The sequence below is a fragment of the Zingiber officinale genome, chromosome 8B, assembly GCF_018446385.1.
Source record: "Zingiber officinale cultivar Zhangliang chromosome 8B, Zo_v1.1, whole genome shotgun sequence".
NCBI classification, from domain to species: domain Eukaryota; kingdom Viridiplantae; phylum Streptophyta; class Magnoliopsida; order Zingiberales; family Zingiberaceae; genus Zingiber; species Zingiber officinale.
The window spans coordinates 108,334,923-108,405,477 of NC_056001.1; the positions used below are offsets into that span (position 1 = coordinate 108,334,923).

Below are 70,555 nucleotides of genomic sequence, written 5' to 3' on the forward strand. Positions count from 1 at the left end.
TGAGCTAGCTAAATTAATCAGCTCGTTATCGCCTATCGTCATAGCACAACTGATCAAGCAGGTATCCCTTATGGCTCATATTGATCGGATGGAGGGGTTTACTTTCCCAAATGACTGGAGGTCGGTAGTGATGGAGTTTTTACGGTCGGGAGCCACACCGTCCGATCGAGAGGAGGCTCGCCTGTTGAGGAAAAGGGCTGGTCGGTTCACCTTGATTGGGGATCAGCTCTACAAGAAGGTCTTCTCTAAGCCTCTACTTAAATGCGTCGGATCAGAGGACACCGACTACATACTACGGGAGGTAGATTAAGGATCCTGCGGAGGACACATGGGAGGTCACTCATTGGCAAAAAAATTCTACTGACAGGATACTTTTGGCTGACCCTCTAAGAGGGTGTCGCTCGGACGGTGGCTACTTGTCTGTCCTGCCTGAAATATCATAACCTCTCGCACCGACCGACCGAGGAGATGAAGGCGTCAATAGTCTCTTGCCCGTTCGACCAGTGGGGCATGAACATCGTTGGCTCATTCCCCATGGTCACAGGTCAGCGAAAGTTTTTGCTCGTCGCGGTGGATTATTTCTCCAAATGGGTTGAAACTGAGCCGCTGGCAAGAATAACCGAGCAGATGGTCATGAAGTTCATCTGGCAGCACATCATCTGCCGGTTCGACATCCCATGCCAGCTCGTCTCAGATAATGGAAGACAATTTACCGATCAGAAACTCAAAGAATGGTGCAGAGGATATGGTATTCAGCAAGCATTCACTTCATTGGCCTACCCTCAGAGCAACGGGCAGGCAGAGGTCGTCAACCGCGAAATTCTTTGAATCCTACGTGCTCGGCTCGATCACGTTGGTGGAAGTTGGTGGATGAGCTACCCAGCGAGCTATGGGCGATCCACATTACTCCCAAAGAAGGAACCGGAGCGACTCCTTTTCACCTGGTGTATGGCGGCGAAGCGGTCGTCCCCGTCGAGGTCAGAGTTGAATCCGATTAGATACAACACTATTGCGAGGACAACGCCGAGCGGAGGCTTCTGGAGCTAGACTTAGTGGACGAAGATGCGTAAAAGTCGTCGACCGGCTGATGACATACCGACAGAGGATGAAGCAAAGCTATAATCAAAGGGTGATCCCAAAGTCGTTCCAGATCGACGACCTGGTATGGAAGACAGTAAAGCCAGTCGGCGACATCACCAAGCTGGAGACCTCGTGGGTCAGACCCTTCAAGGTCATGGAGAAGCACTGGTCAGGCGCCTACTACTTGGAGGATGAGGACGGACGACGACTAGATCGGCCGTGGAACGTGAACCATCTCCAATCTTACCGAGGCGGGTGAGAGGTGTGTCTGGTAATAGTTAATGTGTTTGCATCCCTGTACTTTTTGCATACAGGGCAAAATAAACAATAAAGGGTTTTAAAGCTCTGTGCCGAGCGGCATGGAAAATCGTCGAGCGGCAATGTTAAACGCGTGTCTCCATCGACGGTCGAGTGGCAACCTTAAACTCATGACTTCATCAAATGGTCGAGCGGCGACGTTAAATCCATGTCTCCATCCACGGCCGAGCGGCGACCTTAAACTCATGACTTCGTCAAATCGTCGAGTGGCGACGTTAAACCCATGTCTCCATCGACGGTCGAGCGGCGACCTTAAACCCACGACTTCATCAAATTGTCGAGTGGCGATGTTAAACTTGTTGGAACCCCAAGGTTGTTTGATGTGATCAACAAGTTAAGTTAGGTCCTGTGTTTTTCTAACCTTGTGTCTAAGTGTGTAGGAGCTTATGAGCATAAGTAGTCGAGCGGAAGACTTAGCTAGTGAGAAGGACGACACGTGGTGCGTTCGAGGGACGAGGCACTGCGGAAGAGTACACCGGCGGAAGAGAAGGAAGCGTGCAGTGGTTCCGAGGGACGAGAAGCTGGAGCAGAAGACTGCTCGAGGAGCAAGAGACGCAGCTAGCGAGAAGGTCGGCACGGATGGCGACTGAGGGACGAAGACTGCGGATGAGTACGCTGGCGGATGAGAAGGAACCACGCGGCGATTCCGAGGAACGATAAACCGGAGCGGAAGCCTGCTCGAGAAACTGGAAGTTGAGTTCGGGTGAGTTCTATTCCGGATGGTAGAGATCACCCAAGCGAGCGAAAGACTCGATCTGAGGCGAACGGAACCGGAGCAGAAGACTCGGGCTGAAAAAGTCAACGGGGTTGACTTTCCCGTACGAGGCGCCTGGAGCGTACCTGGCCGCCTGGAGTTGACTTTTAACCAGATCGAGTTTACACTCGATCTGAAAGTTGGGGAATAAAGTTTATCCCCCTGGGGCGCCCGGAATCCTTCGAGACGTCCCGACCAAGGCTATAAATATAGCCTTGGTCCAGAAGCTTTTAAACAACTCAGAAACTGTGTAATCCAACACTTGTAGGCTATATTTCTAGAATAGCTTCTGTTTTCTGTGCTTCATCATTGTACGAGGCTTCTCCGCCCGAAGGAGTTTTTTTGTACGATCATTTTCCTTGGATTAACAACCTCCCCTGTTGTAACCAAGTCAAATCTTGTGAGCCTCGTCTTTCTTCTTTAAGTTATTGCTTTTCGATTTTATGCAAGTGTTAGTGTAAGAGTTCGAGAAGAGTTTATTTTTTATTTACAGACTATTCAACCCCCCCCTTCTAACCGACCATCGTGATCCAACAAGTGGTATCAGAGCCGAGGCACTTCAGGAGGACTAACCGCCAATCGAAGCAAAGATAATGGCCGAACCAAGCATCTACTCGCCGAAATTCGAAGGATATTTCGCTACCTGGAAAAAGCGAATGCAGGTATTCTTTACAACTAATTTTGAATTAATTTTAATAATGGAATTTGGCTATGTAGCTCCAGAGGGCAAAGGAAAAAATCAATGGACGAAAAAGAAACAGACCGACTATGTGGCAAACGGCAAAGCAGAATACCATCTGCTAAGCGTTCTTCCGTCACAAGAAGTCAACCAGATCGGGAACTACGACTCGGCAAAGGAACTTTGGGAGAAGTTCCTTAAGCTGCACGAAGGAACGTCCGAAGCCAAGCTCGCTAAACGGGATCTACTTCGCAATCAGCTCACCAGCTTGCGACTTGGGGAAGACAAGACAATTGTGCATCTGCACTCGAGATTCAAAGAGATCATCACGGGACTGTCAAATCTCGGAGAAAAGGTAAGTAACCGAGATTCGCTAAGGTACGTTTTAAATTCTTTTCCGAGAAATTCAAAATGGACATCACTAGTATATGCTTTTTACATTTCGAAAGATTTAGAAAAAATTACACTAGAAGAATTTTTTTCGACATTTGAAGTGCATGAATCAAGATGTGCAGGTACGAAGGAGCCCAAGAACAATGTCACCCTCAAAGCATCGAGAGACGAACATGAGTCGGAATCTTCTCTCGACGACGAGGAAATGGTAATGATGGTAAGACGGTTTAAAAATCTTTGTAAATCTAGAACTACTAACCATTCGCAGGGCAGAAAGAAAAGGACCATCCGCTGCTACCATTGCGACGAAAAAGGGCACGTCAAGGACAACTACCCCAAGCTGAGGAACAAGGACAAGGATAAAGGTAAAAAGTCTGTCCAAAAGCGCAAGGTCCTAAAGGCGACGTGAGACGATACGTCGTCCGAATCGGAAGTCGAGGCATTCTCCGGACTCGCATTAATGATGAGTCATCAAGACGACGATTGCGATTCAAGCTCTTCCGAGATGAGCATCGAGAGCATCGATGAAGGGGGAGCTACGTCGGAAGAAAGCAGCAGTTCAGGGGGAGACACGGATAACGAGATCGACAAGGTAAGTGAGGTACGATCTCTTCCTCCCGATAAACTTTTTAAGTTTGTTAAGTTGCTAACTAAAGACTACTGCAAGTTAGAGAGAAAAATTAAGAATTTAAAAATAATATTAGCTAAATCTTGCCCTTTAGAAGAATTAGATAAAGTTAAATTAAAAATGAGAAATTGAAATCAGAAAAATTCAAGTAGATAACTTGAAAAATCATGCATGTCTATCTAATACAAATTTTAGAAAGTTTAAAAATTTAAATTGGTATTATAGATATCACCAGAGACAAATTAGGAATATTTCAAGAAAATATATCCCTAAAAATTTTTTGGTTAATCCTGTAGGCTGGAACATATATTGGGTTCCTAAATCTTGCTTAGTCTAAATTTTAATCGAAATTAGCGCTTTCAGCGAGAAAAATTAAATAGTGAAATTCTTTATAAGGCTTTGTCTAAGGAAGTGGTTGTTGCTCCAATAACCAAGAAGACCTAGTGTCTCGCCACGACCTGGAAGCCAAAATTTTGAAATTAAATGTTTAATTAACTTTATAGTAAACATTAAAATTAAACTAAATAATGTTTTAAAAAGTTATTCAAATATTTTAAAATATATATATATATATAAATAATTTTTACCTAGAAATTTTTTTTTACGTAAATTCTTCTTTTTCAATCAGTTTTGCCTAAGTTGCCTAGAAATTTTAAAATAGAAAAAAATTTCAAAATTTTTTAAAGTTGCCTAAGTCAGAAATTTTTTTAAAAAACCTTACTTAGAAAATTTTCTTAAAGTTTCACTTAGAAACTGTTTTTACTAAAATTTTAACTTAGCAATTTTTTACTTAGAAATGTTTTCTAGAAAATCATTTTCAAATCCTTCTAAGTTATAACCCTTATATTTGTTTTTGGAACCCCATTTTTTATGTGATCAAAGGGGGAGAAAAAAAAGTATAAGTCTAGGGGGAGGTAGACAATTTTTTTTTTTATCTTTTTGTAACTTATTGTAAAATTAGTTAGTTTATTTTTATGTCTATTTTACCCAAGCTTAACTTGGGTTGTTCACATCAAAAAGGGGGAGATTGTTGGAACCCCAAGGTTGTTTTGGTGTGATCAGCAAGTTAAGTTAGATCCTGTGTTTTTCTAACCTTGTGTCTAAGTGTGCAGGAGCTTAGGAGCACAGGTAGTCGAGCGGAAGATGCAGCTAGCGAGAAGGACGGCACGCAGTGCGTCAGAGGGACGAGGCGCTGCGGAAGAGTACACCGGCGGACGAGAAGGAAGCACGTGGCGATTCCGAGGGACGAGAAGCTGGAGCGGAAGCCTGCTCGAAAAGACCGGGAGTTGGGTTCGGGTGAGCCCTATTCCGGATGGCAGAGATCACCCAAGCGAGCGAAAGACTCGGTCTAAGGCGAATGGAACCGGAGCAGAAGACTCGAGTTGAAAAAAGTCAATGGGGTTAACTTTCTCGTCGGGGCACCCGGAGTTGACTTTTGACCAGATCGAGTTTTAACTCAATCTGAACGTTAGGGGATAGAGTTTATCCCCCCAGGGCGCCCGAAACCATTCGGGGCGCCCAGACCAAGGCTGTAAATATAGCCTTCGTCCAGAAGCTTTTAAGCAACTCAGAAACTATGTAATCCAACACTTGTACGCTCCATTTCTAGAATAACTTCTGTTTTCTGTGCTTCATCGTTGTACGAGGCTTCTCCGCCCGAAGGAGTTTTTTTGTGCAATCATTTTCTTTGGATTAACAACCTCCCCGATTGTAACCAAGTCAAATCTTGTAAGCCTCGTCTTTCTGCTTTAAGTTATTGCTTTTCGATTTTATGCAAGTGCTAGTTTAAAAGTTCGAGAAGGGTTTATTTTTATTTACAGGCTATTCAACCCCCCCCCCCTTCTAGCCTGCCACCGCGATCCAACAAAACTCATGTCCTTATCGACGGTTGAGCGAGGACCTTAAATCCACGACTTCGTCAAATCATCGAGCGACGGCGTTAAACTCATGTCTCCATCAACGGTCGAGAGGCGACATTAAACCCACGACTTCGTCAAATCGTCGAGCAGCGACGTTAAACCCATATCTCCATCGATGGTTGAGCAGCGACCTTAAATCCACGACTTCGTTAAATCATCAAGCAGCGACGCTGAACACGGGTCTTCATTGATGGGCTAGCGGCGACGTCAGACCAGGGAGAAGGTATGAACCTTCCTCAGTTCTTTCAATGGCACTCGTATGGCCGAGTGGCTAGCTACAGAAACGTCGTTCAGGCAAGCGCCCTCGAAGATGATGTCCGTTCGGGGTGACACGCGCAAAAGGTTAAAGAGTCATACAAGGAGAATTATAAAAAAGAAAGTTCCGCCAAACAAGCGAACATTTATTACAAAAAAGTTGGTGCACCGCCGAACGGGTATGCTTACATTCAAAAAGAAAATCTTTTACAGACGGACACTCAACCTCACTCTAGGTAATCAAAAACGTCATCAGGCAGTTAGTCGTTCAACTTGCTGTGATTGATGACGCTGTCCGTCAGCACGGTGGTAAGATGGTCATCCGCCTTAACTTGCTGAAGCGCCCCATCAATAGCTAATTCGAAGATTCGGACGATTCGCTGGACGACCTTATCAGTGAATTTGTCCGAATGGAGGTAAGCCTACTTCAGCGTTTTAAGCCTGCCCGGTTCGCCTTCTTGATATATCCCTAGGCTCGAGCGAGAGGCCTCCAAAGCATCCTTAGCAGCTTTGAGCTTCCCCTGAAGAGAAGCCTCTTCAGTCGAGCGACAGATCCGCTCGGCGATCAGAAAGTCTTCAGCTTCTTCGATCTTCTGAGCGAGATTCCGAGCCTCCTTATTTTTTAGCTCCAGATCGGCGATGGCTCGGTTCTTCCTCGCCGTGGCCGACTTGATTTTCTGATCGAAAGTGCTAACCTGTGTGTTGAGCCGACCCAGCATAACTTCCTGGTCGGTCGTCTTCTACCGCTCAGCCTCGAGAAGCTTGTTGGCCTTCTCTAGGTTGGCCTTCAGTTTGGCGACCTCAGTAATAGGCGACCCTTGGGAGGAGGACGCGCCACTCGAGATTTTGAGCTTCTTCAGCTCGTCCTCTACAAAAGCGAGTCATTGGCATATGGCTACGCTTTCCACCCAATACTATAAGCGAACGGAAAAAATGTTAACGCCGATCGGAGGTATCATGGATGGATAATAAAATACATACCCCGGTGGACATTTGTAGGTAACTGTTGCCAAGGGCCTCGGGGGGCATCGTCGTGGCTCACGCCCTGGCTTCCTCCCAAATGTCGACGAGCGACCCGCGAATGAGGATTCTGTGCTCGTGAGAGCGAGGCTGGGTGTTCGGCTCAATGTAATCCTCCGTTGGTAGGTGGAGAATCGCTGTCACGGATCGCCGCCCGCTCGGGGCCGACTGGGAAGAGGCCACCGGACCGGAGGATGGGGCCATGGACGCAGGGCGGATACCGGAGTGTAAAACCCTCCGTCGGGTCGGGGGCACAAAGGCGACCGGTTGTGAGCAAAGGTCTCTGGCGGTAGCTCGGCCAAGGACAGCGTCCGATCAGAGGAAGTGGCCTTCGCCGTTGCCGGGATTGCTGTAGGAGAGCCAGTGCCTTCTCGCTCGGCGGCCCTCACAGCCAAGGTGGCGGAGCGGGAGGGCTGGTCCACTCGGCGCCTCTTGCGCCTAATGAGGGGCTCGCCATCGCCAGAAGACTCGGAGCCCTCAGTCCGAGCAACAGGCTGCGAATCAGGGGTGGGGAGTAGTTCTCCCGCAGCTTCGATACTAGGTGCCCGGTTGACAGCGCCCTCGCCCACAATGGGCGTCTCCTTGATCTCAGCAAGTGTGCCTTCATGGGAGTCAACCGACGTCAGACCTCGGCTCGCCAATTCCTTTGCAGCGGCCGCCTCAACCTTGGCATCCATAAGCTTTGTGAGGCCGACTACCCTCGCTCCCTGTTGGTTGCTACTCGGAAAGCCTAGAGGTTCCACTGTACAAAAATTTTGTACAAAGGTCTGAACCTTTTCCTAGCTACCATGTGTTCTTTTAAATTAAATTTTGGATTGCCTGCGGAACTTAACACGTTTGATCAAAAACTTAATCTATTTGTTCTTTTAGGTTTTGACTTGGATCTCCTGCAGAACTTAACACGTTCGACCCAAATCACCTTAAGTTATTAATTCCATTAAATATTAATTTCCATAATTTGTTCCCAGTACTGACGTGGCGAGGCACATGGCCTTCTTGAATATGGGAGCAACCACACCGACTAGACAAAACCTTTTATAGAAATCTAATATTTAATTTCCTAAAATAACTTTAGGTTAACCGAAAAGAACAATCAAATCACAAGGAAAAATAAAACAAAAGAACACAACTTCGAAAAACATATTCGAAATACTAGAATCGTAAGCCTCTTGTATTTGGTATTATTTCCAAAAATAACTAGTATGATGCGGAAAGAAAAAATACTAGTTATATCTTTTAGAAAGACCTCTTGATCTTCTACCGTATTCCTCTTCTAACCTCGGACGTTGTGTGGGCAACGATCTTCCGAGATGAGAATCCACCAAAGCACCTTCTTCTCCTTTCTTCAAGTTTCGGCCAAGCACAAAGCTTCCAAAAGATGAAGATCTTTTTTCCACCAACCAAGCTCCAAGGGATACAAGCTTTCTCTCCTTCTTCTTCTTCTTCTCCAAGTAGTATCCGGCCACCACAAGAGCTCTAAGCAAATAGAGAAGGTTCAGCCACCACCAAGAGAAAGAGAGGAAGAGAGGTTGGCCGGCCACAACACCAAGGAAAAGAGGGAGAGAAATAATAGAGATTGTTCACCATGAAGCCTTCTCTACCCCCTCTTTTATAATCCTTGGTCTTGGCAAATAAGGAAATTTAATTAAAAACTTCCTTAATTCTTTTGCCATGAAAAGGAAAATTTTATTTAATTAAAAATAATTTTCCTTTTCTCAATTTACATGGCCGGCCACACCAAAGCTACAAACAAGGAGAGTTTTAATTAATTAAAACTTCCTAATTTGTCTCCAGAAATTTATAAAATTTCTCCAATAATTTAATCCCTTCATGATTGGTTTATAAAAAGGAAATTTAATAAATTAAAATCTTTCTTTTAAACATGTGGATAAAAAGAAAGTTATCTCTAAAAATTAAAATCTCTTTTAATCTACAAATAAGGAAAGATATCAAATCTTTTCTCAATCTTTTGTAGAAACTAATAAAAGAGAATTATTAATTTTTAAACTTTTCTTTTAAATCATGAACATGGTTAAAAGGAAAGTTTTCTTAAATTTAAAATCCTCCTTTAATCAACAAATAAGGAAAGATTTCAAATTTTAAACTCTCTTTTAAACATGTAGATGATTTACAAATAAGGAAAGTTTTTACCAAAAATTAAAATCATCCTTTTAAACTACAAATAAGGAAAGAGATTAATCTCTTCTCTTAATCTTTTGTAGAAAACTATAAAAGGAAATTTTAAATTTTTAAACTCTCTTTTAAAATCATGATATCCACATAAGAAATAATTTTAATAAAAATCCTTTTTAATATTCTAGTGGCAAGCTCCACCTAAGCTTGGGACCCATGCTTTGGCCGGCCACCTACATGCTCATCCACTTGGACTTGGCCGGCCCTAGCTTGGGTTCCAAGCTAGCTTGGCCGGCCCCATTGGATGGGTAAGAAGGTGGGTATGCGGTGGGTATAAATCTCTATATACTAGAGGCTACGATAGGGACCGAGAGGAGGAATTGGTTTTGGTCTCCCAATGAAATTAAGCATCCCGTGTTCGCCCCGAACACACAACTTAATTTCATCAATAATAATTCATTCCACTAAAGAACTATTATTGAACTACCGCATCAATCCCAAATTACATTTTGGGCTCCTTCTTATTATGAGCGTGTTAGTCTCCCTGTGTTTAAGATATCGAATGTCCACTAATTAAGTGAGTTACTGACAACTCATTTAATTAATATCTAAGTCCAAGAGTAGTACCACTCAACCTTATTATCATGTCGGACTAAGTCCACCTGCAGGGTTTAACATGACAATCCTTATGAGCTCCTCTTGAGGACATTATCAACCTAGTATCTCTAGGACACAGTTTCCTTCTATAATCAACAACACACACTATAAGTGATACCATGTCCCAACTTATCGGGTTTATTGATTTATCGAACTAAATCTCACCCATTGATAAATTAAAGAAATAAATATCAAATATATGTGCTTGTTATTATATTAGGATTAAGAGCACACACTTCCATAATAACTGAGGTCTTTGTTTCTTTATAAAGTCAGTATAAAAGAAACGACCTCTAATGGTCCTACTCAATACACTCTAAGTGTACTAGTGTAATTATATAGTTAAGATAAACTAATACCTAATTACACTACGACCTTCCAATGGTTTGTTCCTTTCCATTATGGTCGTGAGCTACTGTTTATAATTTATAAGGTACTGATAACATGATCCTCTGTGTGTGACACCACACACCATGTTATCTACAATATAAATTAATTGAACAAATTCATTTATCATAAATGTACACATTTGACCAATGTGATTCTTATTTCTAGATAAATGATTTATACCAAAAGCTAGGCTTTTAGTATATACTCTAACACTCCCATCATGACTTCGCCTGCAAGAGACATAAAAGAAATTAGTTAGACTCAAAAGAAATGATCAAATAATAGCGTACCTAAGCCGTTCGGGAGCTTGGTACGGATCGAGCTCAGACCGAAGATGTACATAACACCTTCCAGCAACAACTTATGGTTGTCATATATTTGACCAGCCATCAGGGACACTGCGTGCAGGTAGTCCGCTCGGCTCTTATACTTCTTCAGGTCATGTTGAGGTGGTAGGTCAACCTGCCAGCGCGTCCGAAAGCTAGGTCGTTCGGAGAGTCACATAAAAGAAGAAGTATTTCCTTCCAGTGTTTGTTGGAGGTTGACATTTTGTCAAAAAATATTAGGTCGACCCGAGACTAAAAGAGGAAGGTTCCCAGTTCGGACTGCTTGGGATAGTAAAAGTCATGGAAGGCTTGAGGGGTCAAAGGAATGTCGTGCAATCGAAACAGCATGACGACACCGCACAGCAAGCGAAAAGAATTTGGTATGAGTTGCGGAAGGGGAACACGGAAGTAATTGCAAACTTCGATGATGAAGGGGTGGATAGGGCATCGAAGACCGACCACAAACTGGTCTCGGAATAGGCATATGGTGCCGATCGGCGGGTCATTGGGCTGATCGGACGGAAGCTAGAATGATTTTGTGGTCAGAGGGGAGCTCGAAGGCGTTTTTGAGGCTCTTAGCATCGCCTATGTCTAACCGTGGCTCCATGGTAGTGTACCAAAGCCCGGGAGCGGGGTCTGACGGTTGTGAAGAGCTTGCCATTGCCGGAAAACGCGAAAACAAGGAGTTTGACGGGAAGAAATGGGGACGGAAAACCCAAAATAGGCACTGAAAACTGTGGAGAGCTAAAGAAACTACGAAAGGTTGAAAGCGAAAAGATTCAGGAGAGCTTACGGAAGGAGGGAAAAGGTTGTCAAGGAAGAATAAGCCGCCAGAGCACTGATCGCACAGGAAGTCGCCGGCAGCGCTCAAACACAACGCGAAAGTGGATGACGGTGGCTGCGCGAGGTTATAAACCCCTGGCTCGACCGAGTGGAGCTGTCGGATCTAGGGTGTGGAGCCCGAGATACAAATTCGGCCGTGGAATGCGAACCGCCAGACGTCACATCGGAGCTTGTCGCTTTGATCCTGTGGCGGTGACACGTGGCGTTTCCCATTGGTCCACATTTATGAACATCGTTAACCGGCGTGGGCACGTGCTGGGCCTTAATGGGGGTAATTTGCATTAATTCCCAAGAGATTTTGGTGATGTCAGCATTGACCACACACGTTTGAAGACACCGAAGGAGAAAACTCAAGTACAGACACGTGAATCGCCAATCAGCTTCAAGGATCGGTCCTAGGGTCGACCGACACTCTTCGGCAGACCGACCGGAGTCCACCTAGCATCATGGTCGATCGACCAATTAGTCTCAAGACTTCTTCTGTCTAGTCAGTCAAATTTGCAACCTCTTTCGACTAGACTTGAGGGGGAGGCATGTGATGCGGTGATGAGGGGTCCACCCAGTGGAGGGTCATTGCCACGGTGGAGGTCAAAGGTCAGAGTCAGGGCGGTCAACACCCCTGTACCATCGGCCGGTCGAGCGGCCCACTCACCCGACCGGGATAGAAAAGGTCCGATCCAACATCATCATAGCTCGGTGATGCGATGATGAGGGGCCCACCCAATGGAGGGTCATTGCAATGGTGGAGGTCAAAGGTCAGAGTCGGGGAGGTCAACACCCCTTACCATCGGTCGGTCGGCCGACTCACTCGCTCGATCGGGATAGAGAAGGTACGATCCAACATCATCATAACTCGGCCACATACCGATCTTCTGACGCTAAGAGAAGTGTGTCGGTGAGGCACACGCTGAGCGGCCAGCCCCACTCGGAGTTACATCAAACCTCGGAACTAGTCCAGCGGAGCCACGACCGAGCAGATTACAAGTGAAGTGGAGTTCGGGCAGTAGGTGGTTGGTCGAGCGGTCATTCCGCTTGCCCCGCGAACGATAACGTCCGGACGACTGATGGTTGGCCGAACGGCTCACTCACTCAACCCAGTAACGGACAAAAGGAGGATCTATGATATCCTTCTGGAAGCCCGTGCCACTGACAGGCGACATGGTCGGCGACGTGGTCAGGCAGTGGATCGTATGACGGAAGCTTCCACTGTCACGTCAGAGATATGCTCAGGTCATTAAGATATGGTGTCAGGGGCACTTTCCTGACATGCCTTTTCAGGAGAAGTTTTGAGAAGCGTGCACAACTCGAGGAGTGAGCACGCACACCTCCGGAGCCCTATATAAAGGGCCCCAAACTTCAACGGAGGCATGCTAATTTTTACTGTAGTCACACTGTTACTCCGCTTCCTTGCACATCATCGGAGACTGACTTGAACATCGGAGGGTTATCATCGGGAACCCCTCTCTAACTTGACATTAACGCTACTATGGTTACAAATTTCTCTAACGCGGAGTCCACGTACATTAACAGACGTGCCACGTCCCAGCACCTGCCTCGATTCTCGGACAGGATGAACGAGTATTATATTTAAGGCTTAAATACTTTTAACCTCCCTGTATTTTTAATTATGTAGCGTTTTGCCCCCCTATGTTTAAAAAATAACATTTAACCCCCTTAATCAAAGCCAAACATTAAAAAATTTATAAAAAGATAATTATACCCTTATCTTTTTATAATATATATTTTTAATAATTTTGAAAAGAAGTTAACTTTGACTAGCAATTAAGTAACAGGGACTAATGAAAATTCTCGAGTATGTTTCTTATTCACATTTACTTAGCAATTTGGTTATCTAGTTTTTTTGGATCTATGAGCATCATATTATATCTGTTCACAGTTTATACACTTTAATTTTTGTAGCTTCAAGCACATATGTCTGCACGTGTTGAGTACTTCTTGTCCACTCAACAGTCATCAAGTGGAATGCATTTTGTCAGGGATGCTGGTCCAGAAAGTGGAGAAAATATGTGATCTATTGTTTCTTTGAGTTATTTTACATGCAAGTTTCATAATTTTGCACAGTAGTATTTGTGCTTATGGATTATACTTTTGTGAAGGTTGTACCTTCTAGATGTTAGATTCAATACATTAACTTTTGGTTTGTCTTTTCGTATCAAGGTAAATACTTGTAGCAATTTGCCTTCTTTTGTGAGGTACAATTAACATAATATGGGTAAAATAGTACTAAAGTTCCTAATATGAACTTTTTCTATTTATATGCATTTGTTTCAGTTTTCGTTCTTTTATAAATTTTCTCACATCGGGTCAATTTAATGTGTCAATTTTATTTTTTACCTCGTCAAAGCTCTTTTATAAATTTTCTCACATCCGGTCAATTTTATGTGTTAATTTTTTTTACCAAGGATATAATCGTCAATTTAATATATTTTTTCTTTTAAAATTATCATATCATAAAAGAGAAGGGCACAATTGTCTATTAATTTTTTTTAACATTTGACTTTTAAAAAAAAAATGTTAAATGTCAGTTTTTAAAATAAGGGGGGTTAAATGTTACTTGAGAGAGAATAAAGGGGTTTAAGGTATTTAAGCCTATATTTAAATATATATATATTCCAACGAGCAGGTGTGGCGTAAATTTGATCAACGCGTGACGGTTGTAATTGATATTGGTTTGACTATATCTCCCTGTCTCAATTCAGTCCACTTCTTTGGTATCATAGTCAACTCGATCGTTCTCAATTTTTCGTCCCCAAAAGTATCTACTCACATACGGATTTAACGACGTGGTGGTAGGATTTAATGACGTGGTGGTGCGACACTAGAGGAGACAATATGGGCTCCGGCGGTGAGAATTTGTGTAGTATAAATGAAAGTTGCAGAAGGGTTCCCATTGAAGTTATGTAGGGGGGAGGAGAACTCGTTTCCACGGCCATTACGATGGCCTCCGGCCGGCCTAATCGCCGCCTCTTCTCCCCCAAGGCTACCAACGCCATCTGTAGGCCACTATTCCCGATAAACTGCCCGCCGCCTCCTTCTCCTTGCCCTCCTCTTCCTCCTCCACCTCCTCCTTGCCCTCCTCTTCCTCCACCTCCTCCTTGCCCTCCTCTTCTCACTGTTTCCGAGGAATCCACCACCATACGCTTCCACCACTCCAGATCCATCGTCCCCGCCCTTTCCGTCGCCGCCGCCTCCGTTGTCTCCGTCTCCGCAATCATGATCCTTCTCACTCTCCTCCTAATCCGCCTCCGGCGCCGTTCTTCCGCCGCTCGGGAAGACCCTGTCGCCGCCGCGGCGCCGCTCGAGGACGATGATGGCGGAGATGGCGATGGTGATGGCGAAGAAGTGATGCACCACGTCTGGTACATACGAACCGCCGGCCTGGATGAGTCCTTCATCGAGTCCATCACCGCGTGGGCCTACAAGGCCGGCGACGGCGTCCTCGGAGCCTCCGCCACGGGCTGCTCCGTGTGCCTCTCGGATTTTCGCGACGGCGAACTCGTCCGCCTCCTCCCGAAGTGCGATCACGCCTTCCACCTCGGTTGTATCGATACATGGCTACGATCCCACGTCAATTGCCCCCTTTGCCGAGCTCCAATCTTCGCACCAACCTCCGTTACCGCAGCTACTACGCCCTCCTCCTCTTCTCTACCCCCACCTGAATCCGGCGTGGTTCTCGCCGGCCCCAATACGGTCGCATCAGCAGACGACGACCAGATGGCCGGCCGGCAAATCGATCTCAGTCCCGGTACCTCAGAAGAGGAACTCGAAGGTGAAAGATCAGAACTTGAAGCTGAAAATCGAGCCGTAGCAGTCCCCATCCCAAGCGCCGAGTTGCAAGTACCTACCGACATCGGTGAAGATGAATTCCTGCCCATCAGGAGATCGTTCTCCGTCAATTCGATTTCCCCGGAGCTGGAAGGAAGTCTCAGGAACATCAACAACAAGAAAAAGCAAGCCTTGGAGGAAAATTCGCATGCTCGAACCACAACCAGGGCAAAGCATGCCCGTCATGCCAGCTCTTTCCGCAAGGAAATGGGAAGATCCTTAGCAAGTGCTAGTGAGAGGTTCATCTTCTCTGTAAATGGGCGAACTCGAAGCTCAGTTTTTCCACAGTAATGTCTGCTACATGTACACGAGTATAATACTCTTCCAAGTCATAAAAATGACAACTTTCTTAGGGTTCTCAGCAAGTTGAGAGCCACTTTTGTTGCTGTGTTCTGTTCTAGTTCATCATGTAAGTTGAGTTTCTGATCCGTGTGATCCAAAGTAATGGCCAATTTGTGAGTTTGTTGGTCAGTGTATTTACAGATCGATCCATTTCTGGACAAGCCCAGCCCATTTCCACAACTTCGTCTCTAGGGCTTGATATATTTCTCCCCCAATTCCATCTCCGTTCCCTTGGATGAGCGATGTCTGCGCTGGTGCTTCCTTCAAGTCTCTCCCGAGGATCTGCGAGCACGCTCCTCGAAGGGCATCGCCTCGCCTTCCCAATCCGCCATGGTAGGTTTTCCGACATTTCAAGCGCCTTTTACGGTATGAATTGTACGTTTGCGTTGAAATTTTCGTCGGACAGTGCCTCGCCGGCAATTTTTTCGGATCGACGCAAGGAATAACGCTCGGGAAGAAAGCGCCAAGATAAGAAACCGGAGGATGCAAAGAAAGGTACCCTGTGGTTCAAAGACTTCAAGTCGGCACCTTGCGTGATAATTTTTCATGCTTTCAATGTATTTACCTTCTTGTGAAGAATTCGACTTCTGATGGATTCTTCTTTTCCTTGTTGTGAAGTACAATGGTTCGGCTAGGAAGCCTAGACTCTCTGTGTTCTGCTCCAACAAACAATTGTATGCGATGCTGGTCGATGATCAAAACAAGAAAACTCTCTTCTACGGCAGTACGTTGCAGAAATCGATTCGGGGAAATCCTCCATGTACCAGTGCTGTAAGTAAGCATTAATCCAATGGACTGTCTCCCTTGCGGTTTCATGGCGTCTAGTGACTCTCTTAGCGAGACATTTCTGCTCTTCATTAATTTTCACTACTGCATGCTCCTTGTACTGTCTCCCTTGCGAATTGCGACTTTTCTAGTGAGACATTTCTGCTCTTCATTAATTTTCACTCCTTCAAACTCCGTGCGATGAGTTGCAGATTGTTGTTTGTTCTTTCACTGTCGATCCAAAAGCTAGACTGTATTTTGCACCACAATTATCTAGGATGCATTATCCAGTGAATGATACTATAAACATACACACAAGTCATGAGTTCGAAGAGATAGAGTTAATATTTTTGTTCTCCTGTGGATCTTGTCTCACTACATTGCATTCATGCATTGCTTTGTGATCGTGCTGGTATTTGATTGCAGGAAGCTGCTCAGAAGGTGGGCGAAGAGCTGATCGAAGCGTGCAAGAATCTGAACATATCTGAAATATCCTCTTACGATCGTAATGGTTGCAAGACGGGTGAAAGAATATCAGCATTCGAGATTCCTATCTCACTACATGGCTTCTTGTTTAGTTAGCTTCAATTCCCAACTTTTGCATCATGTATATAAATTCGAGGGACAGCAAACACTAATTATAACATGGTGGCTTAATTTGAGTATGATCTCTGAAGCATATCTTAAGCTAATTCTTTTGCCTACCCTTCCACTGAATTCATCTTCTTTCGCCCAATTTGGAAATACTCACAGGTCTCCCAATTCGTCTTCCACAGTAGCAGACACATGGAACCCGGCAACATACTATAGCAACACAGAATCCAGCTAAGATTTTAGCATAAAGAAAGAATCTAAGCTTAGATTCCAAAGAAAAATGTCAAACTGCAAGTACAGCACCGCATTAATTAAATCATTTTTCGGAGACCTCGCAAGGTAGGACACGCAAGCTTTGGCTTTGTTTCCCCTTCCTGTGTCACTGTTGCTTGGCAGACGACTTCCTCCTCCCAGGGATGCACTTCCCTCTCGCGCCGTCTCCTCCTCCATTTTCTTTCTCTAGCTCCGACCTCCCTTCTCCAATCCCAGAGTAAGTGCTGCAGGATCTACAGTCTCAACAGTTAATTGGGCAATAAATGTTTGAAATTAAGAATCTTTAATTTGCAGAGGAACCTTTCTTCGTGGCAGGAGGAGGATTTCTTGAGAGAGGGCTGGAGATAGTACTTGCTGCCCTCGACGATGCTCCCGCTGAAGTACTCCTTGTCGTCCACTAGGTGGTGGCGTATCTGGGGGTTTTCCGGGACGCGCCGCAGTTGCTCCACTTCCGCCACCGTCGCCCGACTCACGCGCCGGCTCACTGCCCCTTGCTCGCCGCCCGAACCGGCGGTGGGGGCGGACTTGCTTGCCCCGCTGCCGGAGCCGGCGATCTTGCCTCGTTTCAGTGCTGCTGACCCGCAGGCGATGAGCTGCAGCAGCAAGGACGAGGAGTGATCGGTGTCCTCGAACCGTCGGGAGGTGTTCCTGCCGCCGGGCTTGTCCGAGGAGGTCGTGGACGGCGGCGGGGACGAGTCGTCGAGCGGCATCTCGATCCGAGTCCCGATTCGTTCCGTCCCCTCCGTCGACACGCCGCGGGAGCAGCAGCCGGCGTTATCGCTCGCGGCGCATTTACCGTTGTTCCTCGTGTTCTTCCCTTCCTCCACCATCAATACCTCATCTTCTTCCTCCTCCTCTTCCAATTCCAGGTGAAATTTGTCAGAGACCGGGAGTGGCTTCTGCCGCCTGCCGCCGGTAGGAATGCGCCGGAAACCTTCTGCCACATAAATTTCAAGCTAAATCTCCCCCTAAATCAAGAAACTCCTTATCTCAAGAAGGATCCAAAGCTAACCATAACTGTCAGGGATGATCTCAGAGCCCTTGAGCACGTACTCAACTCCGTCGGCCGGATAAATAACGTCGTCCTCGGTCAAGTCATTCCACACGTACCCATTCTTGTAGCCCCTTAAATTTTCCATGGCCAATGAAACTCGAGAAACAGAACAAAATGGAGACGAGTCGATGACTACGTACCTCTTGCAGGACCATGAGAAGTGGGAAAGCATGGCTTTGCCTCGCAGAAGAGTGAGTCTTTCCGTCACATCCCTGAGGCGAAGCTGGCGGCTGGGGAGGTAAGGCAGCTCGATGTAGTGGGGGTGCTCCAACTGGCCGTTCCTGCTGAGGTAGTAGATGACCTGAACCCTCCTCGCCGGCCTTATCAACCGCTGCTGCTGACTCGAGTTATGAACCCTACTCGCTCTTCCACCTCCATCTTCATAGCGCTGCATCTCCAACAACACTGAACAAGTTCACCACAAGAAGATGTGGCGTTTTTAATGTTGGAAAGGGCAAACGGAGAGAGAGAGAAGAGTACCATGGACCTCTGTTTTCCTCTATTTATGCCGACGAGTGGGGGTACTTGGGCTGGCTCGACGATAGCAATGTAACATTGTTCTTGTCTGAGATTTACTTTTTCACATCGGGCTGGTTCTTCGTCGTCGACAGACCTCTGAACAATGATTTGAACGGAAATTTAGCCGATCGTCTACTGCTGTAGCATGCTTTCTTTAGGTAGAACATTGCTTAATTTTCATTCCATGAACATTCATAGAAAAATTCTATGAAGTAGATATTCTTATTATCAAACAAGCGTATTGACGCTGTCCGACGTCGTCGACGGGTGAATTTTCGGTAAATTGTTGAATAGCAAGAGGAGTTGATCACCGAGAAGGATCGGCGGGCTAGAAAAAGAAATCAAAGGAGCTTTGGAAGGAAGGTCAGGAAAGGTCCTGGCTCAGCCATTCCGACGATTAAATTAATCTTTCAGTGAGAGAGGAAGAGTAATAATAGCTGATAAAGAGGGTGTATTTTTTGTCATTGTACGTATCCATACCCACGGAGCGAACATCGTTTTATAATGTTATTGGAATCAAATCCCGGTTGGAAAAAAATCACTTTAATCTAATTTGACAGTGGAATATAAATTGATTTTATAATTTATCACTTTTTATATAATTTGAAATTGAATTGTAAAATGTGTCTGTAGTAAATATAATTACTTTTTGTTATAATTAATTGGACGTCATGCATGCCATATCATGATAAAAAAAGTGTTCTACCACGGTATCTCTATTGTATGACATGACACAATTTTAGTACTTGTATAATCATATCATTCTATGCACTCCGCGTAGAGTAGCATTTATGACTTTTAATTATCTATTGAGGATTCATTGGACCTACGACCCATTGAGTTTAAGGAGGACTAAGAGTATCTTCACTACAAGATTTGTTAAAGGTTTGTAAAATTTAAAAATCTCATTAAAAAAGTTTTTATGATTGTGTAGGTGAGGTTTGGAGTTTTTAATTCAGAGTAGGTTTGAGTTTTCAAATTTACTTTTTCTCTTGAAGGTAGAGCCAATAATTAATGTACATGATTGATTATTTTTAAATAATTTTAAAATAAATTATTTGATGAGCTAATTATTTTCACTTTATAAATAATTAGTAATAATTAAAATTATATATATATTTTTTAAAAATATATATATTTGAGATAAGTTAAAAAAATATACAAATGACTATAATTAAATTAAATTTATAAAATAATTAAATATTAAATCAAATGATAAATTATATTAAATTAAAAATTATAAATTAATTAATTTATTAATTGTTAATTATAAATAAATTCAATTAAATATTATAATTAATTAAAATATCAAATGAAAACTATATAAAAATATTAAATGAAAAAAAATTGTATGTAGGTTTTTTTTTAAATTGTGGATAGAATAGTAAATTTGTGTTGAAATCCAGCTCAATACCGTCAAGAGTTCCTGACTAGCATGGGAACAGATTCATCTTAGAAGTATTTTTTCCTTCCAATATTTTTCTATTGGAGCTTCTCTCATTCCTTTTATCGAGCATAATGATGTGAATTGGACTTTAATGAGTTCTAATATGCAACGCCAAGCAGTTCCGCTTTCTTAGTCCGAGAGGTTCATTGTTGGAACTGGACTGGAACGTCAAACGGTTCTAGATTCGAGGGTTCCCGCTATAGCCGAACATGAGGGAAAGATCACATGAAGCCATGCAACTACATGTGGAGAGAATTAAAAAAAAACTCACTCAAAGCTTTAACGATTGGGAATATTTTAATGAATTTTTATAATATTGATGTGACATATTAGAATTCTAAAAAAAAATTATTTAAAACTTTAACGATTGGAGAATTGGAGATGCCCTAAGTTTGAAAAATTCATCTTGAAGAGGCCAAAGTAGGCTAACTCTCGAGCTGAGTTAACGAGGCCAATAGGGATCAAGCAGAGCGTGGACTCTAGAAGAGCTGAGCAGAGTACAAAGGAAGATAGCCCCGTTGGAGATGAATAAGACACTGAATCTACACTTTGTCGGACACGGAATTAGAAAAACAACCAGATATTAAATTCTATTTAGAAAACAAATAATTAATCAGATTGGATAACATCGAACTCAGGATGATCGGTCCGGTCCATCGACGATCAAGATAAATCGAGAAGCATTTGTGATGAGCGGTCCAGAAGCCCAACATCACCGTAACTGAGAATCAAACTATGAGTACTTGAAAAATAACTGAACATCTTTATCGCTACACCATATATCACTGTACTATAGCTATGGGATTATTAAATTCATCCTCTCGGAGTAGTGTGATGATTAAGACATGGGGTATTGTCATATAAAATCTTGAGGTTAAAATTTGATGTGTCTGAGCATATCTTCCCCATACACCTCTTCTGTATAAGCCTAGGAATAAATTAGTGATGGCATTAGGGATTCGGAATCATCTTTTACCATATGAGGATTATTAAATTCTCTTTAGGCAAATTAAGTAGGGCGTTACCTTTCAAGATTATTGACTCCCGCAAGTCTCCCGCATCACCTCCCACATGACACATCATTAGTTAGGTTAATTCATCTGCAAAAGGGCAATGAATGTAGGACAGAGTGGCCTATCTCTTTAGTTGATGAATCTTTTTCGTTCGTCTCTTGTGGGCGAGGCTTGCTTGCTAGCTTGCATGCATGTGCATGAGATAATGCTCACGTACGTGAGGGGGTGAGATACTTAATCTCTCATTTATAGTCGTTTAATTATTGATTGAGCGGGCCCCACGTAGTTAATTGACAGTAAAACTAATTAGTAATAATGGAAAGAGGATATAAACTAAGGTAGGCTTTCAATTTGAGAAGTAGGAAGTTGCATCGTCACACTCAGAGTTTTATTTCAATTTGAAATTAATAAAAGAAAAATGATTGAAGAGGTGCATGAGTGAGGCTTCGTTTTATGCATTTATTTAATTTTACAGCTATTTTTTGATGGGCACTTATTCGGATCAAAATTTACTGACCTAGCTATTTGACTGTGTCATTTCAAGTTGGATGGTTTCTTGAGGTTACAATGAATCCAATAATATCTTTTATTATTTTTATTGGTATCTCCATAGATATTACAATGTCATATAAACTTTTAGTTATGTAGAAATATAAAATGTGATCTTATCTCTAAAAAAATCAGATCCACTTGGTCTTGATCATTGCCGACCTAGGAGATGTTAAGGTGGGGTCTGCGTACACGACCCTACCTCTAGAGGAGTTTTTTTTTAAAAAATAAAATTCTATATTTTTTAAAATATATTCATTAGAAAAAAAAAATTAAAAGATATAAATTTTAAAATATATGAATTTGTTTTTAATAAAGGTGTCCTAAAAAGAAAAAAATTCGTACGAGAATAGACGAGTCTTTTTTTATTTCTATTTCCCTAAATCCTAATATTTCGGAATCCATTTTTGTTCATCCTCAAACTCTTCGCCTACACTGATAGCTATCGTCTAGCATAGCAGTTGTAGCATCGTCGCGTCGCCATCCTCGCCTACCGATACTACATAGTAGTGAACACATGTAAACCCTTTGATTTAAATAAAATTTTTATACTTGAATTAAAAGATTTTTTTTACACTGAGCCCTTTAAAATCTAGGACCGCCCCTAGTAAGATCATGTTCAATGTGAGTTTCGCACTAACTTCTCTAGCTACCGTGATTTACTTCTCTCGTGAAAACCTTGGGCGTGGTGCGGCGAAGACACTGGGGGCGAGTGATATCGCCTTTTGCCACATGTTCAACGTGAGTTTAATCTTCTAAAAATTAAGATCATGTTTATATAGTTGAAAATTTGTATAACATTATAATATCCTCAACGATTTTGAAAAAATTAATAGAGGGGTTGAAACTCATTACTTATCTAAACAATTTTGATTGGGTCTATTTCAAGTTTAGTAAATTTTTGAGATGGTAAGAAATTCAACTGTATCCTCCATTACTCTTTTCTCATCTTATGAGGTATTACAATATTATATAAACTTTTAGTTATATAATTATATAAAAGGTGCATTTCGTTATCCTTGCGTCATCATTATTACATAAAAGGTTAACTTTTAGCTATATATATAAAAAAAAAGTAGATTCGCTACCTTAGCGGTCCCCTAGTGTCGATCCCATAGATATAGAGGGAGGTTCATGCAGGTACACAGGTCATAGGCGTATGACGGGATAAATCCCAGGTCGTCAGTTCCTATCAAAAGATGGTCATGTTCTTGGGGTCAAAAGTGAAAAAGTTTTCTTTTTTAATACACAATTCGCTTGCTCCAGCACTTCTATTCCCTAAATCAATATAAAAAAAAATAATTCTATCAACTCGTCCTTAAATCAATATGAAAAAAATAAATTACAAATAATTACTCATTCTTAATATAAGTAGCTAAGATATAAAAAATAGACTTGTTCAAATGTGCTAAATTTTGATCTCAACATGGAATCACACAAGAAAGAGGCAAGAGAAGAAGAAGAAGAAAAAAAAAAAGATAGGGTAGATTTAGGGCAGGAGTAAAACGGAAAAACAGATTGGTTTTTTTGGGCATTTTCAAATCAGGAGACTTGTGGATCAATTCTAAAATTTGGGTGTGTTTTTGGTAAATTCCCGTATTATTACTCCAACTTTTAATGAAACTTCGTGCTGCGGCGGTCAAGTATGGGTCCACACGTGCCAACGCGAGGATTGGGATAAGGCTTGTAGGAGAAACGGGTTTCCTTGGCACGTGGCCCACACCGCCGCCTGCATCTTTATCGGCTCCTCCGACCGCCCTCCGCAGCAGCGATGGTACCGAACAAAACCGCCGCTTTCGGGATTTCCACTCCTATGTGAAAGGCGATCTTCCCCGCCGGTTGCTGATTGTTCATGGCGGAGGGTCCCTTCTCTGGGATCCTCGATCTCTTCCTTCTCTCCTCTGCGTGTCTCGAGTTCTGGCCTCTCGACCCGCCGCAGCCCACACTTCGCCGCTCGCTCGCTCCCACGACTCACAGATCGAGGATCTCCTCTCATTACCTGTCGAGGTTATCGGCGGACTGTTTTCTGCTTCCGGTACTGAAGACTCTTTTCCCTTTTGCTTTTTTGCTCTTCTAATCTACCGAGGATCGGAGGTAGCGACCGAAGTTTTGACGCCTTCTATTATTTTTCTCTATGATGTTTCTTTTGGGGCGCTTCCGCTGATGGTTTCGGCAGAGTGTTCCGACGGCAGCGCCGTCTTCAAGTATGGTGATGCTAACGAGGTGAAGCGAGAGGAGGTCGCTGTTTCTGAGAGATCTGTATCTGATAGGGTTGAGGAAATATTGGAGAAAATGGAATCAGAAGAATCCAAGCCGAGTAGTTTCTATGAGGTGAAGCAGGAAACAAGGAAAATATCCGGTCTTCAGCGGGCGCAGGTTTTGGATACGGTGGCGTTGGGTGAAGTAAGAGATGAAGGGTTGGAACTGGTTGATGCGATTGCAAAAACTGAAGTTAGAATCTGTGTGGAGAAGACGACAGTGGTCGGAGAAGCAAAGGTTACCTTCTTGGAGAAGAAGATGCAAAATAGTAACGGAGACATTGAAGCATCCAGGACAGCTGCAGAACCAGACGAAGAAAGTTGTGATGAATCTTTGATTGAAGGTCAGGAAATAATAGCAAACTCTCCAGACTCTAGTAGAAATATCGATGAAGAGTTGAGCCATGACTTCGGACAAGACTATGCTTCCGGGAAACTAAAGGTACTGCAAACTACTGATTTGGAAATTATTGCTTCGCAGGGAAATCAGTTGGTTGAGTCGTCATATGGAAGTTATGATTTGGCTGTTCTGTTGTTGGAAGATCGAGCCTCACGAATAAATGGCAACAAAACAGAGCTGAAATTTTTTGGTGAAAGTGAAACTCCACAGTTCGGTTCTGTTCCGGATGAATCAAAGGATGACCCTGTTGTTGTAACTGCTCTAGGAGAACCACTGGAACCTAGAGAAGAGACAATTTCTGACAAGGATGCGAAGTTTGGTGAAAGCTCCCCCAATGGAATAACCTCTGAAGCAATTCAAGATTTTTGCCAACTAAGTAGTCAAGATGCGGATCACGAAACAAAAGATCATTCTAGTGGTAGAATGCTTCAACATACTGGTGGTACGAAGGTTCTAGAAAAACCAGATTGTCAGAAAGTTGAGCATTTCGAAGCTCAAATTAAACACATTGATGATTCACAAGCTTCTTGTAAATCTGAGGACATCGCAGATGTGGCTTTGGAAGAAATTCCTTCCTGGGAAGATGATTCAGTGGACAGTGATAGCAGTGGAAGTATAATTGAAGTAATCTTCAAGCCATTGATCCTATTTTAGACTTTTTTTAGTAACATACATAACCTGAGAATAGTTGGACACATTTTGTCAAACGATTGTTGAAACATTTGCCCTATGGTTGAGTCAAATATCCTTAACTACTGCTAATCTACCTCTTGATTTGGTCATAACATCCCCCAAGTAATTATTTGCACGACTCATAAGTGTTACTTCTTTGACATTCATTCACTCGACTAATAGGTTATGTAAAACATGTTTGATGAAGTTGGTGGTGAAAGCACAATATATACTAAAAAACTACGGTTAGATGACAGAAGCAAATTGCTGAATAATTTTTTGCTTCCCTTGTTACTAGGCTTGCTTACTTTTTGGTGGTGGTCTTTTCACACACTGAATTTTTAATTTTTTGTAATCTACTGGGACAATTTCTAGCCTTCTTTAACCGAAATTGTTTCCTCTTTTATGCCCACTCTTATATTTTGTCAGCTTACATAGGCGAATTAAAATTGGTTATACATTTACAAAACAAGAGAGTGACTACTTGTCTTACAGAAGTATTAAAAGAATGTTTCTATTGGTAAGCTGAAGTTCATAAAGTGGTCAACAAAGTCAATGACAAATGATTATCTCTGCACATAAGCTTAATTTTGATGATCATTTTGTTTGAAGGATGGAGCTACCGAAGATGGAAAACACCAGGAGAGTAGTGCAGATGAAGGTCCAGATAGGTACAGTAATCTCTTTTCCTTGATGCTGAGTTAAGTACAATGATGTCATAGGTTGCATTTTCATACGTGCATATGTATATCCTTCTTGCAAATACCTTCTGTTGAATGTTTTTTTGTCAATGCATGTTTTGGCTCATGCATAACACTACTTTTATTTCTATCCAGTGCGAACCTGACACCAACAGATTTCCTTTTCTTGTCTTCTGGAGCTGCAATCATACCCCATCCTTCAAAGGTATTGGAACAACCATTGTATGAGTTAAATCCTTTAGAATTGGTCCACTATTGACTGAAATGGTCCGCTATTGACTGAAATGATGAACCATCTACTGGAAAGGAAGTAAAAACTGTTAGGTTGGCAAGTTTTGTCCTCAACGCAATTTAAAATCAGATTCAGACTTCTTCAACTACTCTTCTTGTATTTGGCTCTGTATTTTGTTACTAATGTTTTTTATGAGAGAGATATCTTGAGTGAAGTTGTTGAATCAAACAAATAGTGAACCTTTAATTTCTTTGATACTTGATTCTTTACTGCTTTGAGCTAATCAATGTCATATGACAGGTAATCTATTCTTTTTGCTGTTGATCCATCTCTATCTCTCGGATAACCTGCTATTTTATTCCTCCATCAAAGATTTTTCCAATAATCGAACATTTTGATTCCTGTGTTTGACATATGACCTTTTCATACTAACTGAGTTCCTTGAACACATCTGGTCTTTATACATGAGTACCATGGGTTCAAGTACGAAAGAGCTACTTTCCTTGTTTTTAATTAACTCTCTTCTGAATCTATTAGATCAAAATTGGTGGAAATGATAACAGAAACTTAGGATGTGTTACTGCATTTTCAGCATTTCACTGTTCCGAGTCTTTCTTTCAATTGGCTGTTTTAATTTTGTTATGAAAAATCACAATTTCACAATGTTTGATATATAATGTTTTGGGAACTATTCAAGGTTAGTGATTTAAAATTTTAATTCCAGGCATCGACTGGTGGTGAAGATGCTTACTTTATCTCATTAGATAATTGGTTTGGTGTAGCTGATGGTGTAGGCCAATGGTCCCTAGAAGGTGCTTCCCTTTCTTTGGGCAATTCTTTTTCCTTTGGTTATTCTTGAAGTTCATTATTGTTTAAGCACGCAAACTCCTACAATAATTTATGCATTTTCTTAACCTTATCTTAGTCAAAAATATTATCAATCCAATACTTTGGTGGTTGATATTTGAGGATTGAGTTTGAACCCCAAATGTAGGTCTTTTGCTTTAATCACATAAATACAAGTACCATGTTGTGTTTTTAGTAGTTGTTGATGAATCTTTGAAGTAGTTGCCTTCTCAACAAAGTAGTTTAAGCTTTAGTCAGGTGTGTGGACATGCTTGGATCAACTTATGTAAGTACAACTGATCTTTAATCTGAAGTCACATTGTATTATCCAACTCCTCAAGCTAGAAATTTTTGAAATGCTTTAGCAATTAGCATCTTTGATGCAAGAGAGGCATTTGTTTGGTTATTATTATATTTTTAGGATTTGTAAGCAACAATTTTACTGAGCACTTATTCAGGTTTCTCCCACCCCATACATAGTTAATTCCTCTCCTTACCTGGAAGGATGGTACATGCCTACTGATTTTGGTGGCTTATAGTTCGATGGTAGTCACACCTTAAGATTGCCCTCTATCACAAAATCTGCAATTCCTTTGCTATCATTGGCATCTATACTTCACGTTGGAGTTTTCTTGCAAAAGGAATTACTAAATGGCCATTTCCCTAGGGAAAATGAAAACTTCTACTTACCTGTGTGTGGGTGTTCAATAAAATAGAATTACCATTTACCTAAGGGAATTGCATGAATTGAGTGTAATCGTATACTCCTGGTGATGTTCAATTGAACACCAAATGCTAGTGTTCAATAAATTAACCATATAAATGTTGGGTTATGTGCAAAAATTAAACAATAAAATAAATGCAGCCAGAAAAGGGAACCCACCAGAGATCTAAACGAATTCTAATTATATCATTGGTGTAGAATTTTTTACAACTTGATGCGTAAAACTCTTCTGCGTATTTGGAGAGTTTGGTCGATCTCAGCGCGATCAATACGTTCGCATCTCTAATGGTATCCACTAGAGCACAGCCACCACCTGTCTCACGAGCACAATTGGAGTCTCTCAAAATCACATGCCCGTAGTGCTAGCCACCATGCATATATACAAGTTAAGATAAAACTAAACTTTTAGGGTTATCTTTTCAGATAAGACATGTTCGCCGCCACTAAGACTAATTAAAACGTGGCAGTCTTATTTGATAAGACTTTATAAAACGTGGTTAAGTATTATCTAATAAGACGTAATCTAATAACGTGCCAAGCCAAGTCTTATCTAATAAAAAAAGATAGATTCGCTACCTTATCCAAGTCTTATCTAATAAAACTTTATAAAATGTGGCCAAGTCTTATCTGATAAGACTTTATCTAATAATGTGGTCAAATCTTATCTCCTAAAACATTATCTAATAATGTGGGCTTCATTTGGTTTGGATTTATTTGAAAAATCCAAATAAATATTAGACTAATTATTAATCCAATAAGTTTAAAATCCAATTAGATTAAAGTGGGACTTTGATTATATTCCAATAATCCTCCTCTCAAACAAAAGACCACCATTAATCTAACAAGTTTAAAATCCAAAATTAATTTCAGACTTAAAACTTAGGTCCACTTTATTTTAGTCATACTAAAATAAAATAAACCAAAATTAATGCGCTGTGTGTGTGAGACCCAATAGGTTCTTGTAATGTTGACAGGGACTCTAAAATCACATTCTAAACACACAAGCAATGAGTGACATCTAGCAATGCATCTTTGCTACCCAAGCGATGATAACATCGTATATCTGACCTAACCTGTCAATGACTATTTTATTGTATAACTTAGTCCTTTTGCCTATGATATCTAGATTGATTTACGAGGCATAAATCATGTCATCCTCTCATCTAAATAGACTTAACCAAATAAGTTTAATATCTCATATTATCTTATTTGAGCATGATCATATAAGAATCTACTTAATTAAGGGGTCCATATATCATTTACGTTATATGGAAGGAACAAATTCTATCTACATCACTCACATCCCTCCGTATAACTCATTGCATACCCGGTGAACAACTTTATAATCGACCTTGTTATAGGTGACATTTGTCGATACTAAAGTATGCAACTTCTTATATAGAGAATCGTAGTGAGTTCAAGTTAAAGGACTATCTATACTAATAGTCAATGTTTATGATACTCATATAACACTCCATGAAACATTCTCATGGTGGGTTAGTTCAATATATTTTCTCTAATATATATCTGTGTTAATTTGATATCTTATATTCATGATTCTATCTACATCACTCACATCCCTCCGTATAACTCATTGTATACCCGGTGAACAACTTTATAATCGACCTTGGTGACATTTGTCGATACTAAAGTATGCAACTTCTTATATAGAGAATCGTAGTGAGTTCAAGTTAAAGGACTATCTATACTAATAGTCAATGTTTATGATACTCATATAACACTTCATGAAACATTCTCATGGTGGGTTAGTTCAATATATTTTCTCTAATATATATCTGTGTTAACTTGATATCTTATATTCATGATTCTATTTACATCACTCACATCCCTCTGTATAACTCATTGTATACCCGGTGAACAACTTTATAATCGACCTTGTTATAGGTGACATTTGTCGATACTAAAGTATGCAACTTCTTATATAGAGAATCGTAGTGAGTTCAAGCTAAAGGACTATCTATACTAATAGTCAATGTTTATGATACTCATATAACACTCCATGAAACATTCTCATGGTGGGTTAGTTCAATATATTTTCTCTAATATATATCTGTGTTAACTTGATATCTTATATTCATGATTTGTGAGATTAAGTCATCAGTTAACTTTACAGGTTAGTTTTAATGTATTAATATTACCCTTATATATTAATACTTGACTAGGAATATATATCTATAGCCTCTTGGAATCAATTTAACTAATTGATATGCTATAGAACAGAACCTACCGCTCTAAGGAACAATTGAGAGTAGTGTTCTATATATATCTATAGTCTCTCGCAATCAATTTAACTAATTGATATGCTATAGAACATAACCTACCGCTCTAAGGCATTATTACATTTATTCAAATTTGCACATATATAAATATAATAAACATAAAATGTTGCCTTTTATTAAAATATGATACAATAGAAATATATCAATCATCTCATGATTAGAGTCAGTCACTGAAATATCTAATACCTAGTGATCTAGTGTGATCATCATGTTTCCTCTGTGTCAGAGCCTTAGTTTGTGGGTCAGTAATATTATCTCCTCAATCGATAATCTCTCGAATGAGATGGAACCGAAAAAGTATGTGTTTGGATCACTAATGAGACCTTACTTAGCAAATGCAATAGCCCCGTTATTATCACAATAGAGATCTATTGGTTAGCTATGCTAGGAACTACTCTAAGTTTTGTAATGAACTTTCTGATCCAAACAACCTCTTTTGTTGTATTAGAAGCAGCAGTATACTCAGCCTCTGTGGTAGAATCAGTAACTATGTCTTGCTTTGAACTCTTCCAACGCACACCACTACCATTTAAGCAAAACACATACCTTGACTGCAATCTTGAATCATCCTTGTCAGTTTGGAAGCTTGCATCGCTAACCCTTTATAAGGAACTTCTCCTTGCCTCCATATATCAAGAAATATTCTTGAATTCTTTTCAAGTACTTAACAATATTATTAATATTGATTGTTATCCAATGATTTTCAGTATCTACTCGTTATATTTAATCATACGAGACATGTACATGATATAACATACATGATAGACCCAATAACAGATGCATTAGGAATCTTATCCATGCGATCTCTCTCCTTTGTAGTAGAGGAACATTGAGCCTTGAAAAGGCTCACACCATGTGATATTGGCAAGAATCCTCGATTAGAATTTTGCATAACAAAACGATTAAGCACTTTGTCAATATATGTACTTTGACCTAGGCCAAACAATTTGTTAGATATATCTCTATAGATCTTAATGCCTAAAATATAGGCAGCTTTACCTAAGTCTTTCAGAAATAATTTCCAAGCCAAGTTTTTACATACTGTAGGACATGGACATCTTTTCCAATGAGAAGTATATCATTTACATACAAAATGAGAAAGCTACCGTGCTCCCACTAATTTTTTTGTAGACACAAGGTTCATCTTTGTTCATAATGAAATCAAACATTTTTATCGCATTATGGAATTGAAGATTCTAGCTTCTAGAAGCTTGCTTTAATCCAAAAATGGACTTATGCAACTTACATACCTTTTTAGCATTCTTTGGATCAACAAAATCCTCAGATCGTGTCATCTACACATCCTTGAGTAGATTCCTATTGAGGAATGCAATGTTGGCATCGATATGCCAAATCTCATAATCATGGTAAACTGCAATAGCAAGTAAGATCTGAATAGATTTAAACATCACAATTGGTGAAAAGGTTCATCATAGTCTATGCCATGAATTTGCTTGAATACTTTAACTACCAGTCGCCTTTTAAAGGTATACACATTACCATGTCGATTTTCTTCTTGAAAACCCATTTACACCTAATGGGATTTATCCTTTCATGTGAGTCAACCAAAGTATATACTTTTGGCATACATGGATTTCATTTCAGATCTCATGACCTTTAGCCATTTCTCAGAATCTAGGCTCATAACAGCTTCTTGATAGAATGTAGGCTCATTCAGATTAATAAGTATTACATCATCGTGGTCAGATAAGAGAAGTGAATATTTCTAGGTAGACAACGTATCCTATCATATCTACGTAGAGCTTGTTCTACTTGAATAGGTTCCACAATTTCTTATGGCGCAACAAGTTCATGATCCACATCTTGTGGTGCCTGTTCAGGTTCTATCAAAGTACTAGTGCTAATTTGTGCATCTCGAATTTTTTCAAGATCTTTTCTCCCTCTAGTTTCTCTAAAAATAAATTCTCTTTCTAGAAAAACACCATTTCTAGCAACAAACACTTTGTCTTGTGTGGGATTGTAAAAGTAATATCCCTCTGTTTCTTTGGGATATCCTACATAGTAGCACTTATCGGATTTAAGTCCTAATTTCTCTGAAACTTGACATTTAACGTAAGCCTTATAACCCTAAATCTTCATAAAAGATATTTTGGAACTTTTCTCAGTCCATATCTCATATGCTGTCTTTGTAACCGCCTTAGATGGAACACGATTAATAGTGAAAACAACAGTTGCTAGAGCATGTCTCCAGACAAAAGAAGATAGATCTGCATGATCTCATATGGTGTCTTTGTAACTGCCTTAGATGGAACCGGGTTAATAGTGAAAGCAGTAGTTTCTAGAGCATGTCTCCTGAAGAAGAAAGATCACTCATCATTGATCGTACCATATCTAATAAAGTGTGATTCCTCCTTTCTGATACACCATTCCATTGCTGTGATCTAGGTGGAGTGAATTGGGATATGATCTCAAACTCAACAGATGATCATGAAATTCATGGCTTAAGTACCACCTCGATTTAATCAAAGTATCTTAATACATTTTCCAAGTTGGTTTTGTACTTCATTCTTGAATTCTTTGAACTTTTCAAAGGATTTTGACTTGTGTTTCATTAAATACACCGCTATATAATACTGGTAGTCTCCTCTAGCTATTGTATTGAAAGGACCACATACATCACTATGTATAAGTCCTGACAATTTATTAGCTTGTTCGTTTTCTCCATAAAAGGAGTTTTAGTCATCTTGCGACAAGACTCGCATACCTCATATGTTTCAAAATCAAATGAGTCTAAAAGTCCATTCTTATGTAGTTTAAATATGTGTTTCTCATTTATGTGGCCCAAGCGACAGGGCTAGATATATGTTTGGTTTAAATCATTGGATTTTAATCGTTTTACATTTATGTTATAAATTGAGTTTTCAAGATCTAGAACGTAAAATCCATTTATTAATTATGTACTATAATAGAACATATCATTTAAATAAATAGAATAACATATTGTAAATAAAAAATCTTTCTTGTCCAAACAAGAAATAGAAATAATGTTTCTAGTTAAAGTAGACATATAATAATAATTCTCAAGTTTTGAAACAAGCCTAGGAAAAGATAAAAAATAAGATCCTACCGCTATAGCAGCAACTCTTACTCCATTGCCAACTCGTAGATCTACTTCGCCCTTTATCAACGATCTACTCTTTTTTAGATCCTGCACATTAGTACAAATGTGAGAAGCACATCCGATATCTAATACTTATAATGAAAAAATAGATAGATTAACTTCTATAACATAAATACCTGAGGCGAACTTTCTTTTTTCTTCTTTAATTCCTCTAGGTATCCTTTGTAGTTCCTTTTCCAATGTCTGGTCAAATCACAGTGGAAGATCCTTAGCCAACCCACCTTTGGATTTCAATGTAGAAGACTTTGCCTTGCCTTTCGTTTAGATCTTACCCTTACCTTTGGGCATGTGTTTTCCTTTACCCGTTTGTACCATCAATATGGTATTGAGCATAATCTTCTTAAGATTCAGTTCAGTATAACATGTTTAACATACGAGGCAACGACTTGTCAATTGCATTTATGTTGTAATTCATGACAAATTGACTATATCTTTCATGCAATGATTGCAAAATTAAGTCGCCAACTCTTGGTCCAATAGCCCAGCTTGTCAAGGTTCTCAACATAACCAATCATCCAATCATCTTAAGAACATGAGTTCCTACTGGGCTTTTTTCTGTCATCTTGCATGAAAATAAGTCTTTTGATACTTCAAACCTCTCATGTCTTGCCTGCTCTTGATATAGCTGTTTTAAATGTTCAACCATATTATAAACATCTATGTTCTCGTGTTGCTTCTGAAAGTCAGAGTTCATAGTGGCAAGCATAAGACATGATATATCTAATGTATCATCTTGATGCTTTTTATAATCATCCTTATTAGTACGAGAGACATTAGAAGCAGGTGGTTCAAGAATGGACTACCCTAGAACATATAGTTTTCTTTCTTTCTTGAGGACAATCCTCAAATTTCTGCACTAGAATTTAGCTCCATGAAGCTTGCCCTTCTCAAGGATAGATCACAGTGATAGGGTATTTGATGTATTTACCGACATGGTAATCTACAACAATAATAAATGCAGAAAATAAATATCATATTTAAAATTCACTTAATCAGGTCTTTAATTAAATGATTCTTACACTAAATTATAAGGCTGTGTAGAGCAAGTCATGGATGTGAGTAAACATAGTTTACTCACACTACTAACCCCATACTCAATACAGATTAGGAGTTAGTCATGGATGTGGTTAAACATAGTGTACCTACACTACTAGTCTTAATATAGATTAAATTTTAGTAGCCCAAGATTCATATTTTATCTTATTTTTAGTTAACTTTGGCTAATCGCCCAAGACTTGGCTATTTAGGTAGGTAACTTCTACCAATTACATCTAATATAACTTGATCCGGCGGTAAAAATCCGGAACCCCATAAGGAGTCAACGCTGAGGGGAGGTCACAAGGTCCAATGGCTCGCCGGAAAAGGGCGAGCCGACCGGACTCAGAAGAAAGGAAAATCTGATAGTAAAAGGCACCCTGGTAGGGACCAGGGGTCCGACGCTCAAATAAAGCAGTGCGTAATGACCGAGCGGAAGGAGGTGCCGCCCGGACGGCGCAAAGAATCAAGACCGCCCGGACGACGTTCATCGCCCGCTCGGCGGGCCGGGCACCCTAGTCAGACGGTGGGTAAAAGACGGGGACATCTTCTGACAGCCGTCAAGTCGTATGGCTGTGCCATACTTCTAGTCTGACAACGGGTGGTCCTGCCGTCCCATCAAAGAACATGCTCGGACTGTGGCAGCATGGTGTCAGGTAAGCTCTCTGACAAGTGCATACCGTGGTATGGGTTGCTGACACGTACGCACCTCGGTGGGCGTGCATCGGTTCCTTCTCCGTCTTATATAAAGAGGCTATTACTTCGCCAAAGGTACGCAGAATACGAATTTGGCAGCCACTTTCTCCAACACTTACCTGACTTGAGCGTCGGAGGACCGTCGCCGGGACACCCCTCCCGGCTCGGTTTTGTTGCAGGTTCGCCGGAGCACTCGAGGATCCAGCAGAGAGCGCCACGTGCCCAGCATCCGCTGACTCTTGATTCGGACAGGATCAAATTGGCGCCGTCTGTGGGAACGCTCCTGCATCCGATCGGAGACAATGGACGAGGCTGGACGACAACACACGGTGACGCTTTCAGCAGAAGAACTCGATGCTCTGGTCGAGATGAAGGCCGCCAAACTCATGGAGCAAAAACAAAAAGCATCCGCCGAGCGGGCGGAGCAACAAGCAACATCTGCGTCTGGTGGCCGAGCGGAAGCACCTCCAGCCACCGTCGCATTCCATCGGGCCTTATTTCGCACCCCTGAAGCCATACCAGCCCGAAGAGATAGAGGATCTTTCTCAGATGAAATGCCAAGGACGACAGGAAAGGGAAAGCTCCCCGAGCGGACTCCTCCCGAGCGGATCAATCGCCAATTTTCGGAGGCTATCCTACGAGACCCTCTGCCCAAGCACTACGTGCCTCCGACGATCGGCGAATACAATGGAACAACAGACCCGGATGATCATCTGGGTAAGTTCGATAACACAGCCACGCTCAATACACGGATGGAGTAAAGTGTAGAGTCTTCCTTACCACCCTCTCGGGATCGGCTCAACGGTGGTTTCGGAGGTTGCCGGACGGATCCATCACGAGCTTCAAGGAATTCCGAACGGCCTTCCTCCACCACTTCGCCAGTAGTCGGCGTTATCAAAAGACAAGTGTCAGCTTATTCGCCATCAAGCAAGAGCCGAGAGAATCGCTTCGAGGTTATATTCAGCGATTCAACCAAGTGGCGATGGATATCCCCACGGCCACATCGGAGACGATGATGAATGCCTTCACGCAAGGCCTCGTGGATGGGGACTTCTTCCTCATCCGAAAGCCGCCCGAGATTATGATCACATGTTACATCGGCCAACGAATATATAAATGTGGAAGAAGCGCAAGCCGCCCGGAAAAAGGAAACGCGAGCATATGCTCATGCCGAGCGGAAACAGACACCGCTCAGCACCACCCAGAGGACCGAGGGTCAAGCAATCCGATCCCCCCATACCACGTCACAAGTGGTCGGCCCAAGCCAAAGAAGAGGTGGACCCCTATGTTCTACAAATTCCACCGACGGACACGCACAACACGAGGGATTGCGAAGCCTTCCCTTTGTGTCCAATCCTGTTCTGAAAGCCGAACGACGGTCGCCTCCCATCGACGTGAGATGTAGGACTCATGAAGTGACCGGACCCGCACCGAGGGGCGACATCACAGACACCCGATCGGCACCGATCCCCAAGGCGGGAGACGCCGGACGTCCCGAGAACAGTCACGACCGTCCGCTCGGGAGGAGGAAAATAAGAACAATACTTCCCGAGGCGAGATCAACATTATTGCTGGTGGGCCGACCGAGGAGATTCCAACCGAGCCGTAAAGGCGTCCGGCAGATCCACGCTACCGGCCAAGAGCGGCAAGTGGACCGAAATCACTTTCGACCGGGGACTTGAAGGAGTAAAGTGCCCCACGACGACGCTTGCTCATTAAAGCGAGAATAGCAAATTACACCATTCATCAGTATATTTGTTGACACAGGAGCTCTCAACATCATATTCAAGAAGGCTCGATCACCGCAAATAGATCGAGCCGAGCCCCATGACGACCCCGCCTACGGGTTTACGGCAACGGTTCACCGGACAACCGGCTAGCCACCTCACCGGGAGAAGAGCCGCCAGAGGACAAGGACAATAAACTGTGGTGGTCGACTCTCCTCATCCTACAACGCCATTTTGGGACGACGACCGGCGAATTCCGAGCGGTTGTCTCAACCTTCCACCAAAAGATAAAGTTCTCCGTGGAGGACAAAGTAGGAGAAGTGCGGGAGATCAGCTAGCAGCTCGGCGGTGCTATATAGAGATGATCCGAGCAGAAGCTTGTCCGCTCGGAAGGCGCCCCGAATTGAGGTACACGCCATAACCGAGAAACCTCCTGCTTTAATTTATGATGAAAAGGAGGAAGTCCAGATCCATCCGACCCGATCGGAGGCCACGACTTTTATCGCCTCGATCCGGAAGAAGAGCAGAAGGAGAAGCCGATTCAATGCCTCCAACGAAATCATGATGTCTTCGTCTGTCGACACATGAATTACCCGGAATTTCCCAAGCCTTGGCACAAGATGAATTGCATGTCCGACCGGACGCCCGGACAAAAGAAAAGGGACTTTAGCGCGAAGAAAGCCTTATCAGAGGTGGAAAAACTTCAAGGCCGCCACATACGCGAGGTGCGCTCCCGGCCGGCCAACGTAGTCTTGGTCTCCAAGCCGGCAAGTGGAGGGTCCGCATCGACTTTCGAGATTTGAACAAGGCATGCCCCAAGGATTTTTATCCTCTGCCCTGGATAGATCTGGTGGACTCCACGGCCTACTGCGAATTAATTTGCATGCTTGACGCTACCAAGGATATCATCAAGTACCGCCCGGGAAGATCAAGAGAAAGTAAGCTTCATAATCACGACACATATTGTTACAATGTGATGCCGTTCGGATCAAGAATGCCGGAGCCACCTATCAACGCTTGATGAACAAGGTGTTCAAGGAGCGGATCGGTGGAAGTTTATGTGGACTACATTCTTATCAAATCCGTCCGAGCGGCCGATCTTTTCAAGGATATGGAAGAAGCCTTCCGCTACGCAAATACGGAGTCAAACTAAATCCCAAAAGTGCTTGTTCGAGCAAAGGGCGTTTCTGGGGTATATAGTGACCGAGCGGGAATCGAAGCAAATCCCAGCAAGATTAAAGCACTGCAAGACATGCCGCCCCAAGAAATACAAGAGAAGTGCAAAGGTTGACCGGTCGGATAACCGCTTCATCGAGATTCATCTCCGTAATCACGACCGAGCCTGCCATTCTTCAAGATCTCGCAAGGCTACTAAATTCTGGGATGAAGAATGTGACCGAGCATTCAAGAGTCAAGACATATCTTAATTTCTACCAGTGTTAGCTGCCTCGGGGTGAGTCACTTTATATGATCCGTCGTCAATCGAGTACTTGTAGGCTCAAGACTTGTAAGGGCGAACCACAAGAACAAATGTGTATTTTCTAAGCCACATTTTAAAAGATGATCTCGCTACACCGGGCTCAAGAAGTTGGGCTTTGCTTTAGTTCTAGCCGCGCTACCGCGACCGTATTTTTGCTCATACCATTATTGTCCTGACGAACAGTCCACTTGGAAGAGTGTCATGAATCCGTAAGCCCGGACGGCTTATCAAGTGGACGACAGTTAAGTGAATTTGACATCCAATATCAGCCCGCTCGGCGATTAAAGCCCAATCCTTGGCTTTGTGACCGAGTGCAAAAGCCGAGCCGAAGCTATGTGGAGAATATATGTGGATGGATCCTCCACTCGGCTTGGAAGTGGGATCGAATATTACTACTCTCACCTCGGGAAGAAAAGATGCACCTATCCGTCCGGCTAGATTACAAAGCTACTAACAATGAGCAGAGTATGAGGCCCTCATAGCCGGATTACAGGCAAACACGGCATGTGGGAGCAGGTCGGTGACACTCTATTCGATTCGCAATCAAAGAACTTTCCCAAGACCTTTGAAATCAACGTGTTCGCTCAAACTCTACTGAGGCCTTCAAAACTCAAAGCTACTTTCCGAGAGGTGCTTATTCGGAAGATCCCAGGAGAACCAGGCGTCCGATGAGTTAGCCAAACTCGCGAGCTCAATAACGCCGGTCGCCATTCAGCAACCAAAAAAAACTGCTGGTGGCGCATGTCGACCGGATGCAAGGCCTCGCTTTCTAAGTGACCGGAGGACACCTATTATAGAATTCCTCCGTCGGCACCACACCATCCAATGAATATGCAGCCCGACTCCTCGGAAGAAGAGCCGGTTGGTTCACACAAGAAAGCTTTCTCGCGCCCTTTGTTGAAATGGTAAGCTCGGAGGACTCAACTTACATCCTCCGAAGTACATCAAGGATCATGCGGGGTCATCCGGGCGGACGATCATTAGCTAAGAAGATCCTGCTAGCTGGATACTTTTGGCCGACCTTACAAATAGACGTCGCTCAAACAGTATCTACATGCCTTTCGTGCCAGTAGTATCACAACTTCTCCCACCGACCGGCAGAGGAGATGAAGGCATCAACCGTCTCATGTCCGTTCGATCATCGGGAATGGATAATTTCCGATGGCGAACGGGCAGAGGAAATTTTTACTAGTGGCGGTAGACTATTTCTCCAAGTGGGTGGAGGCCGAGTCGCAAAGATCACTGAACAAATGGTTAAAAATTCATCGGCAACACATCATTTGTCGGTTCGAGATCCCTCGCCGACTAGTGTCGGACAACGGGCGGCAGTGGAAGATGTTAGAGGATCGCAAAAGCTACGATTGAGCAACATTTCACGTCCGTGGCCTATCCTCGAGCAACGGCTGTCAAGTCGCCAACCGAAATTCTTCAGACATGCGCGGCTCGACCATTTGGGAGGGAGTTGGCCGGATGAAGTGCCGAGCGCGTCTTGTGGGCCATCCGAACGACGCCAAAAGAAGGAAAGGAGTCACACCGTTCCATTTGGTATACGGCGGTGAGGTAGTCATTCCCGTCGAAGTCGGCGTTGAGTCACCCGGATCCGGAGCTATGATGATGACAACGCCGAACGAAGAAACATGGAGCTGGACTTTGTAGAAGAGGAGAGGGCAAAGGCGTCCGTTTGGCTGATGGCATACCGTCAGCGGATGAAGCAAAACTACAACCGGCGCGTAATTCCTAGATCGTTCCAAGTCGGCGATCTTGTCTGGAAGAAAGTCAAGCCGGTCGGCGACGTCGGCAAGCTTGAAGCCCTTTCAAAATCATCGAAAAGCTCCGCTCGGGCGCGTATTATCTGGAGGACGAGGACGGACGGCAGCTAGATAGGCCGTGGAGCGCGAACCACCTCCAGCCTTACCGGGCAGGGTGAAAGGTGTATCACTGTAGATCACCCTGTGTATTTCATTTTTCGACTAAATACTTGAAATGCAGAGATGAAAAGTCAAAAGAGCGAATATAAGGCATTATCATCGTAAACAGAAGGCTATAAACCTCCAGGCCGACGAGCACCGTCGTTAAAGATCGAGAGCCGCGCCGATCGGCTATAAACATCCGCGCCGACGAGCACCGTCGTTAAAGATCGAGAGCCGCGCCGATCGGCTATAAACATCCGCGCCGACGAGCACCGTCGTTAAAGATCGAGAGCCGCGCCGATCGGCTATAAACCTCCAGGCCGACGAGCACCGTCGTTAAAGATCGAGAGCCGCGCCGATCGGCTATAAACCTCCAGGCCGACGAGCACCATCGTTAAAGATCGGGAGCTGCGCCGATCGGCTATAAACCTCCAGGCCGACGAGCACCGTCGTTAAAGATCGAGAGCCGCGCCGATCGGCTATAAACATCCGCGCCGACGAGCACCGTCGTTAAATATCAAGAGACGAGCAAAGGATGGTTAATCGGAATTAAAGAGGCAAACAAGTTTGCGCGCTGAGCGGTTGATCAGGCGCGTAATGAGACATTGAAGATAATTCGTTTGTCTGGCATAGCGAGGTGCCGAGCGGAATGGTTATAAAGAATACTTAGTAAGTTCTTGCCACAATAAAAGGTGAAAGGAACAGAAGATCATCTATTACGCAAGCTAAAAAAGTCATTACAGAGATAGTCCGGGCCGAACGGCTGGAATACAAAAAAGTTTATAAAAACGCTCCTCAGACATCAAAATCAAAGAGAGCGTCGGGGATGGTGTCCATCACGCTCGCTATATCTTCGGGGGGGATGGTCAACTCGGCAGACAAGTGACCTTTGGTCTTTAGATATCCCACCGCCGCCTTGATCGCCTCCTCGAACGTGAGGGATATCTTGTCAGTGAACTTCTCTCCGAAGTCCTCCGAACAAAGGAACGCTTTCCTCACCTCGTCAGAGCGGGCCGACTCCCCCTCCTGGTATTCCTTGAGCGCGGCATGGGCGGCATCGCTGGCGGCTTGGAGCTCGGCCAGATCTCCGTCGAATCTTTGGAGATCCGCCGAGCGGCCCTCCTTCTCGGCGGCCAACAGGGCGTCCAAGTCTTTGATGCGTTGTTCCAACCCCCTGATCTCCACCTTCATACGGTCCATATCATTGATGGCCTGTTGCTTCCGAGTGGTCGCCGTTTTGAGCTCCTTCTCTCGTTGCTTGATCATCGTTTCGAGCCGAACGACTTTGCTCGCCAAATCGTTAGCCCTTTTCCGTTCGGCATCTAGCGATTTTTTGGCCTTCGCCAGAGCGGCAGCCGACTGCCCGTTACCCCCAACGGTTTTTTGTTTTTTCAAATCGTCCTCCAGCTCGGCCAATCGATTGCTAATAGCGATCTGCTCCACCCAGTTCTACCAACAAATGTCCACAGGTTAGAAACCTAATTCGAATATGCAAATAAAGAAAAGGAGAGCATACCCCGGTGGTCTGTTGAAGGTTGCTATCGCCGAGCTGCCCGGGAGTCATCTTAGCTATGCGACGCCGAGCATCTAGCCAAGCTTGGGCAAGAGGGCCCGTCAGAGTAATCTGCTGCTCGGGGACCACTGGCCGATCGGCAGCAGCCATGTACGCCTCTGAGGGGAGGCGCAGAACGGTCTTTATCAAGTTTTGGCCGCTCGGCTCGCTCTGAGAATCAGCGGCCTTATCGGACGGCCCACCGGCAGAAGAGGAGGGAAGCTCACCTATACGCCTGATACGGCGCAAAGTTCTGGAAGGGCTGGACAGCGGCACCTCCGAGCTGGCCCTCGGAGAGCCCTGAGGAGTTGGGGTACTCTCGAGGGAAACCGTCCCGGATAGCGCCGGTGCGCCCGCGCTCCGCTCGGGCAGTGGCTCATCAAGATTAGAGGCAGGGGCAGAGGCAGGGGCAGATTCTGGTTTTCGGCGCTTCCGAGTGCGTAGCGGCACATCATCGGCCGAACGGCCCCCTACCTCAGCCTCGGTAGGAGGTTCCAGGTCACCCGCGGCCTCATTGTGAAAGGCAGGGACATCTGAGGCTTCGGGGACAGTTGGTGCCCCCTCACTTTCTCCACCGGTCGGATCGGATGGAGCAAGGCCCCGCTCGGCGGCCTCCTTGTTCGTCACCTCCTCAACTGAGCTTTCGATTTGGAGTCTATGGATAGATGGCAGTGCAAAAAATAAATCAGTTAGAACAAAACAAATGGAAAGATAAGGAAACTTACTCATGTCAGAGGGCGATCGGGATAAGATGTCAATATATGCATTACTCCCGAAGGAGCATCTCGTCAATACGATAATACTGACCGACTAGCTGTCTACCGCATGGAGATAGTCCGCGCCACCTCTAAACTTGTCGAGCTCCGGTTGCGCTGGCCACTTGGTGCGGAAAGTCGGCCGCTCCGGAAAACGTATATAGAAAAATGCTCCTTCCAATGTTTGTTGAGCTCGATATGATCAAAAAGCACGAAGCCTATCCTAGACTGGAAAATAAAGGTACCCCACTCGGCTTGCTTGGGATAGTAAAAGTAATGGAATATTTTTGGGTCCAAGGGGATGTTGTTCAGCTTGAACAAAACTATCACTCCGCTCAGCAGCCTAATAGAGTTGGGAACTACCTGGCCGAGCGGAATGCGGAAATAGTTGCAGACTTCTAAGAAAAATTTGTGAGGTGGAAAACGCAGTCCGGCCAGAAATTGGTCTCGGAAGAAAAGCACTGTGCCGGACGGCGGTGCATGAGGCCGATCGGCTGGTGTGGCTAACACTATTTGGTGGTCGGTCGGCAGGTCATAAGTCCGGACGAGACGCAAGGCGTCTTCCTCATCAAAACGACTCTCCATGGTCGTGTACCATAGACCTGGAGCTCCGCCAGTCGACTGTGAAGTGCTAGTCATGGTCAAGGGACGAGAATATAGGATGCCGAGGGAAGGGGTGAGCAAAGAAGGGAGAAGAAGCCGATTGAAGGAAACGGGTAATAAAAAGAAGAAAGCGCTGGGAACAAGAGAAAAGGCCTTACAAACAAAGAAGATGATCGACGAAGGGCCGAGGTTTGCCGAAGAGTTGAGGGGCGAGGTTGCCGGAAGAGAATACGAGCAGAGAAGAGCCGGAGAAGAATGAAGCAGCGAGGCGGCGGCGGAAGCGGAGCCGCAAGCTTTATATGGCCGCCCGGAAGCAACCTCCACCGTCCGATCCAGGTCGTCGATATCGAGGTTGTCATCGGATCGTCCGTTTCAAACGGCGGCTGTCCCATCGGAAGTGACGTAACCGCCATACTCTGACAAATGTACGGTCGCCACGTGTCAGCCGGGTACTAGCCGCATTTAATGAGCTCCCCTTACCTCGCGCAGAGCACGTGATGGGTAGTATGGGAGAACAACGGACATCGATTCCCAGAAAATACAAGGCATGGACAAAGTATCGCCGGACAGACAGATATCGCCGCACGGATGAACATCTTTATGCCTGGCCGAGCGGCCTAAGGCAATGATCATTGTTCGACAGATCGGCAGTCCAGTCAGTCAGACTTTGCCTCCTTCGACTAGACTCGAGAGGAAGGCAAGTGATCCGGCGGTAAAAATCCGGAACCCCATAAGGAGTCAACGCTGATGGGAGGTCACAAGGTCCAATGGCTCGCCGGAAAAGGGCGAGCCGACCGGACTCAGAAGAAAGGAAAATCTGATAGTAAAAGGCACCCTGGTAGGGACCAGGGGTCCGACGCTCAAATAAAGCAGTGCGTAATGACCGAGCGGAAGGAGGTGCCGCCCGGACGGCACAAAGAATCAAGACCGCCCGGACGACGTTCATCGCCCGCCGCGGGCCGCACCCTAGTCGACAAAGGTAAAAGACGGGACATCTTCTCGACAACACAAGTCGTATGGCCGCCATACTTAGTCTGACAACGGGTGGTCCTGCCGTCTCATCAAAGAACATGCTCGGACTGTGGCAGCATGGTGTCAGGTAAGCTCTCTGACAAGTGCATACCGTGGTATGGGTTGCTGACACGTACGCACCTCGGTGGGCGTGCATCGGTTCCTTCTCCTTCTTATATAAAGAGGCTATTACTTCGCCAAAGGTACGCAGAATACGAATTTGGCAGCCACTTTCTCCAACACTTACCTGACTTGAGCGTCGGAGGACCGTCGCCGGGACACCCCTCCCGGCTCGGTTTTGTTGCAGGTTCGCCGGAGCACTCGAGGATCCAGCAGAGAGCGCCACGTGCCCAGCATCCGCTGACTGGGACCACTGGCCGATCGGCAGCAGCCATGTACGCCTCTGAGGGAAGGCGCAGAACGGTCTTTATCAAGTTTTGGCCGCTCGGCTCGCTCTGAGAATCAGCGGCCTTATCGGACGGCCCACCGGCAGAAGAGGAGGGAAGCTCACCTATACGCCTGATACGGCGCAAAGTTCTGGAAGGGCTGGACGGCGGCACCTCCGAGCTGGCCCTCGGAGAGCCCTGAGGAGTTGGGGTACTCTCGAGGGAAACCGTCCCGGATAGCGCCGGTGCTCCCGCGCTCCGCTCGGGCAGTGGCTCATCAAGATTAGAGGCAGGGGCAGAGGCAGGGGCAGATTCTGGTTTTCGGCGCTTCCGAGTGCGTAGCGGCACATCATCGGCCGAACGACGTAGGAGGTTCCAGTCACCCGCGGCCTCATTGTGAAAGGCGGGGACATCCGAGGCTTGGGACAGTTGGTGCCCCTCACTTTCTCCACCGGTCGGATCGGATGGAGCAAGGCCCCGGCGGCCTCCTTGTTCGTCACCTCCTCAATCTGAGCAGCTTTTAGTTTGAGCTTCTCGGTCGCCTTAGCACACCATAAACCAGTTAGAACAAAACAAATGGGAAGATAAGGAAACTTACTCATGTTGCAGGGCAGAGCTGGGATAGAAGACAAGCCGAATATACGCATTACTCCGGAAGGAGCATCTCGTCAATATGATAGCGCTGACCGACTAGCCGTTCACTGCATGGAGATAATCCGCGTCACCTCTAAACTCGCCGAGCTCCGGTTGCGCGGGCATAGCCGTCTGCCACTTGGTGCGGAAAGTCGGCCGCTCGGGAAACGTATATAGAAAAAATGCTCCTTCCAATGTTTGTTGGAGCTCGGCATATGATCAAAAAGCACGAAGCCTATCCTAGACTGGAAAACAAAGGTACCCCACTCGGCTTGCTTGGGATAGTAAAAGTAATGGAATATTTTTGGGTCCAAGGGGATGTTGTTCACCTTGAACAAAACTATCACTCCGCTCAGCAGCCTAATAGAGTTGGGAACTACGCCGAGCGGAATGCGGAAATAGTTGCAAACTTCTAAGAAAAATTTGTGAGGTGGAAAACGCATCCGGCCGGAATTGGTCTCGGAAGAAGAAACAGTGCCGGACGGAGGCGTGAGGCCGATCATGGTGTGGCTAACACTATTTGGTGGTCGGTCGGTAGGTCATATGCGTCTTCCTCATCAAAACGGCTCTCCATGGTCGTGTACCATAGACCTGGAGCTCAGCCAGTCGGCTGTGAAGTGCGAGTCAGGGTCAAGGGACGAGAATATAGGATGCCGAGGGAAGGGGTGAGCAAAGAAGGGAGAAGAAGCCGATTGAAGGAAACGGGTAACAAAAAGAAGAAAGCGCTGGGAACAAGAGAAAAGGCCTTACAAACAAAGAAGATGATCGACGAAGGGCCGAGGTTTGCCGAAGAGTTGAGGGGCGAGGTCCCGGAAGAGAATACGAGCAGAGAAGAGCCGGAGAAGAATGAAGCAGCGAGGCGGCGGCGGAAGCGGAGCCGCAAGCTTTATATGGCCGCCCGGAAGCAACCTCCACCGTCCGATATCGAGGTTGTCATCGGATCGTCCGTTTCAAACGGCGGCTGTCCCATCGGAAGTGACGTAACCGCCATACTCTGACAAATGTACGGTCGCCACGTGTCAGCCGGGTACTAGCCGCATTTAATGAGCTCCCCTTACCTCGCGCAGAGCACGTGATGGGTAGTATGGGAGAACAACGGACATCGATTCCCAGAAAATACAAGGCATGGACAAAGTATCGCCGGATAGACGGATATCGCCGCACGGATGAGCATCTTTGCCTCGCCGAGCGGCCTAAGGCAATGATCATTGTTCGACAGATCGGCAGTCCGGTCTTCCTTCGACTAGACTCGAGAGGAAGGCAAGTGATCCGCGGTAAAATCCGGAACCCCATAAGGAGTCAACGCCGAGGGAGGTCACAAGTCCAATGGCTCGCCGGAAAAGGGCGAGCCGACCGGACTCAGAAAGGAAAATTGAAAAGTAGCGACCGAGTGATCAAGAAGTCGAGCGGTGCAAAGCGAATGACCGAGCGGAAGGAGGTGCCGACCGGACGGCGCAAAGAATCAAGCCCGTCCGCCCGGCAGGTCGGGCGTCCTAGTCCGACGGTGGGTAAAAGACGGGACATCTTCCGTCAAGTCGTATGGTTGTGCCATACTTCTAGTCTGACAACGGGTGGTCCTGCCGTCCCATCAAAGAACATGCTCGGACTGTGGCAGCATGGTGTCAGGTAAGCTCTCTGACAAGTGCATACCGTGGTATGGGTTGCTGACACGTACGCACCTCGGTGGGCGTGTATCGGTTCCTTCTCCGTCTTATATAAAGAGGCTATTACTTCGCCAAAGGTACGCAGAATACGAATTTGGCAGCCACTTTCTCCAACACTTACCTGACTTGAGCGTCGGAGGACCGTCGCCGGGACACCCCTCCCGGCTCGGTTTTGTTGCAGGTTCGCCGGAGCACTCGAGGATCCAGCAGAGAGCGCCACGTGCCCAGCATCCGCTGACTCTTGATTCGGACAGGATCATAACTCTTGAATAATTAGGTGAACAACACAATTTGTTTTTTTGCCCATCTAATAGTGCATATCCTAATTTATGCCTCTAATTTCTCAATCTTATTGAGATAACTTAGTTAAGTCATGCCCCATGTTTGATAACCTGGATATCATATCACATTCTACCAAGATAAATAGAGACACTTTACTTTGGTAAACATGTCTACTATCGATTAAGGTCGTAATGAGTATCAAACTTTAGTAGGTAATTTATATTGACTTAATTATAGTAATTTAACAATTTAACATGCATCATATATGTTACATAAACATGACATATATCAACATATATTGCATAGGCAAAAAATAAATGTGACATTGTTATGGCCCATTTCATACGAACTTTTCAAGACAATGAGAGGTTCGAAAGGTCAACCTAAGGAAATTGCATCTTCTCAGTTGACAACCCAAGGGAACTACATCTTCTTCTAGTGCTTCCTTGGTTTGCATGTGTTGGTCTCATTCTCCTCAATTACAACTCTGTAGTCTAGTACTATACTAGCACTATTCTAATTTGTACATTACAATTAAAGGAAATCTCGAGTTACATTTGAGAGGAGTTAGATGAGAAGAGAACTTTTACAACTAGAGAGATGAAGATAAAAGGCACAACACGCCGTATTAATTTTTACAACAAACACACACAATCCAATCATATCAGGTAAAAGGTCATTACCATGCACCATGTCATACATCACATGTATCAATCTTATAACATTATTTTATTATGATTCCAATTAATGATTTATGTGGCGAAAACATATGGGATCCTAGGGGCAACACCCCTAGCGAGGACAAGGAGCACTTTCCCTTGGATATTAACAATCGAATTTCACAAACTGTTCATAACAGTTTAATCCATTATTGTAATCAAATCACAATATCGATTATTAACTGAAAGATTAATATCTCACAATTTGTTCACAAAAGATTATCGTAGAAATATCAATAGTCATAAAATCGCCATTGTTTGATTAGCCGAATGAAATCAGAATATAACATTCATATTATTGAATTAACATGAAGCTACAATCACTCAGTTTCAAACTAGATTAATCAAAAACCCTATAAAATCGAAACACTCGAAATACCCATAAATCATTCGTCTAATCATAATAAACATGTCATTTTATATCAGATATAAAAACAAACACTAAAACGATGTAATTGAATTCACAAGTGACTCTTTGGATTTTGTATAATAATTAAACAAAAAAATAAACACATCGGAAAAGGGAACTTGTCAGATATCCAAGCAAATTCTAATTACAGCGTATAATTTTTTACTTGACCTCTTGATGCGTAAAACTCTTTTGCGTATCTGGAGAGTTTGGTCGATCTTAGCATGATTAGTATATTCACGCTTCTAACGGTATCCACACGAGCACAACCGTCCTCCGTCTCACAAGCATAATTGGAATCTCTCAAAATCACATGCTTTAGTGCCAGCTACCATGCATATATATAAGTTAAGATAAAACCCTAACTTTTAGGCTTATTTTTTCAGATAAGACATATTCACTGCCACTAAGTCTTATCTAATAAGATTTATTAAAACGTGGTCAAGTCTTATCTGATAAGACTTTATAAAATGTGGCCAAGTCTTATCTGATAGCCAAGACAAGTCTTATCTAAGTCTTATCTAATAAGACTTTATAAAACATGGTCAAGTCTTATCTGATAAGATTTTATCAAATAATGTGGTAAAATCTTATCTACTAAAATATTATCTAATAATATGAGCTTCATTTGGTTTGGGTTTATTTGAAAAACCCAAATAAATATGAGACTAACTATTAATCCAATAAGTTTAAGATCCAATTAGATTAACCCATATATCCAATTAGATCAAAGTGGAACTTTCATTGTATTCCAACAATAAAACCCGTGCATATTGCATGGTTTCCACAAGTAACCCAAAATGCTTGGTTACTTAGGTTATCTCACCTTGTCATAAACCTAGGGACTCTCTCTCTTATGTGCCTTGCTATTAAAATTTTCACTGTAAAAGAGGGAGGTGCCTAAGCCTCTCAAAATAAAGAATATTAATCAAATACTTCAACAAAAGGGAAATATGATCAGTAAACTTAATTTTGTAAGCACATCTTCACAAAATGTTGAACTTGGTCTATAGTCCTCTCGTGATTCTATTATGGTTTATAATCCCTTCTTTCTTTTTGTTTTATTATTAGAGAGTTCTGTACATGCTTAAGGCATTATAGGATAACAATTCCATAAAATTTGCTGAACTTTCTGTGAACATGTTAAACCACATCTTTCTAACATTATCTACATGTAAAAGATAGGGGCAGAAAACACTAATGTTGTCTTACTTGTGTCCTCATTATTATGTTTCCTTGCAATCTTATGTTTAGGAATCAATGCTGGGCTATATGCCAGAGAACTGATGGAGAATTGTCAGAGATTTGTCTCTAAATATGAAGGATGTAATCCAAATGAAATTCTAGTCAAAAGTGCTGCTGAAGCGAGTTCTCCAGGCTCCTCAACAGTTTTGGTTGGTTATTTTGATGGACAGGTGCATTTTTTGGGGCCTTTTGGAGTATTTATTTTGTCAAAATTTGGTATCGATCAGGATCAACATGAGAAACTCTTTTAACATTCAATTTTATATATGTTATATAGGTTCTTCATGTTGCCAACATTGGAGATTCTGGATTCATTTTGATAAGAAATGGCACTGTTTTCAGAAAATCCACTCCAATGGTTTATGGTTTCAACTTCCCTTTGCAGATTGAGAGGGGAGAAGATCCTTCAAAGTACATCGAGGTAATAATTTCTTTCTTCCCCTTTCAACTACCATCAACCATGAATCCTAAATCCTAATCCATTGGTTTCATCTTCTTGACTTGTAGACCTACAAAATTGGCTTGTGTGAAGGCGACGTTATTGTGACCGCAACCGATGGCCTATTCGACAATCTATATGAGCAAGAAATAGTAGCCATTGTGTCCAAATCTCTGCAAGCAAGTCTGAAGCCAAGGGTGAGATCCTAACAATTAATGAACTTACAAAAATAAGAAACTTTTCGTGTTCAACTTTTCATATATTTACGATGATGCTTTTCGATATTTTCAGGAGATTGCAGAATACCTGGCGACGAGGGCACAGGAAGTAGGGAGATCAGCATCGGGCAGGAGTCCATTTGCAGATGCAGCTCTTGTATCTGGATATCCTACGTTCACAGGAGGCAAACTTGATGATGTAACTGTCATAGTTTCCATTGTTCAGAGAACCAACTGATTCAAGTCATCTTTGAGAGTCCCCATTTCTGTAATACTCAGCCTATCCAGAGAAGAGATTGACTCCTATGTAATTATGAATTTTGAGCTGGTGTAGTATCATCTATTGGTTCGAGTTGTGAAAATGAGCTTTCTTATGTAATTATGAATTTTGAGTTGGTGCAAGAACTGACTAATATTCTTTTTCTCGTGCGTCTGTTGTACTTGATTATTGAAAAATAATGTATGGATGTATTCAAAGAAGAGTGGTTTTGATGTAATGGTAAAATTATTACTATATGATTTGGAGATAATGTGTCTTGTGGAAATAATTTCTCATATATCAATAGATCTAATATGATTTGATCTACATGTTGTACATTATTGAAAAATAATGTGTGTATTCAAAGAAGAGAAGTCATGATAAAATTATTGCTACTAGATTTGGAGTTATGAGTTTGAAGTGTGGATAGAGGATCTTAGGCCACGGGTGACGTCAAGGTCAGCAGTCAAGATAAAAGTCAACGGTCATCATCTCGGTTCGGCTGTGACTAGCATGGCTTAACAGTAGGGGATGAGGGGTGAGCGGTTTTCGCCTCAGTCGAGCGGGAAGCATGGCCATCGAGGTTCTCCTGTTCGTCCGGACAGCGCTGGGGTCGACGTATGATTGGCTGAGCAGATGTCCCGCTCGGCCGACCGCGACGTTAGCCGAACGGTTCTTCCGTCCGGCTTGGTACAAGACAAAAGGAGCAGGTAACTCCATTTTCCTCGAGACAAGTGTCGCCGATAGACTGCATGGTCGACGGCCGGATCAAACAGAGAACGGAAGTTTCCACGATCACGTCAGGGATATGCTCGCACTCTTGAGGTATGACGTCAGACACGCTTTTCTGACGCACTCATTACAGATATGCTTTGAGAAGCGTGCATGTCTCGGTAAGCGTGCACGCGCCTTCAGGGAGCCCTATAAAGGGACCCCAGGCCTTAACGGAGGTAGGCGCTATTCATCACTATAGCTACAGTTCTCGTCACTCTCTTTCGATTTCTTGCCGCTAGGAGCTAACTTGAGCGTCGGAGGGTCATCGCCGGGAACCCCTTCCCTGCTTGATTTTGTGCTTGCAGGTTCTCGCCGGAGGTCTACGTCACTCAGAGGGCCACACGGAGTCAACGAGAGCGCCACATCCCCAGCGACCATCGACTCAGCACTCGGACATGATCAAATTGGCGTCGTCTGTGGGAACGCACCTGAATCCGAGTATAGTAGAAGATGGAGGAAGCTGGAAGATCTCACACCGTGACGCTCTCTCAAGAGGAGCTCGATGCGCTCATCCAGGCACGGGCGACAAAAATCGTGGAGCAGCAGCAGCAAAAGGCATTAGCTGAACGAATGGCACAGCAAGCGACTTCGACGTCGGGAGGTTGAGCGGCGCACGAGGACAGACCAGAGCAACTCTCCATATGGGGACAAAACAAAGGTCCGACCGACACTTAGGCGGAAGCGCCGCCCGCCCCGATATCGTTTCATAGGGCTCTGTTCCAGATGCCCTCAGAAATTGCACAAGCTCATCAAGACCAAGGATCTTCGTCAGATGAAGCTCCAGCTCGGGATGCAAGGAAGGGGAAAGCTCCCCGAGCCGATTTGTCGCCCGAGCGGATCAACCGCCAATTCTCTGAGGCAATTTTGTAGGATCCGCTACCCAGACATTATGCTCCTCTGGAGATCGGGGAGTATAATGGATCAATGGACCCGGACGACCACTTGGGCAAGTTCAACAATGTTGCAACTCTTCATCAATACACGGATGGAGTCAAATTCAAGGTCTTCCTCACGACATTATCAGGCTTGGCACAACGCTGGTTCCGGAGGCTGCCGAACGGATCGATCAAAAGCTTCAAGGACTTCCGAACGACCTTCCTCCAACACTTCGCTAGCAGCAGACGTTACCAGAAGACAAGTGTCAACCTATTTTCTATGAAGCAAGGGTCGAGAGAGACCCTTTGAGCCTATATTCAACGCTTCAACCAGGCGGCAATGGACATCCCCACAGTCTCCTCCGAAACCATGATTCATGCCTTCACCCAAGGGCTTACCGACGGTGACTTCTTCCGCTCGCTCATCCGGAAGCCACCTCGCGATTATGATCATATGCTGAAGAAGACAAGTAAGTATATCAATGTAGAGGAGGCCCAGGCAACCCGAAGGAAGGAGGCTCCGACCGAGCCTGTTGCGCCGATAGAGCGGAGGCAGCCGGTTAATCATCAACCACCCAGAGGACCCCTAACCGAAGGGGTAAGGCCCCATCAAGAAGCCAGGCCACACGCCATTCAGCATGTGGCTTCCGAGCCACCAAAGCCGAGGGGAAAGGTATGGACTCTCATGTTTTGTTCTTTCCACCAGTCTGCCAGCCACAACACACGAGACTATCTGGGGTTCGCCCCGGGCGTCCAGCCAGCCTCGAGGAACTATCGTCGTTGATCACCCTCGCCCGAGCAGCGACATCCAGATACCGGGCGGCGAACGGATAGACGGTCGCCTGATCGGAAGCACCATCGTTCTCCCAGGAGTGGTGATCGACCCCGAGCCTCGCACGACGAGCAAGGCCCTCCGCTCGGGAAGAAGAAAACAGGAGCAAAGTCGCTCGAGGGGAGATCAACATTATAGCGGGAGGACCAACCGACGGAGACTCCAATCGAGCCCGCAAGTCACACGCCCTGTGGCTAGAGATCCATGCCATCGGTTGTATACAGGAGAAGGCAATCGGACCCGAGATCAGTTTCGGCCCCAGGGATCTCGAAGGAGTTGAAGTGTCGCACGATGATGCCCTCATCATCCGAACGGTGATAGCGAATTATACTATTCATCGCATCTTCATTGACACAGAGAGTTTGGTCAACATCATCTTCAAGAAGGCGTTCGGCCAACTCCAGATCGATCGCGTCGAGCTACTGCCAATGACAACCCCCTGTACAGATTCACGGGCAACGAGGTCCAGCCGCTTGCCCAGTCAAATTGGTAGTGTCACTAGGAGAGGAGCCCCTTCGGAGGACAAGAGTAACTAACTTCATCGTAGTGGAGGCCATCTCAGCATATAACGTCATTCTGGGTCGGCCGACCCTCAATGAGTTCTGCGCGGTCGTCTCGACTTTTTACCAGAAGATCAAATTTCCGGTCGAGGATCGAGTAGGAGAAGTGAAGGGGGACCAGCTAACGGTTCGACGATGTTATATCGAGATGGTCAGGACGGAGGCCAGGTCTGCCTAGAAGACCCCACGAATCGAGGTAAACATCATAACTGAGAAGCCCCCTTCTTTTGTTTATGAAGAAAAAGAGGAAGTACAAATACACCCATGTCAACCAGAGGCAACCACATTTATAGCATCCGACCTGGAAACCACGCGGAAGGCAGAACTGGTCAGGTGCCTTCAGCAGAACCATGATGTCTTCGCATGGTCAACGCATGAGCTGCCCGACATCTCCCCTAGCGTCGCGCAACATGAGCTCCATGTCCGATCAGATGCTCGACCAGTGAAGCAAAGAAAGAGAGATTTCAGCGTCGAGCAGAACCAGATTATCCGGGCGAAGGTCGAGAAGCTATTGGAGGCTGGCCACATACGGAAAGTCCAATTCCCGAGCTGGCTAGCGAACGTAGTACTCGTCTCCAAGCCGAACAACAAGTGGAGGGTCTGCATCGACTTTCGGGACCTGAACAAAGCATGCCCGAAGGACTTCTATTCCCTACCCAGAATCGATCAGATGGTGGACTCGACCGCTGGGTGAGAGCTGATATGTATGTTGGATGCATATCAAGGATACCATCAGGTGTCACTCGCCCGGGAAGATCAGGAGAAGGTAAGTTTCATCACGGCGGACAACATATATTGCTACAACGTAATGTCGTTCGGACTAAAAAATGCGGGAGCTACCTACCAGCGGCTCATGAACAAGGTGTTTCGGAGGCAGATCGGTCGCAATATGGAGGTATACGTCAATGATATCCTAATTAAATCCCTCCGAGTTGTTGATCTTTGCGCAGATATCAAGGATACCTATCAGACCCTCCGAACGTATGGAATCAAACTGAATCCCCAGAAGTGTCTGTTCGGCGCAAGGAGCGGGCGTTTCTTGGGATATATAGTCATAGAGCGGGGGATTGAGGCCAACCCCAGCAAAGTAAAGACACTCCAAGATATGCTGCCTCCGAGGAATCTGAAAGAAGCCCAACGTCTTACCGGACGGATAATAGCTTTATCGAGGTTCATCTCAAAATCTACCGACCAGAGCTTGCCCTTTTTCAAAATCCTACGCCGAGCCACAAACTTTCAATGGGACGAAGAATGTGATCAAGCGTTCGAAGAACTCAAGTTTTATCTCAATTGTTTGCCTGTGCTTGTCAAGCCAGTTGTGGGTGAACCCCTAAGGATTTACCTATCCTTGACCGAGTATGCGGTCGGCTTGGCTCTCGTAAGGTCGAACGACGAGGAGCAACCTGTATACTTCTTGAGCCATATATTGAAAGACACTGAATCTTGCTACACCGGCCTCGAAAAACTCACATTTGCGTTAATACTAGCCGCTCAGAGGTTTCGTTCATACTTCCTCGCGCACACTATCATAGTAAGGACCAACAGTCCTCTAGGACGAGTTCTCCTCAAACCGGAAGCATCCGGACGGTTGATCAAGTGGACGACAGAGCTTAGCGAATTCGACATCCAGTATTAACCCCAAACTGCTATTAAGACACAATCTTTGGCAGATTTCGTCACTGAAGTGCAAAACCCCGAGCTTGAGACCACGTGGCGGATATATGTGGACGGGTCATCCACTCGGCGATGAGGTGGAATTGATATACTGCTAGTTTCTCCTCGGGACGAACGGATTCATCTGGTCGTTCGGCTAGACTATCGGGTAACCAATAATGAGGCCGAGTATAAGGCCCTCATAGTTGTCTTGCAGGCCGCTCGGCATGTGGGAGCCATCAAGATTTTGATCCACTCAGATTTTCAGCTAGTGCTCAGCAACTTGCCGGAAACTTTGAGATAAGCAACCCAAGGCTCAGACTCTACGCCGAGGCATTTGAGAGGCTAAAGGGCAATTTTGAGGAGGTGATCATACAGAAGATTCCTCGATCAAAAAATCAAGCTGTTGATGATTTAGCCAAGCTCGCCAATTCCATATCACCGGTCATCATTTAGTAACCGGTCGAACAAGTAGCCCTAGTAGCTCACGTAGACAGGATGGAAGGGTTCACCTTTTCCCATGACTGGCGAACGGCTATAACGGAGTTCTTGAAGTCCGGGGCCACACCCTCCGGTCGAGAGGAAGCGCATCTGCTTCAAAGAAGGGCTGGTCGTTTCGTCCTGATCAAAGAATAGCTTTATAAGAAAGCGTTCTCCAGGCCTTTACTTAAGTGCGTCAGTCCGGAAGACGTCAACTATATACTATAAGAGGTGCATCAAGGGTCCTGCGGAGGGCATTCGGGCGGCCGCTCAGTAGCAAGAAAGGTCCTTTTAGTCGGGTAATTTTGGCCGACACTCCAAGAAGACACCGCTCGGATAGTCAGCATGTGTCTGTCCTGCTAAAAATACCATAGCTTCTCGCATCGACCGACAGAAGAGATGAAGTCCTCCACCGTGTCCTGCCCATTTGACCAATGGGGCATGGACATCGTAGGGATGTTTCCTATGGCACCCGGCAATGAAAATTCTTACTGGCGGCGGTTGACTATTTCTCCAAGTGGGTCGAGGCTGAGCCGTTAGCGAAGATAATTGAGCATATGGTTATGAAGTTCATTTGACAGTATATCATCTGTCGGTTCGGCATTCCCCGTCGGCTCATTTCGGACAACGGGAAGCAGTTCTCAGGTCAGCAACTAAAGGAATGTTGCGAGGGGTACAGCATCCAACAAGCTTTCACCTCTGTTGCATACCCACAGAGTAACGGGCAAGCCGAGGTAGCGAATCGGGAGATCTTACGGATTCTTCGAGCTCGGCTTGATCATGAAGGGGGAAGCTGGGTGAACGAGCTACCGGGTGTATTGTGGGCGATCCGCACAACGCCTAAGGAAAGGACGGGGGTCACCCCATTCCACTTGGTATACAGAGGAGAAGCCGTCATTCCGATCGAAGTCGGAATAGAGTCCGACCGGATCCGACGCTACAACGAGGACAACGTCGAACGGAGGCAAATGGAGCTAGACTTGGTGGACAAGACACGAGCCAAGGCAGTCGTCCGGTTGATGGCGTATCGACAAAAAATGAAACAGAACTACAACAGGCGAGTGGTACCTAGATCATTTCAGGTCGACGACTTCGTTTAGAAGAAAGTCAAGCCGGTTGACGACGTCACTAAGCTGGAGGTCGCATGGGTTGGACCATTCAATGTTGTGGAAAAGCTCCGCTCAAGGCATATTATCTGGAAGACGAGAACGGGCGACGACTAGAGCGCCCGTGGAGTGCTAGCCACCTGCAGCTATACCGAGTTAGATTAAAGATGCGATAATGTAACTAATATCTTGTACCTTTGCATTCTCCTGCACCATTTCATTACAGGCTGAAAACCAAAACCACAATGTTCGCTAAATTTATCGTCGAACGGCCAGTCCTCAAGACCTCACTAGATCGTCAAGCGGCGACGTTAAACACCAGAGTCGACGCGGCGACTATTAAAAACCCACTCAGAAGACCATCGAGCGGTGACGTTAAACCCCAGAGTCGATGCATCGACTATAAATAGCCCACCTTGAAGATCGTCTAGTGGCAACGTTAACCCCCAGAGTTGACTCGGCGACTATAATACCCCGCCTTGAAGACCGTCGAGCGGCGACGTTAAACCCTAGAGTCGACGCGGTAACTATAAAAAATCCGCTCGAAAGACCGTCGAGCGGCGACATTAAACCCCAGAGTCGACGCGGCGACTATAAAAAACTCGCTCGGAAGATCGTCGAGCGGCGACGTTAAACCCCAGAGTCGACGCGGCGATTATAAATACCCCGCCTTGAAGACCGTCGAGCGGGCGACGTTAAACCCTAAAGTTGATGCGGCGACTATAAAAAATCCGCTCGAGCGGCGACGTTAAACCCCAGAGTCGATGCGATGACTATAAATACCCCGCCTTGAAGATCGTTGAGCGGCGACGTTAAACTCCAGAGTCGACGCGGGGACTATAAAAACCTCGCTCGGAAGACCGTCGAGTGACGACGTTAAACCCAGAGTCGACGCGGCGACTATAAATACCCCACCTTGAAGATCGTCGAGCGGCGACGTTAAACCTCAGAGTCGACGCGACGACTATAAATACCCCGCCTTGAAGACCGTCGAGCGGCGACGTTAAACCCCAGAGTCAATGCGGCGACTATAAAACCCCGCTCGGAAGACCGTCAAGCAGCGACGTTAAACCCCAGGATCGAAGCGGTGACCATAAATACTCCACCTTGAAGACCGTCGAGCGACGACGTTAAACCCTAGGGTCGGAGCGACGACCATAAATACTCCGCTATGAAGACTGTCGAGCGGCGACATTAAACCCCAGGGTCGGAGCGACGACCATAAATACTCCGCTTTGAAGACCGTCGAACGGCGACGTTAAACCCCAGGGTCGGAACGATGATCATAAATACCCCGCCCTAAAGACCGTCGAGCGGCGACGTTAAACCCCAGGGTCGGAGTGACGACCATAAATACTCCGTCTTAAAGACCGTCGAGCGGCGACGTTAAACCCCAGGGTCGGAGCGGCGACCATAAATACCCCACCTAGAAGACCGTCGAGCGACGACGTAAAACCCCGACCTTAAAAAATCGTCTAACATAGACACTAAAGCTGAAGTCAGACAGCGATTCAAAACCCCAGAGATATAATCCTAAGAGAATCTTTCAGTAATATCCTGGGCGTCACTGCCGACTGGGACTATGCAACCACATACATAGAAAACCGACAACATATGAAAGAGACAACATTTCATTCATAGACATTGCCGAACGGCAGGAAGGCCATTAAGGCTTACAAAAAACAAGGCTTTTACAAAATAGTGGCTCCTTGCTCACTCAATATATTCAAAGGTCTCGTTAGGGATACCCTCTAGGAGCTGGACTCGGTTGACATCCCGGTCGGAAAAATCTTCAGAGAGATGGTCGTTCGTCTTCAGTTGGGCGAGCATGGCGATAATGGCCAGCTCGAACGAATGGACGATACGGTCTGTCGCCTTCTCCAGAAAGGGCTCCAAGCGGAGGTATTGATGCTTCATGGCGGCAAAGCGAACTAGCTCAGCCTCCTGGTAGGTCTTTAAAGTAGCACGCGATGCCAGCAACTCATCTTCAAGGCGCTTCACGTGGCCTTGTAGTTCAATCTCCTTGGCCGAGCGACTCCTCTCGCTCAGCAACCAGGGAGTTCTCCGCTGCCTTCAGCTTCTCGGCCAGCCACCTGGCTTCTTTGTTCTTTTCTTCTAGGTCGACGACGTCCCGTTGCTTCCTCGTGGAGGCCAACTCCAGCTTCCTATCGTAGGTCTTCAATTGAGCCTTGATCTGACTCAGCCTACTGGCATGTTCGGCCGACTTCTGCTGTTCCTCCGTCAGAAGTTGTTGGGCCTTCTCCAGCTCTGCCTTCAGGCGAGCGGGTGACGACCCCCGGGAGGAAGAGCCTTCTCCCGAAAGTTTGAGCTTCTTCAGCTTATCCTCCACCTGTGCCAGCCGCTGGCATATGGTGATACTTTCCACCCAGTACTGCAAAACGAATATTAGTGCCAATCGGAGGTAAGTTATGAAGTGATAACCAAAAGTACTAACCCCGGTGGACATCTCCAGATGACTATCGGCCAGCGCGCCTGGGGGTTTCATGGCCGCTCGAGCCCTTGCCTCCTCCCATACGCGATCGAGCCGACCCCGGATGTAGACTTGATGTTGGGGAGATTCGGCCCGATTGCCTGGCGAGCGAAGATCCTCGGTCGGCAAACGAAGGGTGGCGGTGACGAATCTTCTCTCGCCCGGCGCTGATTGGGCAGAGGCAGATGGACCGGAGGATTGGGCAGGACCAACGGGATGAATAACTGAGCAAGTTATCCTCCTCCTAGCCGGAGGAAGGGAGGTAAGTGGCTGCATGGGAAATGGCTCCTACAGCTTGGCCACAAATGGGGTCCGATCGGAGGAGGTAGCCTCCACTGTTGTGGGGGCTGTAGATGGGACGCCTTCCGCAGAAGTTTGCACAACGGACGTGGCGGACCGGGAGGGCACGTCGGCTCGATGCCTCTTGCGAGAGAGCGGAACTTCATCGCCCGAGGATCTCGATCCCTCAGCGGGAATGACGGGCGACGCATCGCGAACCGAGCCTGGCTCGGTTGCCACACCCACGCTTGGTGTCTGTTCGGCGGTCCCATCGCCCGCAGTTGCAGTTTCTCCAACTGTGCCCTCCTGTGAGCCGACCAGGGTCAAGACAAGACGTTCCATCTCCTTGGCTGCAGCTGCCTTGATCTCGGCCTGCTTGACCTTCATTATACCAGCAGCTCGGGCTCGCATCATAATGTCAGCTGCAAAAGAAAAACAGAATCAGTTAGACTCAAAGGAAGAGGGTTTTAGAAATTCTTTACCTAGGCTGCTCGGAAGCTTCACTCGGCTCGGACTCAACCTGAAGATGTATATTACTCCCTCTGGAAGCAATTTGTGGATATTGAACTTCAGACCGGCCAACATGTTAGTGGCGTGGAGGTAATCTGGCTAAGTCTTGTACCTCTTCAGTTCAGGCGGAGGTGGCAGAGCGGTCTGCCATCGAGTGCGGAAGTATGGCTGCTCGGGGAATCTGATGTAGAAGAAATACTCCTTCCAGTGCTTGTTGGAGGAAGACATCCTATCGAAAACACTAAGCCGATCCGGGATTGGAAGAGATATTTGCCCAGCTCGGATTGTTTGAGATAGTAAAAGTAGTGGAAGACCTGAGGGGTCAGTGGGATGTTGTGGACTCGGAACAACACCACCATGCCGCACAACAGGCGGAAAGAATTAGGGATGAGCTGGGCGAGCGGGATTCGAAAAAAGTTGCAAACTTCAGTTATAAATAGATGGATAGGGAATCGGAGACCGGTCACGAATTGGTGTCGGAAGAAACAAATAGTGCCGGTCGGCGGGTTGTGTGGCCGATCGGTTGGTCCGGCCAGGACAAGATTGTGGTCGAACAGGAGGTCAAAGACATTTATAAGATGCGCCGCGTCGCTCGCGTCAAACCTGGTCTCCATAGTGGTATACCAGGGACTCGGGGTGAGGTCGACCGGTTGGGAAGAACTGGCCATGGGCGAGAAACGGAGAAACAAAGGAGTTCGCTTAGAAGATCGTCGGAAAACCCGCGGAAGTTCGCTAGGCAAGACAGTGGGACGCTGGAAAACGGTAGAAGGCGAGACAGGAAGACAAAGAAACAAGGAGCGAAGCTTACAGGCAAATGGGATGCTGGAGAAGAAAGTCGAGGGTCGTCGGAACACTGAACGCGAGCAACCGCCGGAGCACACAAGCACGCAAGCAGCAACTGTGAAACAGAAGGTGGCGAGGCAACTTTATAAAAGGCGAGCTCGCCTAAGCGGAACCGTCCGATCTAGGTTGCAGAGACTAATGCGCGCATCCAGCCGTTGATTTTGAACGACTGCTTGTCGCGTCATCACAGACCCTTTGATTGCAGGGCAAAGGCGGCGGCGATACGCGGCATCCACCCATTGGGCGCATTTAATGAACGCCATAACCCGCGTGCTTGGCCTTAATGACAAGGATTTACACGAATTACGAGGTGATTTGGATGACGTCAGCTTTGACCACCTGCGGACCAAGATGCGAAGCAGCAAAAGTAGCAAGTGCTAGCGGGTGAATCGCCGCTCGACATGTGGGAGCACGGTCCGGGATGTTCGCCACTTTTGAATGAGCCGATCAGAGCATCTTTCAGCGTCCTTGCCGATCGACCACCTGGACACTGGGCTACTTGTCCAGTCAGTCGGACTTTCAGCCTCCTTCGACTAGACTTGAGGGGGAGGCAAGTGATCCGGTGGTAAAATAGGGCCCCGCCCGGCAGAGGATCTTAGGCCACGGGTGACGTCAAGGTCAGCAGTCAAGATAAAAGTCAACGGTCATCACCTCAGCTCGGCTCGACTCGAGTCCGAGCTCCCGACATCCGGCGGGTGACTAGCACAGCTTAACAACAGGGGACGAGGGCTGAGCGGTTTTCGCCTCGGCCGAGCGGTTTTCGCCTCGGCCGAGCGGTTTTCGCCTCGGCCGAGCGGGAAGCATGGCTATCGAGGTTCTCCCGTTCATCCGAGCAGCGCCGGGGTCGCCGTATGATTGGCTGAGCAGATGCCCTGCTCAGCCGACCGCGACGTTAGCCGAACGGTTCTTCCGTTCGGCTTGGTACAAGACAAAAGGAGCAGGTAACTCCATCTTCCTCGAGACAAGCGTCGCCGACAGACTGCATGGTTGGCGACCGGATCAGACAGAGAATAGTACGACGGAAGTTTCCACTGTAACGTCAGGGATATGCTCGCATTATTGAGATATGACGTTAGACATGCTTTTCTGACACACTTATTACAGGTATGCTTTGAGAAGCGTGCACGTCTCGGTAAGCGTGCACGCGCCTTCTGAGAGCCCTATAAAGGGACCCCCAGACCTCAACGGAGGTAGGCGCTATTCATCACTATAACTACAGTTCTCGTCACTCTCTTTCGATTTCTTGCCGTCGGGAGCTGACTTGAGCGTCGGAGGGCCGCCGCCGGGAACCCCTTTCCGGCTCGATTTTGTACTTGCAGGTTCTCGCCGGAGGTCTATGTCACTCAGAGGGCCACATGGATTCAACGAGAGCGCCACATCTCCAGCGACCATCGACTCAACACTCAGACAGGATCAATAAATATAAATACATAGGTGCGTTAGACGAGAATTAATCTTTGATTATCATGTCAGAAATATTGTGTACTATATCTTGGGGCAATGCCGTAGTGGTAAGTTATTTAGGTATAGTTGAAAGATCGAGAGCAATTATTTTTCTCTAAGATTAATAATATAAAATTTACCTATAATCTCTAAGATTAATAATATAAAATTTACAATATTTATGGTTTAAATCTCAACTACGGTGTACTGTATAGATTTTTTTTAGTGAGACGATAAATCTAAGAAAGTTAATTACTTGAATGAGTATCTGCAAGCATTTTCTAATTTATTTTGATAGTTGATAAAATTTTTTTATAGAGTTGAGTCGGTAATCTTCACTACACTTCGAATTAAAAAAACAGTTAAATTATTTTTTAAAAAAATATGTCATGAATCAAATTTATAATTTATTTGTATGAGATTTGTTTTTAATTAATTTAAAATCTAGATTAATGAAAAAAACGTATGTATCGCAATTAATTAATTAATTTTTATTGCATTAATTAAGTTGTGCACTTGTGTATTATAAACAAAAAATATTGAATCAGATAAACATCGGTCGACCTGACTCGCAAAGTCTACATCTCCTTTAACCAGAATGAACCGGACTTGACCTGACCTGACCATTTCCGGACCGCTCCTTGCTGTTGTGCTTCGTTTAGACAGAGACGGGGCTATAAATACCTTCCTACTACGGTAGCCGTCCTCCACCCGACCACAAACCCTCGCCCTTTCCCCTCTCCTCTTCGCCTTCCTGGTGCTCCCCCTCCACACCTGCTTTGGAGCCAAATCGATGGAAAGCGCGAGCAAACCCTAGAAAAGAACTATCTTCCAGCGTCGCGTCGTCTCGTAGAGATCATTCTTTCATCTTCTTTCTGGTTTAAACTCTTATTTTTTTTATAATGTTATTGTTCTTTTTTTGTTTCAGGTAGGAAAGACGATTAAGGTGGTTACAACCGTTCCCCTGCGATTCGTTACTCTGGATTTATTTTTTTGCTGCGATCTAATATCTATCTTTTTTTTGTCCTGAAACTAGGGTTTCTCGTCCTGCCTTCTTCTAAGCCCTCGACCGTCCTACTTCTGGTGTAGCTACCTTCACGGTAGGTTCTTCGATCCTTGATGGTGTTTTCATGGTAGTAAAGGTTTAGGAGATTGCTTTCGAGTTTAGGTTCTTGTGGTCTTCTTCTCGAGTGATTATGGTTTGTAGGTTTTTTTTCCTGTGCATTTATTGCTGTTGCATACTTAAATGGTTTAGTTTGCCCAAGAAGTCAAGCTTTACTTTCAGTTTTTAAAGGCTGCTTTGTTTTCCTTCGCAGTTTCGTTTATGTTGCTTGTTGTTTTTCTTTGACCATTTCAAAAGTTTTTTTGTTTCAGATTTGAGCTTTTATGTGTCAGTGTGATGGTTGTTGCATTATGTTTCTGGAATTTCATGATTTCTCAACTTTTCTCCTTCGTTAGATAGTTCTACGTCACATTGTGCAATTTGTCAACTTTTTAAAGAAAATCATGTGTTGTGGGACTGCAGTCTAGACAGTATGTCGTCGACATATCCCGTGCTCAACAATAAATCCATCGACCAGTGGAAGGTCACAGAATTGAAAGAAGAGCTGAAGAGAAGGAAACTCCCAGTAAGAGGTCTGAAGGAAGAACTGGTAAGGAGGTTAGCTGACGCAATGGATGCTGAGATCATGGACACTGAAGAAGAGGTGAATGATGAAGTCAAAAAAGATGAGCCTAAGGTGGAAGATCAGAGTGACAGTGTGCAAGTTCAGACAGAAAATTCTGACGTAGATATTGCCCCTATGGTTAACAAAGTTAAAGATCCAGATGAACAAGATGACTTCTCCAATGCCACTATGGTTGATAAAGATTCCAACAGTGCTAACATTGCCAAAGCTGGCATTTGTGATGGTTATACAAAAGTTGGAAAGACTGAATGTGATGCTGCAACAGAAGCTACTTCAGACGTGACCAACAAAGACTTGAAAGTGGAAGATGCCAGGACAGTTTCTTCAGAATTGGACGTGTCCATTTCAGAAACAGAAGCTAACTTGGTCTCCCTAGAAGATGGTGCAACTGAGAGCCATACTGCTACCTTGCATCATGATTCGGATGCAGTCATAACAACTGAAGAAAAGCTCGATGAACTGGTGCAAGACAATTCAAACCTGTCCCTTGAGGAAATCTGCCCTGAATCACACAATCAGGTATCAGTGGTCAGTCTAGACTTAGGATCCCAGGTTAAGTGTGAGTCCATTCCTATTGATTCTGTGTCAATTATTGAAAAGAATAAACTAAAGGATAATTTAAATGCTGATGACTTTCATCTAGAAAAAGAGGTTGTTAAGCAGGAGATGGTTCAACCATCATCCAACATTGTTCCTTCACTAGGTGGCGATCTGCAGACTGTGCATGATGCCAAAGAGCAAGTTAAGCACCTGGTTTCCCTGGAAGATACACAAATTAAAAAGACTATATTTGTTGATGAAGGCAAGAAAGAAGATAACCTTGATGAAGAGTCTCCAGAAAAATTGAACTTGGATAGGAGTTCAAGTGATGAGTTGATGGAGGATGATGTATTGGAAAGTAAGAACATTGATTCCAATATCAAGACTGAGGAATTAGTTGAAAAAACTGAGGTGACACAGGAGCTCATTGTTAGTGATATAAAAAACATTGACGTTAAGCAGGATGGGTCAATTATGGAGGAAATCATTGATGAAGACATCAAGAAGCCAACAGTCCTTACTGAAAAGAGAAAGTTAGAAGGTAATGGCACCTGATTCTAATGTTAGTTTTGTTAGATCATTTGATTTTAGTTGCTAATTTTTTTCTTGAATGATATTTTTTTCATTACTGAGTATGGTGGCAAATATATGTTCAATCACTACGGTATCATAACCTTAGGTCTGAGCACGTTTGATAGGTTCTATCTTCATAGAATGAATGAAGTCATAGTATCCACTGCAAAATCTAAAAGCATATAGGCTAAACTGCCTTGCAACATTTGTCATCCATTATGACTTGTATGAAAATGGCTCAAACTCAATAGGTTTAACGTTCCAACTTGGTCCGTACTCAACTTGAATCCTATGTGTCTTGTAGCAACTTATTTATCTGTTTTTAAAGGTTAAGTTCTTGGTAGTGTACAGGAAAACTTAATCTTTTCCTACCAGATGGAGCATATAGACATGATAATATGCTTTACTGTGAAAATGATGCACTACTTTAGCCGCTTAAACCCTTCCATTGAATTATGTCAATCTTGAAGATATTTGTATTATCAGATAAACATATTAGAGTTCATGGTACAAGGGATAATGGGAGACTAGATAACTTTTATTAATCAAAAAGGTAATTTAAAGACTCTGGATATTACCAAAAGTAGTACCGTGTATATTCATATTTACTGTTTAATGGTGGAACAAGATCTATATAGCCAACCCCAAACAGTTGAAATTATTAATTTGTTGTTGTTTAGGAATTACCAGTTACTTTTTTAGCAGGTTGAGCTTTATAGCTAGCATTCACGAATTTCAATTTTTTGTACTAAAAAAATCAACTCGATTCAGTCATTTTACCCTTTATACTGTTGGATGCAAAAAGGATATCTTGATAGTTTTAGTTGGTAAGTTTTTTTGCAGTTTGGCTTCATTTCTTTGTAGTCCAATGGAAACTTTTGATACACAATCTGCAGATGATAAACTGATTGTAGCATGAAGAAATATGTGATATTTGTTGTTCTGATAGTTTACTCGCTTCTTTTTATATATTGCTCACAATATTTTTTTTTTGTGTGTTTCAAATATGATCCAAGTTTAGTAGGCTATACTGTTTTAATATTCTACTTTATATTAGTCTTTGGGGTCATTATTTTGTTTGCTGCTGTGTTTCTTACTTGGTACAAATACTACTTCAGTAGTGAAGCAATCAATTTAATGCGCCTTTTTGGTCAGGCCAAGAAGCTGTTGCAATCAATGAGGTTCCCAAGCGTCAACGGCGTTGGAATTCAGATGCTGTTAAAGTTCCTGAACGCCAATTATCTAACCTCAGTACATCAAGTACACCTAAGAATACATTTGAAATTACTCCTAGGCGCACATTTATTAAATCTGATTTAAAGCCATCTGGAGATTCTCAAAAGGAACGGATTGGTGAGATTAGTTTATTTGTATTACCTAGTTTTATTTCACATTTTGAATAATCTTATTTGACTAAATGCTGATCTAAATCATGCAGTACCACCATCACAGAAATCCGCAACTACTTCATTAAGAATCGACAGATTTTTGCGCCCTTTTACTCTGAAAGCTGTTCAAGAGCTGCTTGCAAAAACTGGATCAGTTTGCAGTTTCTGGATGGACCACATTAAGACCCACTGCTATGTGACTGTATGTCCTACATGATATATTGTCAGCTTTACTTTCCTTCTTTACTTTAACCTCATGGTTATTTGGGTTTGCAATCTTGTTGTGTCTATTTGGTAATTGTTCTCTATATTTAATTTACTCTAGATAATCTTATAGTTTAAAATTTAAACTAGGAATTGACATCATCATATTATTTCAATATGTAGAGATAGACTTGAGTTGTCCAATCTCTGTACTGTAAATTGTTTTTAGAATAAAAATATTTGATGCTTTGTTTCCTTCATTATGTCTTGATTTGGCATTTCTTATCCATTTGGTTGATCAACACCCTCACAGATACCCAACTTTCTGGATAGTGTCTTAGCTGAACTTAGTATCGCTGTTTGTTGAGGCATGCAACATGTTTTTGAGCCATTATGTTCCAATTCTCCATTTGGAGATACCAGACCATGAGTTACCCATAAGATGATGCTACGCCATGATTGACAGTAAGGCACACATGGTAGATTTGGCTTAATGCTTTATCTCAAATTATTAAATATGCTTTATTGGTAGTTGCTTGGAAAAGTGAAACCTCTTTCTTCAGGAGGATTTCATGCCCCTCTAGATTATATGGAAAGTTTTAGGTGAAATTGTCAAAGTGATTTTCTCAATAATGTGACTATGGAGCTGACAAGTGGTAGGATGCAACTGTGTATCTTCAAAGCTGGCCCTCTGTTTTTTAGTTTTACATTGACCATTAGATGTGAGTCTTGGCTACCTTAGCTTTGTCTCTGTTGTCATTTTTCCTGAAGGCTATTTTTATGGGTGCCTTTTGCTGCAGGAAGGAGAAGATGGAAGGAGTGAGGATAATTATAAAAATTGAGGAAATATATTTGTACTTAAAACAAGTGTCCATGCATATTCCTCAACCAGTTTAAGCTGGACTTTTGTTGCTAAATGTTGCGGCAGTCTGTACTTTTTCACTTAATGAATGCATCCATGAATATAAGTATCTTTGTTTCAGTTCTCCCGTTATGATTAATAATATTAGCATTTAATTTAGGAGTTCAATCTAAATTCAACTTGATGGCACTTGATTTTCACTTACTAGAACTAACAATATTAGGTTAAACCATGGTAAATAAGGAATGTTTTTGTTATATCTTGAGATATTATGGTGAATACATGAATGTCTTTATTTATTGGAAATTCTATTCATGATGAAATTAAAATTTTATTCTACATTCATAATCAGGTAACTTTTGTTTTAAACACATGCTCTAGATTTGTATATATCTTGTCTTTATTATGCTATTGTTATATTTGATAGTTTATGGTGCTCTAAGTTATTATCTAATATTTTTCTTAGATAAAGATGTTTAAGTCTTTCTTGAGACTGCACCTAATCCATTTAATTCCCTCTTCCTTATTCTTGGTACCCAGAACATGGGCTGTCTTTGCATTCAAGTCGCATAACATGCTTTTTGTGATGCCAGAAGTAAAATCTTTATATCTTTTTATCGATGTAAACTAGTATCTCCCTTTAACTCTTACACCGTCAACCTCTATCCCTTCAGCTTGTCTAATTATGTATTTTCACTATTTACCAAGTATTGAAATCTACTCTCTTACAAATGGACATTAGTTCATTTCTATTTAGTCTTACTGGTTAGTTTTTTTGCAGTATTCTTCAGTGGAGGAAGCAACTGCAACACGCAATGCTGTTTACAATCTGCAGTGGCCTTCGAACGGTGGAAATCTTTTGGTCGCTGAGTTTGTTGACCCCCAAGAAGTCAAGGCACGAACTGAGGCCCCACCACAATCCCCAGCTTCCATTACCTCAAACCCAAACACTCCCAAGGCTGCAAACTTTCAGCAACCTCAGGCTGCTCAACCTTTTGTTCGCCAACATTCTCTGAAACTGCACCAGCTTCCGTTTCCCCCACAAAGACAGCCTGATCCGCAGCCTGTAAGAGAGCAACTCCCTCCACCTCCGCCGAGGGAACCAGACCCACCTGCTCTGACACTCGACGATTTGTTTAAGAAGACAAAGGCAACACCAAGGATCTATTACCTTCCCTTGTCTGAAGAAGAGGCGGCATCAAAGCTTGCAGCACGTGGTAAACAAAGCATCAAGAACTAGCTAGTTCAGCTCCAGGACATACTGAGGAACTGTATTATTATGACGAGCTGCTTATGTACTTTGATGGAGGTCTTGCTGCTTTGGCTCAGATGCATATTTTTCTGACTCGATAAGAAGTGAGTGAATTTGTTGGTATTTCAGATTGATTAGTTGTATGTTGTCTTGTAACTGCAGGAACTAACCGGCGTGAGAGTAAACTCTGTAGGTATCAAAAACTTATTATATTTAAATTGCGGGAAAGAAATATTAGATTCAATCAGTTGCCCCTGGTGTGCAGCAGTAGCCAATCTTGGATTTTTAGTTGGTCTTTCAGGTAGGGACTTTTAAACCTGGAAAAAGTTTTGGATGCTTGATAATCGTCTAGACGACGCATTTATGTGATAGTAACGAGGGCAAGACAGCAACAGGCTACTAGTGTATGGATTTTAATGCATAGAGAGTGAGAGCATGAGTTTGTTATTTGCTCAAATAGTTTCGGTGTTGCTTGAAGACGTTGACATTGCACACATTAAATACAATCAAGAATTCTGAAATGCATGACGTAGGTTAAAAGGGGTCAAGTCAACTAGTTTATCATCGTCGTCTTCATTCTCATGATCAAACTATGTTTGTTGAACTATACTATTGGAGGTCAGCTACAAATTTCACAAGTCAAAAGAAAAACATAACCTTTTATCAAATTTTATCTGTGGATGAAATTCACTGGTGAATAGGTCAACTGAAGTATCAAAAGGAAAAGTAAATAATTTATACAAATATTTTTGTCACTTTTGATTTTGTAATTACTATACGATCTTATGGTGCTAGGCAGGGCATTTTATTGATCAATTCCTAGGATTTTGGCTAAGATCAACGTATATAAGAGAATAATCTTAGCACCGAAAGGGTGAAACAACTTAATTTAATCATCAATGCTAAAATATTCAAAAAAAAGAAAAATAGTAAAGCCAAGCAAACATTGAACAGCCCTTAGAAAGGACTGATCCAACTCAAACAATGGACCCGCTGCCTTGCCAAAACAATCGTCTGTATAAAAGGGTTGCCAAAAAGATCTGGAAAACTAAATTATCCTGCAGATGCAAAAGAATTTAGAGTTAATAACAGCTTTCTGTTTAATTTAGTTTTAGCTTCGGTGAATTAATGGATAAATTTTTTTTAATAGATGATTAATCTAAGAATACTGGATTGATGGACCATCAGCTATGAGTGCTTTCTGATTTACTTTAATAGTTGGTGAAAAATTTATATGAAGCGGAGTTTATCCCTCCTTAAAAAAAAAAGGTGTGATTGATAATGAAGATCCAGATTTCTTTGTTTATAGATGAGGAATCCTTTGAAATTTTTTGTTATACTGTGCTGTTCAAATGAAGATTATTTTTATGAAAATTCTAGCCAGCCCCGATCCTTCGACTGAAGAGGCCCTGGGCGAAATAATAAAATGAGACCCTAATTAAATTTCTAATAATACATAATTTATCTATAATAATTTATTCTAGCATTTTTATTTGCAAAATCTTCTATAATATTATCAGTTTCAAGAATTTCTAAGATATCTTTCTCAATACATAAAATTGTCAATCCATTTAATCTTTCTTGAGACATTGATGATCTCATATATGTTTTTAATAATTTTAATTTTGAAAAACTCCTTTCAGCCGATGCTACTGTAACAGACATAGTCAATAAAATTCTATAAGCAATTGCAACATTTGGATAACAATCTACACTTTGAACAAATTCAAGAATATCAATTGCAGACATTATCATATTTGGTAAAGTCGTTTGTAATATTTTTAATTCAGTAAATAAATCATCTAACTCAACATCTGATGAGTTGTCATGAGTTAGAGTAGATTTTAAATTGACACAATATTTTCTTAATTCATCATCATTCAAAGTTCTTAATGTTTTTGAATCAAATAAAAAGCCAAATATATTTTCAAAGGTTTTCATTTGCTCGAATCTACATTTTAAAGAAGCAATTGTCATGTCCACAATAACAATAAAATAACCAATTCTAAAAGACTCTTCTAATGATAGTGAAACTTCATCATCTTCTCTTTCATTAAATTGTCTGTTTCTAAAAATACGGCGCTTTGTTGTAAAATTGGCTCTATAT

At 43.9% G+C, this 70,555-nt stretch overlaps 5 protein-coding genes across 11 annotated transcripts; 4 read left to right on the forward strand and 1 right to left on the reverse strand.

The window, feature by feature from the left end:
- Positions 1–14,353: 14,353 nt before the first annotated feature.
- On the forward strand, positions 14,354–15,532 carry LOC122014156 (E3 ubiquitin-protein ligase RING1-like). Its single transcript, XM_042570335.1, has one exon. The coding sequence runs from the start codon at positions 14,354–14,356 to the stop codon at positions 15,530–15,532; it is 1,179 nt and encodes a 392-aa protein (XP_042426269.1).
- A 139-nt stretch (positions 15,533–15,671) lies between these two features.
- On the forward strand, positions 15,672–17,432 carry LOC122016610 (50S ribosomal protein L18-like). 3 transcript variants are annotated; one of them, XR_006121143.1, is made up of 5 exons: positions 15,672–15,916; positions 15,990–16,078; positions 16,202–16,354; positions 16,775–17,010; positions 17,102–17,432. XR_006121143.1 is itself a non-coding variant. In XM_042573972.1 (4 exons), the coding sequence occupies exons 1-4, from the start codon at positions 15,826–15,828 to the stop codon at positions 16,928–16,930; spliced, it is 489 nt and encodes a 162-aa protein (XP_042429906.1). In that variant the 5' UTR covers positions 15,672–15,825; the 3' UTR covers positions 16,931–17,013. The 3 variants fall into 3 exon arrangements, 2 of the variants coding, with proteins under 2 accessions (XP_042429906.1, XP_042429907.1); XM_042573972.1 differs by lacking the exon at positions 17,102–17,432 and having other exon boundaries at positions 16,775–17,013; XM_042573973.1 differs by lacking the exon at positions 17,102–17,432 and having other exon boundaries at positions 16,202–16,358; positions 16,775–16,913.
- LOC122016609 (protein SOSEKI 2-like) lies at positions 17,308–18,683 on the reverse strand. Of its 5 annotated transcripts, none has more exons than XM_042573971.1 (4): positions 18,410–18,683; positions 18,228–18,340; positions 17,516–18,149; positions 17,308–17,448 (listed from the first exon to the last, which is right to left on the reverse strand). In XM_042573971.1, exons 1-4 carry the CDS (start codon positions 18,661–18,663, stop codon positions 17,322–17,324), a joined length of 1,128 nt encoding a protein of 375 aa, XP_042429905.1. In that variant the 5' UTR covers positions 18,664–18,683; the 3' UTR covers positions 17,308–17,321. The 5 variants fall into 5 exon arrangements, with proteins under 5 accessions (XP_042429905.1, XP_042429904.1, XP_042429901.1 ...); XM_042573970.1 differs by having other exon boundaries at positions 17,516–18,152; XM_042573967.1 differs by having other exon boundaries at positions 18,228–18,683.
- Positions 18,684–23,414: 4,731 nt separating this feature from the next.
- On the forward strand, positions 23,415–50,366 carry LOC122014157. Its single transcript, XM_042570337.1, has 9 exons — positions 23,415–23,832; positions 23,974–25,079; positions 25,740–25,798; positions 25,964–26,033; positions 26,785–26,872; positions 49,189–49,349; positions 49,457–49,600; positions 49,687–49,815; positions 49,910–50,366. The coding sequence occupies exons 1-9, from the start codon at positions 23,415–23,417 to the stop codon at positions 50,072–50,074; spliced, it is 2,340 nt and encodes a 779-aa protein (XP_042426271.1). The 3' UTR covers positions 50,075–50,366.
- Positions 50,367–62,631: 12,265 nt separating this feature from the next.
- On the forward strand, positions 62,632–68,692 carry LOC122016612 (apoptotic chromatin condensation inducer in the nucleus-like). The gene is made up of 7 exons (XM_042573975.1): positions 62,632–62,790; positions 62,870–62,887; positions 62,978–63,041; positions 63,467–64,710; positions 65,898–66,095; positions 66,181–66,332; positions 67,978–68,692. Exons 4-7 carry the CDS (start codon positions 63,477–63,479, stop codon positions 68,434–68,436), a joined length of 2,043 nt encoding a protein of 680 aa, XP_042429909.1. The 5' UTR covers positions 62,632–62,790; positions 62,870–62,887; positions 62,978–63,041; positions 63,467–63,476; the 3' UTR covers positions 68,437–68,692.
- The last annotated feature ends 1,863 nt before the right edge of the window (positions 68,693–70,555 follow it).

Bases quoted from the DNA above. Each gene is read 5' to 3' on its own strand.
- LOC122014156 (XM_042570335.1), top strand. From the start codon at position 14,354: ATGGCCTCCGGCCGGCCTAATCGCCGCCTCTTCTCCCCCAAGGCTACC.
- LOC122016609 (XM_042573966.1), bottom strand. From the start codon at position 18,663: ATGCAGCGCTATGAAGATGGAGGTGGAAGAGCGAGTAGGGTTCATAAC. The intron at 18,153-18,227 runs GTTAGCTTTGGA...TTTATGTGGCAG, and splicing joins GATCATCCCTGACAGTTATG to AAGGTTTCCGGCGCATTCCT. The intron at 17,449-17,515 runs GTTCCTCTGCAA...TTGAGACTGTAG, and splicing joins TCCTCCTGCCACGAAGAAAG to ATCCTGCAGCACTTACTCTG.
- LOC122016610 (XM_042573972.1), top strand. From the start codon at position 15,826: ATGTCTGCGCTGGTGCTTCCTTCAAGTCTCTCCCGAGGATCTGCGAGC. The intron at 15,917-15,989 runs GTAGGTTTTCCG...TTCGTCGGACAG, and splicing joins CGCCTTCCCAATCCGCCATG to TGCCTCGCCGGCAATTTTTT. The intron at 16,355-16,774 runs GTAAGTAAGCAT...ATTTGATTGCAG, and splicing joins ATCCTCCATGTACCAGTGCT to GAAGCTGCTCAGAAGGTGGG.
- LOC122016612 (XM_042573975.1), top strand. From the start codon at position 63,477: ATGTCGTCGACATATCCCGTGCTCAACAATAAATCCATCGACCAGTGG. The intron at 66,096-66,180 runs GTGAGATTAGTT...TAAATCATGCAG, and splicing joins TTCTCAAAAGGAACGGATTG to TACCACCATCACAGAAATCC. The intron at 66,333-67,977 runs GTATGTCCTACA...GTTTTTTTGCAG, and splicing joins AGACCCACTGCTATGTGACT to TATTCTTCAGTGGAGGAAGC.
- LOC122014157 (XM_042570337.1), top strand. From the start codon at position 23,415: ATGAAACTTCGTGCTGCGGCGGTCAAGTATGGGTCCACACGTGCCAAC. The intron at 25,080-25,739 runs GTAATCTTCAAG...TTTTGTTTGAAG, and splicing joins GCAGTGGAAGTATAATTGAA to GATGGAGCTACCGAAGATGG. The intron at 49,601-49,686 runs GTAATAATTTCT...CTTGACTTGTAG, and splicing joins ATCCTTCAAAGTACATCGAG to ACCTACAAAATTGGCTTGTG.